We start from the raw sequence: 60,948 nt of genomic DNA, 5'->3' as shown, positions 1-60,948 counted from the left end.
TCAAGTGCTGCATCACTTCAGACAGCCATCCATGCTGCCAATTGATGTTGTCGGGCTGTCTCAGTGGTCTGGGGCTGTTGTGCACTGTCCGCAGCTCTACGCTGCTGCTGTTGTCTCCCCTGACCAGCAAGTGCTGGATTTCCAGCGTGCCCAGCTGAATCCACTGCTGGCTGGTGGTCGTCCTGCCCAGCAGGCGCTGGAAACCCAGCGGGCCCAGTAGATTGTATGGGTAGCTAGTGCTCTTCTCTGCCAGTGGGCGCTGGATGGACGATGGGTGTTGATCCCACGCCCATGTCCTCAGTATTCCCACTATATACACCAAAAAAATCACCCCTTTGCCACATGTCGATTTCCTCATCACATCCACCAATTTCATTATCCTCAACTGCTATTTTTTCCCTCACATCACCAACATACGGGAAACCATGCTCATGGAATTTAACATCATGCGATACAAAAAATTCCCGTGTCTCCAAGTCAAATAATCTCCAACCTTTCTTTCCAATAGGATAACCTACAAACACACATTTTCGACTTCGTGATTCAAATTTATCTCTCTTACTCCGTTGATTATGAGCATATGCCAAGCACCCAAACACTCGAATACACTCATATAATGGCATTTTACCAAACAACATCTCATATGGGGTTTTATTTTGAAGTATCGGACTTGGAGTACGATTTATTAAATAACAAGCAGTTCGAACACACTCCCCCCAAAATTTTATAGGTAATTTTCCTTGGAATCGCAAAGCTCGAGCCACATTCAAAATATGTTGATGTTTCCTTTCTACTCTCCCATTTTGTTGAGGAGTACCAACACAAGAAGACTCAAAAATTATCCCATTCTTCATAAAATAATCTTGTAAATGATTAAACTCGGTTCCATTATCACTACGAACAAATTTTATATCTCTATCAAAGCAACAAAATTAAGGAACATCAATTCAACTTCTGTTTTATTGCTAACAAAATAAATCCAAACACTACGAGAATAATCATCCACAATTGTCAAAAACATCTTTGATCCACAACTCGAGACCGTCTTATACGGTCCCCATAGATCAATATGAACTAACTCAAACATACTACTTGCTTTGCTATTACTAATGGGAAAACTATCTCTTGTTTGCTTTGCACGAGGACATACATCACAAACATTATTACTTTTTCTACTAGAGTTACTCACCTGAGGAAGCAACTTTAATATCTTCTCCGACGGATGCCTCATACGTTGATGCCACAAGTCGACCACACAATCCACTGTTAGCACTCTGATTCGCGGAACACCACGGAAAAAATAAAGTCCATCTTGACGTTCACCCACGCCAATCACCGTCCTCTTCAACTGGTCCTGAATAACACAAATTTTGTTAGTAAATTGAATTGAGCAACTCAGTTCATCACTCAATTGTGTTACAGAAATTAAATTACAATTCAATTGGGGAACAAATAACACATTATCAATTTTCAAACCACCCTCCAATGTGACCGAACCAAGTTGAATCGCATTTACAGTTTGACCATCCGGTAACCCAACCGGACAATTTTGAATTGTCTTGATATTTTCCATGATTGACAAATCATTTGTAACGTGATTTGAAGCTCCTGTGTCTACAATCCACGGCATACAAGTTTTACCTTCAAGTTTCGATCTTGATTTTAAAAAATCAAGGATTTGTTGAGCTTGTTCGGAAGAGACCCCTGCTAGACCTTGTGTAGACTGCTGATTCGAATGAGAGGTAGTTGCACTAGCCACCCCACCTTGCACAGCATTGGCACGCACATTACTATTGTTACCTGTGCTGCCTCCACGTCCACATCGGCCTCCGCGACCTCCACGACCACCTTTTCCTTGTCCTCTTCCTCCTCGTCTCCTATCATCCCACCAATCAGGATAACCAATCAATTCATAACATTTTTCTTTCACATGATCATCCTTACCACAATGATCACAGGTCAATTTCTCACTTTCACCATAAGTTTGCGTCGACCTCGTATAAACTTTAAAGGCCACAACATTCTCCTTCTTTCCATCTTTCACACGCAACCTCTCGGTATTAATTACCGTTTGGTATGCATTATCCACCGTTGGAAAAGGTATTTGAGCCAAGAGTTGTGCTCTAATTGCTTCATAAGGATCATCAAGGCCAATCAAGAAATAGTGAAGATAATCTTCCTTGCGAATATCACCAACTTGTTGGGAAATGTGACACGTACATTTCCTGCAAGAACACTTCGGCACCCTACAATGCTGCACCAATTCCTTCCAAATTTTGGACAATCGACCAAAATAATCTGTCACAGTCTCTTGTACCTCTTGTTTACACGCCCCAAGCGATTGCTTAAGGTGACAAATTCTCGTGCCACTCACAACACAATATCTCTGCTTCAAGTGTATCCATAGCTCGCTTGCAATATCAAAATCCTCTATGGTTGAACGCAGATTGTCCTCAGATCAAGAGTGTTGGTGATCCACGAAACTAACATCGAGTGCACCGCAACCCAATACTTTTTCTTCTTAGGATCTGTCAAAGGTTCCATAATCGAACCATCAATAAACCCAAATTTCCACTTTGCAATTAGAGACCTTCGAATTGCCTTTGCCCATTCGTCATAGTTCACTGCCCCCTTTAGCTTGATCGGAGTTATCACGATCCCAGGGTGATCACTTGATCCAAGGTGATACTCAAGGTCAATTTGTGGTGGAGGTGAATCATCACTGTCTTTTGTCATGATTAACACACAAATCTCACGCTGATAATCTCAAGCGTTGAAAAAAAATTTTGTGATTTGTTTTTGTTTTTTTTTCTTTTGGAACCCTAAACCTAAGCTCTTGATACCATGTCAAATTAATGTGTAATTCTTAGCCTTCTCATTAACATCTCAAGAATATATATAGTTACACAAGATATTCCTAACCCTAACATAATTAGGAATAAGATAAAATATTAACATAACTAGGAAATCTAAAGATATTATACAATATTTCCTAATCTTATCTTAACAATTCTACTACGTCTATGATATTTGTATATTTCTATGATATAATGATTGCTGAAATGATGTGTGGGTTATTATTTACTGTAGTGTGGTTTTTCTTGATTTTGGTTTAATATGTCAGTTGACAAAATTTGTTGTACTCCTTGATCCTTTTGAAGTGGTGATTAATTAATCAATTCAATTTATCAAGGATGATGTGATTGAATCGTGTCATACATCAGCTATTTATCATTTTTTTTTAATCTACTATCTCTATTTCATATTATTTGTAATTATTTGATATAAATTAAAAAGGAAAAATGTTTAATCATATCGTTGCAAATAATATGAAACGGAAGTAGTATATCAGCTTCTTAGTTATCTCTGTTATAGTGTTGTGTATTGAAATTTTTTTGTGGAGGCGGATGCATCGGTTTTCTTTAAAAAAAAGGCGAAATGAACATTTAATTGTTCAGTTAAGACATATAGTTGTTTTGTAAAAAAATAATAGCTATTTTATAAAGAACATCCAATTTTATATGTTTGTTTTGTAAATCTAAAGAATATTTGTAATATTAGTAAAGAACATGATAATATTAAGGAACATTTATTCAAATAGAAAATGTACATTTGGTATAAATGATCATATATGTATATGAAAAAGTACATTTTACTGTATTATAATATATATTGCATTATATTCTTATGAACATATATGTTATAAGGTTGGTAACATGTTTAATGTACATTGTATTATTTGGATCATGTAAATATATGGAAAAAGAACATTTTATTGTATTTTAATGTGCGTACATTGTATTATTTGGATCTACAACTTTTTCTAAATTTGTCTATTTACTTGCTTTTCTTCTTCTAAAATGTATTAATTAGTAGTTCTTCTTCAAGAACTTCATTTTATTTCTGATTGCAACAACAAAATTACATCAAAATCACAATTTAATGCCCAATAAAATCAAATATTACAATTTTCAATCAAATTCATAAAAAACAAACACTCAAACTCAAATAAACAAGTATGAATGTCAAATAAACAAGTATGAATGTCGAATTCGGTCTTATCTTTCGTTTTTATATGTCATTTTGAACAATTTTGGACTCAAAATTTCGAATTTATTGAAAGTTTGCTTGAGGTTTGAGGAATTTAAGTGGGTTTGAAGTTTTTGTTTGGAGAGAGAAAGTGAACTTTTGGTTTAAAAAAAAAAAATTGAAATGATTTGTAATTAATGTATGGTAAAAAAAAATATAGTACTATCTATTTCCTTATACAAAATTTCTTTCATAAAAAAAATATATATACAAAATTGTTGCATAAAAAACTCATGTACATTATAAATGAACACTATGTTCTTTTATGTATATGCCCTTGTACATTTTTTTTTTTTGAAACATATATGTCCATGTACATTATAAATGAACATAATGTTCTTTTATATGCCCATGTACATTAGTATATACCTGCATTTACATTCCGCCTTTTTGTATTTTGGAGCGGATACACCATGCGGATCGTGCATCCGACTACACCCGACTGCACGAACCAAGTTTTGGTTATGTATGTAAGCAAACTACTCCGTATAAAAGACTAGTTATAATTACTAAGGCTAATTATGTGATTTTTCCACCCTAATTTTATAATTGTATAAAATTTGTCGTTACTGGTAGGATAGAACTATGAAATTGGACCTTTTCTCCCTAAAATAGTGAGCCTAATTTGATAATGAATCAAATCGGCTCCATTTCTCTGAATCCACACAAAGTGTAAAGTGGATGTGTTAAATTGATCACAATTCATCAAATATATTCACCGTAATTCTCATTCACCTCAAGGTCACAATATAGTGTATATAAGCTAGGATAACAACCTAAACTTTCCACAATATTCTATCATATCTTTTCATAAGATATGCTACCTAAATATATCACAATAATATCCTAGAATATCTCCAATACCCCCCCTCCCCCTCAAGTTGGAGCATACAGCTCATAGATGCCAACTTGCGGATTAAAAAATCAAACTTGACTTTTCCTAAAATCCTTTGTGAAAATGTCAGTCAAGTGGAGCGTCGTAGGCACATATGACGGTTTTATGAGACCTTCTGTAATAGCATCTCTTACAAAATGACAATCATCTTCAATATAATTCGTCCGCTCATGAAACACTGGATTCTACGCAATGTATAATGTTGACTGACTGTCACAATAGAGGTGCATTCCACTCTTATGTCGCACACCTAAATCTCTCATAATCCTCTTTAGCCACTTCAACTCACGAGTGCAAGCGTACATAGATCTGTACTCTGCCTTGGCGGAGCTCATAGCTATTGTGGGTTGTTTCTTGGTCTTCCATGACATGGGAGATAGATCAAGAAACACAAACCAACATGTCAACGAACGTCGAGATAATGGACAACTCGCCCAATTCAAATCACACCATCCTTCCAACTGTAGAGCACTATTAGACCTTAGCAGGATACCCTGACTTGGACTCTTCTTCAGATATCGCACAACTCGCAAGGCATCATCCCAGTGCTCTACCCTCGGGCTCTGCATAAATTGAGATAAAATATGCACAGAATAGGCCAAGTCTAGCCTAGTGACAGCTAAATAAATCAAACGTCCTATAAGACGTCTATACCTCTCTACATCATCAAATAAATCCCCATCTGCCAAAGATAGCCTATGGTTTTGCTCCATGGGAAAATCTGCAGGTTTTGCATCTAACAACCCTGTTTCCATCAACTGGTAGAGTTTGAAAAGGGAATTCCTCCTCAAAAAATTTCACATCACGCGAAATAAATCTTTCCTTTGTCTCCAAGTCATACAACATCCATCCATTTTTCCCAAAGGGATAACCCAAGAACACACATTTTCAGCTTCTACTAGCAAACTTGTCTCCTTTGCTACGTTAATTGTGAGCGTAGCACAAGCACCCAAACACCTTATTATATTCATATGAAGGTCTCTTATCAAACAAAATCTCATACGGAGTGATGGTGTACGATTTATCAAATGACAAGCCGCTTGCATACACTCCCCCCAAAACTGAAGAGGTAAATTTGCTTGAAATCTCAAAGCACATGCCACATTAAGAATATGTTGATGCTTACGCTCAACACGACCATTTTGTTGAGGAGTCCCCACACAAGAAGTCTCAAATATAATCCCATTAGCAAAAAAAATAGTCACGCAAGGAATTAAATTATGTGCCATTATCACTACGAACAAGTTTAATCTCATGCTCAAATTGACATTTAACCAAAGCAACAAAGTTAAGAAACATCAATTCAACCTCAGCTTTATTACGCAATAAATACGTCCATACTCCTCTGGAAAAATCATCTACTATAATCAAGAAATAATGAGAACCACAAGTCAAAGCAACCTTGTAAGGTCCCCATAAATCAACATGAACAAGTTCAAACATACGACTAGCTCTATTTTTGCTATTAGGAAAACTACACCTATGTTGTTTTGCCCGAGGGCATACATCACATGATTTATTTTTAAGACTCCTACTAGAAATACTTACAAATGGAAGGGATTGTAGAATTTTTTCTGAAGGGTGCCCCAATCGTTGATGCCACAACTCCGTCGAACGATCACTGTCCATCTTCAAAGCCTTCACTCTTGGAACACCTCGGAAATAATATAGTCCATCCACTCGTTCACCCGCTCCAATCACCTTCCTCGTCGTTAGGTCCTGTATAACACAAATTTTGTTGGTAAATTGTAGAGTGCAGTTAGATTCATCACATAATTGTGTCGTAGAAATTAAATTGCAATTTAATTGATGAGGTACAAAAAGAACATTCTCATTTTTCAATCCCCCTTGCAAAGTCACTGACAAGCTAAAGTCGTATCACCCAATCAAAAGTAATTCCTAAATCCTGTAACTAATGCAGATAGGGAAGTAGGGTCGAATCCACAGGGAAACTGGTCTTTCTATTCCTAATTAATTAAAGCAACCTAAATTATTAAGTAACCAATTTGTTATTAAAAAGTGGAACTAAACTACTAGGAGTAAAAGTGGGAAGGAATAAAAGTAGGAAGAAATTCAAGGAATAAAAGACCTAGGGCATAGGTTCACCAATAAATGCATCAATTAATCAGATCATAAAGGGCTCTCGCTACTTATTACAATCACAGAATTAATCTACCGGTGTTAAATCTCAACTCTCGAATCTCAACTTAACCATTTATAAATTAACATGTTTATTGAAACTAACCCTAAATATCAATTCTCATCTCTCGAATTAATATTTAAAAGACCAGCGCTAATCTAGTTGCAGAGCATTAAATCAATCAATAGGAAATTAATCAAGCATTGATAGTTAACAACAATAAATTACCCCTTCATATTATTTATGGATCCCCACAAACCCTAAAAAGAAAACTACTCAGACATAATTAAAACTAAACTAATCAAAGCAATTAAATAAGACATGATGAAAGAAATAAAATAAATAACTGAGATTAAAGAAGAAGAAATCGATACCAAATTACACTACTAGAAATGAGCCATTTTCCGATGGAAAAAATCCATTGGTAAAACTATAAAAAAAACCATCAGTAACTTGTTTACCTATGGCTGCCATCGGTATTTGGCCATCGGATGACAATATATCGGAAAAATCAAAATTACTGATTGAAAAGCCATCGGTAAATTTAATACCGATGGCTACAAACCACCAGTACCTTTTTAAATACCGATAGCAAAATCCATCGGTATTTTTTTCCGATGGTCAAAAGCCATCGATATTTTTCAATTACCGATGGCATTTTGCCCTCGGTAATTTAAAATAAAAAAATGAAAACCCCTACCCTCTACCCTTAACCCGACCTATTCCCCAACCCAAAACCACCTTCCACCTAAAACCACCACCACCATAAACCACCTTCCACCCTAAATCACTTACTGCCACCATAGTGAAACAGCTACCACCACCCACAACACATACCACCAACCACCGCAACCCACAACAAAACCAACAACAACAACAACAAAAATAAAAATAAAAAAATAAAAATCAACAATACATAAAGAACAAAAAAAAATCAATACAAAAACAACAGAAAATTAACAAAAATCAAACATATACCCAAGAATAAGATTTAACCAAACAACCACGAAAATTAAAGGGAAAAAAAAAATACACTCAAAATTACGGAGTACTACAGACCTAAAGCAAAATTGGTCAAATTTCACATAATCTCAAAAAATTAGCAAAAACCACAATAAATTATACACAAAAATTAACCCATAAAACCATTTCAACAATACAACCCTCAAAATCAACTAAAATGAGCCAAAATCAAGTAAGTAAAGCAAAAATCAACACGAAATCAACCAAAACTAAACATACCTTTGATTTTCATGGTTCAATTTCACCTACTTAGGTTTCACTACTAAAATTCGGTGATATTACGAGTGTTTTCTTGCGATGGGCCAAAAAACGGTCGCAATTAGTATTATTTACGACCGTTTATTAGCCTGTCGTAATTTTAATTAATTGCGACCGTTTTTGAATAAATTGCGGCCGTTATAACGGTCGTTAAAATTATTAGAATTAATTTTTTTTTAAATAATTACGACCGGTCTAAACGGTCGTAGAGACGGTCGTAACATTTTAAATCTTTTTTTTTGTTTCGCTAAATCCTAAAATAAAACAAAGTCGGGCTTTCATATTTTAAGAAGGGGAAGTTTGAAGCAGAGAAGAAGGGGGAAGAGGGAGAACACCACGACGGTCGCTGCTCCGCCGTTACTCCCACCGACGCCTGTCTCCGGCCAGCAACGCAAGACACAGGTATGGCGTTTTATTTTTTTTTGTTTTTGATTTTATTAGTTTAGTTAATTTGTTCGAAAACCCTAACTTTGGGTCTCAATTCAACCCCCACGCAGACCACCGTCGCCGGATTCCCCTCCAGGCCGTCTCTCCTTTGCTTTCCGACAATTGTATCAAGTTAATTCGATGGGTTTCATTATTTAGTTAATTTTGTTTTGAATTTTTGTTAATTTGGGCAAAAACCCTAAAATTGGGTCACAAATCAACGTTTGCAGGGCGAAAATTCGCCGGTTTCCTCCTTCTATCTTAGCTTCCTCCGTCGTCTGTCGACTGTAATCAGGTAAGTCATGCAAATTTTTTTTTTTAATTTTTTTAAAAAAATTTATTTAATGTTTATGGCCTTTTCTCTCTCTCTCTCTTTCTTTTCCTGAACTAATTACCTTATTGTGGATTGATTAATGAAGCAGTTTATTTATGGAATTGGGTTTGATTCATTTTTTGATTGAATAAGGGTTAATATGGTTATTCTGAAGTCTTATTTGATTTAATTTGAGTTAAATGGTAACCAATTTTAATTTTTCTTTCATTTATAATTGTTTATATTTTGATGATGAAATGTTGAAGTCCATTGATGTTGTTGTTGATAGATTGTAACACCCCAATAATTCTCCCTTTTACAAACCACTTACTTTAAATAAAATAGTGGATAACCATTGACATGCTACCGCCACGTGTTAAAACGTTAAGGCTTTATCAAAGTATTGCAGCGGAAATCCAACTTAAATCTTAAAATAATATATTTTAGAAAATCAATAAGTCAAAGCTTACAAATTGGAACCATAAAGGCCCTTATTAAAACCAAACCAATATTAAAAATCCCAAAACATAATTAAAATAGTAAAACATAAATCAGTTCAACACAAAGAACGAATACTCTCAATCACACCAATCCCTTGACAATGCGTATGTCAAATCCCCGAACTTCATATCATCAAGCTAAACTGTGCAATACTGCTCCCCAATAATACAAGTGTAATAATCGGATCATCACAGGGTCATTGAAAGGCGAAGGCCATGACTAAAAGAAAACACACAAAAGCACGCAATCAGCAAAGCTGAGTACATACAAGCTACAACGCACAAAACCTAGCATGCTCAATTAATTAAAGTAAATAAACATACAACACGAATTCATTAATCAAGACTCCACACTTAAACAATTCACTCGACTAAACATACTTGCTAATCAATTCCAAACACTTGAATCTTTATATTTAATTTAATTAATTTAATTTAATTAATTTAATTTGGAGTAAGCAATATACGAGGTTGTCCAATCCATAAAATCATTTTGGTCCCAAATGACCATTTAAAATAAAAGTTTAGCGCGATGCAAGAATGGGCGCGACTCCATTCTCACAAAGTTAGTCTAGGATCCCATCTAACTTTCATTGTAAAATAAAATGTAAATACCAAAAGAAAATAGGACATGTTGATCAAACAAGCCTCGGAAAGCCATGGGCTACCACCGTGTACCCCAACCCATAATTGTCAATACTCCAGAAGTGCACGCTTTCCAGAGTTTTATTGCTCATCCATGTTTCACTTTACGTGATTACAATTTTAATTAATAGCCGACTCAATCAAATAGACCATACATAAAAATCATACATCAATTTACTTTTAATCTTATTTAGGACAATGGTGATCACATCACAAATTGACCTTTAATTCCATTAAACTTCCAAATTATCCAAATTGTTGAACATAGTCAACCCACCTAGCCATTTCGGCTTAATCCACTTTTACTCAACATACTAACAAGTCATGCTCGAGTAATAAATAAATAACAACCTTGTGGAATAATTAATAAATCCATTCCACTTAATTAAACCATTCAATTCCAATCCTTTAATAATCCAAATGTGGTTAACAAACCAATCCAATAAAATTATGCTTGTATCAACATTCCATACAAACAATTAATCCAATATAATTCAACATGTTTGCATCCATAATTCCATACTAACATAATTAATTCACCAAAACATGTCTCATAAACATAAGCACATAAATTAATTAAATGTATAACCAAACAATTTTCATCCAAGTGTTCTCTAATCATGAAACTAAGTTCTTTTCTTTGGTACCTAAACATGATACTACTTACAACGAAGTAGACATGTACGTACCTCGTATAAACAATCCTTTGTGCCACTTTTAATCACTTAAAAGTCTCCTAAGAAATAATCACTTCCTAGAAAACAACCAATAACAATAAATTAATACTTAACCAAATTTCCAGCAATATAAATTAGATTAAAAGTTCTTAAAACTTCCTTAAAAACATGTTTTTATGCTTAATTAATCAATAGAAATCCAATAGGAACAAAAGCCCCAATTTAATTAGTCATAAGAACCCTAAAATCCCAATTTAAATAAATTAAAACCCTAGGTTTATAAATTATAAAATCTGAAAATATATAACACAATTAAAATCTGAAATTATAGGTTTAAGCTATCAAAAACATGATTTTGATACTAAAAATATAATCTTTATACTACAAAATCAAAACCCCAAAACAATTAAATCAATTCTAAGCAAAACTAAAAAAAACAAAGGAGGAGGAAAGGGGAGTGGGCCACGGTGGGCCGCTTGGTGGGTCGCCACCGGCGGGCGGCGGCAGCAGGGGGAAGCAGTGATCATGGCTCACGTAGGAAGGAGGAATAAGGGGGAAAAAAAGAAAGGAAAGAAAAAGAAAAAGGAAAGAAAAAGAAAAGAAATAAAAGGAAAAAGAAAAGAAAAATAAAATAAAGGAGTAAGTAAATAATACTAACCTTTTGTGTGGGAAAAATTTTGGGGATGTATGGGGTATTTATAGGAGAGAGAGTGGTGTAGGGTAAATAGTAAGATTGGGCCTCATAAAATTAATGGGCCAATTAGGAAAGTAAAGTGGGTTAGGCTTTGATTGTTTGGACATAAATTATAGAATGAATGTATGTATAAGAAATTTGTACCAAAATAATTTTCGACCCAAATTAAAAATTGAAACTTTTGAAATTAAATTCCGGAAAAATACAAATAAATATTATAAATAAAATATAATTTCATTTATAATATATTTAAAAATACGGGGGATTACATATATTGTGGTGTAGTCTGATGATTAATGTGATTGTGTTAAAATTGAATTGATTTGCTTTGGTGTAATTTGAGTAGAAAGGAACTAATGTCGAAGTGGATTTCAAGTTTGGTTTTAATTATACTGTTTGGGGTGGCAATTTGATTAGAAAAGAAGCCACTATCACATTAAATTGTTTGGATGTAATGAAATTTTTGTCTTGAATCGATTAAATAAGCCATGTAACTTTGTTTGCTTTGAGATTTATGGTTGAATTTGTACATGATTTTATCTAATATGCAAGATTCATAATGACTAGTTAAGAATTAGACATGGTAAATGTGCATTCCAAATAAGCTACTTTATCGTAAATGTGTATTAATACATGGGTTTATCTCATTGTAATTACTTTAATATCAGGCTACATAGTTGAATATTTTTTTTAAATAGTATAAATAGCCTTTTCGCCTAATTTTTGGTTAAAAATGGTTCCTGAGACGAAAGACAGTAACTCTCCCATGGGTGAGGTTCTTACCCCCATTGCGAGAAGGACTTTGCACCTGACGGGGTTATGGTAAGTTACTCATGGTTATCTTAATTTGCATTCCAACTTGAACAATCTTGGTTAGATTTGTATATAATGACTTCATTTGTTTGCTTATTGGTACAAAGGTTCGATGATAACACCGTGAGCACCTCCATTACAAATATTTTTCAAGCACATTGGCGCGAACCATGGCTTAACTATGAAATGGTTGACAAGGATACTAAGACCCACTGGTGGAACTCGTTTACGGTATTATAAAACCCACAAGTTTAGTTTACTCATCTAACTTTGTTGTTTTTTGGTTACTTATTACAATAAATTATTATACATTTTATTTTTCTTGTTTGCAGAAACAATACCTTTGGAATGTTGATCTTGATGCCCTCGTGAAGAAGGAGTATGAAAAGAAGGCACATAAGAGGCTGAAAGAGATTACATACAATGTTTCGGTCAGAAACAAGTCAGTTCCCAGACGGATGGGAGAGGCTATGTTTGAGCGAATTATGGCGAAAAGAAAGGATCCGGTATTTCTGGAGAGGTCAGAAAAAGCGAAGAAGAACAGGAGGGGCGGCTCCCTGTCTAATCCAAATGAGACGTCACACTTCCAAGGTTCTGATACTGATACTGATATGTTTTAGTAGTTACATACACTAAGCATTTATGGAGTTATTTGATTTGTGCAGGCTCAGAAAGCCGGTGGAGTGCTTCCAACTGCTCCGGAGGTGTTCCTAAAGACACATAAGAAAGTTCTAGGAAAAGGAAAAGTTGCAGCTAACAAGAGGGCACAAAAAATCTCGGTAACACATCTAACTTTGGAAACTAATGAAATTATTTTTTAAGGAAGCATGCAAAACATAGGCACTTATACTTGTGATTTGAAATTTGAGGAACCTATAACCTTGTAAATGCTTAAAAATGTCTATGATTAACCAATTTGAACCTATAAACATGTTTAATATGCTAAATATGAGTTGTTTGATTGATAAAATCTTAGAATGTAGCAAAAACAAAGAAAATGGGTAAGTTAGAAGGTCAATTATGCCATTTTAGCCTAGTCACGAACCTATAACCATGAATATGCATGAAAATGGGTAAGTTTTTTCAATTTGAACCTATAAACATGTTTAATATGCTAAATACGAGTTATTTGATTGAAAAATTCTTATAATATAGCAAAAACAAAGAAAATGGGTAAGTTAGAAGGTCATTTAAGCCATTTTATCCTACTCATGAACCTATAGCCTTGAATATGCATGAAAATGTGTAAGTTTTTGCAATTTGAACCTATAAACATGTTTAATATGCTAAATACGAGTTGTTTGATTGATAAAATCTTAGAATATAGGGAAAACAAAGAAAATGGGTAAGTTAGAATGTCATTTAAGCCATTTTACCCTAGTCATGAACCTATAGCCATGAATATGCATGAAAATGTGTAAGTTTTTGCAATTTGAACCTATAAACATGTTTACTATGCTCAATACGAGTTGTTTGATTGATAAATTCTTATAATATAGCAAAAACAAAGAAAATGGGTAAGTTAGAAGGTCATTTAAGCCATTTTATCCTACTCATGAACCTATAGCCTTGAATATGCATGAAAATGTGTAAGTTTTTGCAATTTGAACCTATAAATATGTTTAATATACTAAATATGAGTTGTTTGATTGATAAAATCTTAGAATATAGCAAAAACAAAGAAAATTGGTAAGTTAGAAGGTCATTTATGCCATTTTAGCCTACTCATAAACCTATAGCCATGAATAAGCTTGAAAATGTGTAAGTTTTTGCAATTTTAACCTATAAACATGTTTACTATGCTAAATAGAGTTGTTTGATTGATAACTTCTTAAAATATAGCAAAAACAAAGAATATGGCTAAGTTAGAATGCCATTTTAGCCTAGTCATGAACCTATAGCCATGAATATATATGAAAATGTGTAAGTTTTTGCAATTTGAACCTATAAATATGTTTAATATGCTAAATATGAGTTTTTTTATTGATAAAGTCTTATAATGTAGCAAAAACAATGAAAATGGGTAAGTTAGAAGGTCATTTATGCCATTTTAGCCTAGTCATGAACCTATAGCCATGAATATGCATGAAAATGTGTACATTTTTGCAATTTGAACCTATAAACATGTTTAATATGCTAAATATGAGTTTTTTGATTGATAAAATCTTAGAATGTAGCAAAAACAAAGAAAATGGGTAAGTTAGAAGGTCATTTAAGCCATTTTAGCCTAGTCATGAACCTATAGCCATGAATATGCATGAAAATGTGTAAGTTTTTGCAATTTGAACCTATAAACATGTTTAATATGCTAAATATGAGTTGTTTGATTGATAAATTCTTATAATATAGCAAAAAAAAAGAAAATGGGTAAGTTAGAAGGTCATTTATGCCATTTTAGCCTAGTCATGAACCTATAGCCATGAATATGCATGAAAATGTGTAAGTTTTTGCAATTTGAACCTATAAACATGTTTAATATGCTAAATATGAGTTGTTTGATTGATAAAATCTTAGAATTTAGCAAAAACAAAGAAAATGAGTAAGTTAGAAGGTCATTTAAGCCATTTTAGCCTAGTCACAAACCTATAGCCATGAATATGCATGAAAATGTGTAAGTTTTTGCAATTTGAACCTATAAACATGTTTAATATGCTAAATACGAGTTGTTTGACTGATAAATTCTTATAATATATCAAAAACTAAGAAAATGGGTAAGTTAGAAGGTCATTTAAGCCATTTTATCCTACTCATGAACCTATAGCCTTGAATATGCATGAAAATGTGTAAGTTTTTGCAATTTGAACCTATAAACATGTTTAATATGCTAAATATGAGTTGTTTGATTGATAAAATCTTAGAATGTAGCACAAACAAAGAAAATGGGTAAGTTAGAAGGTCATTTATGCCATTTTATCCTACTCATGAACCTATAGCCTTGAATATGCATGAAAATGTGTAAGTTTTCGCAATTTGAACCTATAAACATGTTTAACATGCATAATTTGTTTTGTTTGATTTCAGGAAGCCTACCAAAAGAAGATTGACGAGTCTTCCACTCAAGAAGGGTCACAACCGGACCTTAACCAGCTATACTGGGAGGTCGTTGGTGGTAGGAAAAAGGGTGTAGTGAAGGGCCTAGGTGAAAGTGCTAGTTTGTTTTACACCCCCTCTTCCGAGAAAGGCTCGCAATCGTACAATCCTTCTATAGCTTCACAGTTGGAGGAACGTGTGCAAGCCGAGGTTGCCGAGCGAATAGAGGAGGCAAAAGTGCAAATGCAGGCACAGATGGAGGCACAGTTTGCAACGCAATTGCAGGAGGCATTGAAGAAGGAGCGGGAGGAGGCAGCAATTGAGAGTAAGCGAATGATGGAGACAATGTTGCAGAACTTGTTCTCTAACTGTTCAGGTGGTCCTCCATTTTAGTTTCGTAGGGAAGATTACCCGGACATGAGTGGTGTTGGGCTTGGTCACCAGACTCCGGTGTCGTAGTTTTTGTTCATAAAGCTCTTACATTAGTATTGTTGATATAGGCCTTAGTACTTTTTTGGGGGGGAATATAGGCCTTAGGTTTTTTTTGGGGAATATAGACCTTAGGTTTTTTTGGGGGGGGGGGATATAGGCCATTTCGTTATTTTTTGAGGAATATAGGCCTGAAATTGGTATTATATTGTTACATGTTGGCCTTATCTATTTTTTGAAGGAACATAGGCCATTACTTATTCATATAGACCTAACTTAGTTTTAAAGTTAAGCTTATAAAACTACTACTAACTAATTACTATTACTATTAACTTGAACATTATTATTGTATGTATTGTTCGAAGTTGGACTTTTTAATTATTAATATAATTATCTATATGAATTATGCATTTTATTTTTATTTTATATTAATTTTGAAATTAAATCACATGATAACAGGTTATAGGTTCAGGTTAGGATGGCATCGATAATGCAAATTGTAATTATTTGAAATTGTATTATAATAATAAATTGCCCTGTTGCAATTCTATGAGGAATTGCAACCGTTTATCTAACATGTCGCAGATCCCATGTTTTTGCGACCGTCAAGGCCTGTCGCAGATCACAGGAATTTGCGACCGTCTTAGGCGGTCGTAATTTACTGAAAATTGCGACCGTCAGAGCATGTCGCAGATCCCGTGTTTTTGCGACCGTCAGGGCCTGTCGCAGATCACAGGAATTTGCGACCGTCACAGGCGGTCGTAATTTACTGAAAATTGCGACCGTCAATGCCTGTCGCAGATCCCCGAGTTTGGAGACCGCCTTAGCCGGTCGTAATTTTCAGCAATTACGACCGCTTTGCCTGTCGCAATTAACAAATTACGTTAGTTTAAAAAACGGTCGTTGAAAATACGAAAAACGGTCGCAATTTAATCTGCAACCGTCAAGTGGCCGCAATTTTTTTTTGTGACCATTAAAATTACGGCCGCGCAGTTGCGACCGGTGGCGGTCGCAATTGTGAATAGCGACCGCTTTCCTCAAAAATTGCGACCGGTGCTGGCGGTCGCAATTCACTGGTTTTTTGTTGTGTTTAAATGGTCATATTCGACCATAAAAACTCCAGATCTGGAATTTTTATGGTCGAATTTGACCATAAAGACCGCAACAACGCCGAATTACCCACGAAATACCCATGAACACTGTCGAATTACCCCTGAACTATCAACTAAATTGAGAAAAAAAAAACCAAAGAGGGAGGAGAGAGAATAGGGCGACCAAAAGAAAGGAGAAAAAGAGTATCATGGAGGAGAGAGAAAGAGAGTATCGTGGAGGAGAGAGGAGAGAAAGATGTAGATAGAGGAGGAGAGAGGGAGAGCAGTGTTATTAGAGGCAAAATTGAGGAGATAAGGAAAAGAATAAGGAAGGAGTTGCTAGAGTTTTAACACTGACTTTTTTTTTTTTTTTTTTGTAAATATTTACCGATGACTTTTAGCCATCGGTAATTTTTTAAGACCGATGGCTTTTTACCATCGGTAAATTTTTTTTATTATTTTATAAAAAATAAGATTTTACCGATGGAAAAAAGCCATCGGAAAAAAAAATACCGATGTCTAGACCATCGGTATTTCTAAAAATACCGATGGATTGATAAAACCATCGGTAATTTATAATTTTACCGATGGATTTTACCGGCCATCGGTATTTCCCATCGGTAAAAAATGGGCTTTTTCTTGTAGTGGTAATTGGAATTAAGGAGTTGAATTAAGAACAAAGTAGAGAACAAAGTTATAGAGAGAGAAAATAATCTAAGACTAAGTAGAGAGAGAAAGTCTAAGAGAAGAAGTACTAAACAAAAGCATTAAAATCGTATTTATACAAAAATAATTACTCCTAATTAAAATTAAGAAACTCCGCTGAACAACACCCCTAAAAATCCCGCCTTTTTTCCATTATGGCCATCTCTCGCGCCCGGTCGGGCGGGAACTCGGGCACAAGGTACTCTTTCCTGTGGCAATAATCTTCCCTCAAAATCCCGCCCAGTTTTCCCCTTATTTTCCCCACCCAGTTTTCCCTCAAAAACTAGTGGCCATTGATCAGCGCCAATGTCCATTTTTCTACTAGTGAATGCCGCTCTGAACAGTCTCTTCCCACCACTAGATGTATTCGATATGTGTCATTACGGTTTCATGTATACTAATTACCTCGAAACGTTTTGAAAGATGATTGAGCTTCATCTCAACCGCAATCAACAAAAGCACTATACAAAACTTGTACTTCTTGATATTTAGCTTTTAATCAAGATGGGTATTGCTACGTTGCTAGAAGGTAATTAAGTTTTTTCCATTTCTAGCTATTACTATTATTGAATACAATTTTGTTGGTGGCTCCTTGATTAGATGATAATTGTCTATTAAGGTGGCTTTCTTAGTAAAACAAAATTGTGGGATTATAATTTATTTTAGGTTGTTTTTAATTAGCATAGGTAATACAATTATGAACAAAAAATTGGTTCTTATGTTTCATTGACACTAGTTGTTGCATCCACCCATATTGTTTTTGCTTAAAGTATCTAACATAAACCCATGATCTTCTTGAATTATCACACTAGTTGTTCGCCGACATTTATACTTAGGCTTTGTTGATCAAAATCAAGCATAATATAATTCCTTTATTTGCTTGAAACTTTAGAACAGAAAGCAAATGACTTTTGATCTAGGGCATTGATTAAGGTCCGTGTGGTTGTAAATCTACTTCATATAAATTTTGGTCATGTATATAATAGATAAAACTGCGTTCCTTTGGCTTGTAGATAGATAAAATCGTCTTCCTTTAATGAATGATATGAATAAATGGTGATTGCAGTGAATTAAAGTTTTAGCATTGCAGGTTACCTTCAATTAGGACTTTATGAGTGTGACTTTTAGTATGCGTCGCCGAAAGGTGAGCACAACGTTCACACAGTTCGTCAGATGTAAAATGTGGAGATGTGGAATATTGATGATCATACTGATCAGGTTATTGATTCTGTTATAACATAATGTGAGGCTGCACAAGTAAAGGGAACTCGAGGAAAGCTAAAGCAATAAAGGAGCTGAAGATCAAGTTTGCTGCTAAGCTTAGTTTCTAGAAGTTTCTAGTTTCTTCTAGATTTTGGTGTAACAGAATTCTGTTATTAGATTCCTTATGTCAGAATAGTTTGTTACAAGATATTTTCAGATATTTTGTATAAATACTTGTAATAGAATACAACTTGTAAGACACAGTTCATTTTTCCCAATCAATGAAATAGAAATCTGATTTTGCTCTCTATTTTTCATCATATTCAAAATCTCTTCATGGTATCAGAGCAGAGATCTTGAGATCCTGCTAATTTTTTCCGCAAATTTTCATTCAATCATACATTGAATACTAAGAACATTACTGTTTCATTAATTATTTCCAGATTTCTGATTTGATCTTTCATCAGATTTTTCATATTTCTTTCGATTAATTCAGTACATTTTGTTGATAATCTCGAGTTTTCTGAGCTCAATTTGCTAAGAAGATGGCTGGACAAAAAAATCATTCAGGTATTCAAAATCCGACTCAAGATCCTAGATCAGTTTACTACATTCATCCGAGTGAAAATCCAACTGTTTCACTTGTTTCAGAGAAGTTTAATGGAGAAAACTATCAAGATTGGAAGAGAGGAATGGTATTAGCTCTTTCTATGAAGAACAAGATGTCTTTCATTGATGGTAGCTTGCCAATACCAGGTGATGCAGATCCTTTGTTTAATGCATGGAGTAGATGCAACAATATGATTATTTCATATATTTTGAGATCTCTCGATAATACTTTGGCAAAGAGTGTGATCTTCTTTTCTACTGCATCTGGGATCTGGAAGGATCTTGAGGATAGATATTCTGTTGTTTCTGGGCCACAGATTTATTCATTGCAGCAAACCTTGAGCCAATTAGAACGAGGTTCAGATTCAATTGTTGTATTTTTCACCAAGATTAAAGGAATTTGGGATCAAATTAGTGCAGCAAATCCTATTCCTACTTGTAATTGCACCAGATGCACCTGCAACTTAACTCAGAAATTTCTGAAGTCTCAGCAAGATGAGAGGTTGATCCGGTTTCTTATGAAGCTTGACACTAAGCATGCTGGAGTGAGAACAAATATCTTGATGATGAATCCATTGCCTAATATGGATCCTGGTGAGTCTATTGCATCCTGGTGAGTCTATTGCAGCAGGACAAGCAAGAGAGTTCCAAGCAGTTCAGTGGAATGGCTAATATGGCAGGTAATTGCTTAATTACTTGTCTAAATTCAAAATAGATTATTGATAGTGGAGCAACGGATCACATATGCTCAAATTTGAGTTTATTTGATTCATATGAAGTGTTTAACAAATATCCAAGCTCAATAACTGTTGCTAATGGAAAAAAGGTAGAGGTAAAGCATATAGGAACAGTTACATTTGAGAATGGAATTGTGCTTAAGGATGTTCTGCATGTTCTTGAGTTGCATTTTAATTTGATTTCTACACATAGAATCTGTAGAGACATGGATTGTGATATTATCTTTACACATGACAAGTGTTTAATCCAGGATCACTCCAAGAAAAATTCTCTAGTTCTTGGTAATCTGGATTCAGGGATGTATGCAGTCTCAAAAGGAGAATTGAAGAAGGATGAGAGTAGTATTTCTTCAATAAATCTGGCTATTGCAGATGAGGCTAAGCTTTTGCATTTGAGATTAGGACATTTACCTTTTAGTAAGTTGAGTCATGTAGATTCAAAATTTTCTAATAAGGCTTGTACTGACAGCATTTGTCAAATTTGTCCAAAAGCTAGACAAGTTAGAAAATATTTTCCTAAGGAGAGTACTAAGAGTGTAAAGTGTTTTGATCTTTTACATGTAGACACTTGGGGTCCATATAAACTCCAAACACATGATAATTGTTCTTACTTCTTGACTGTTGTTGATGATATGTCAAGACATACCTGGACATTTCTTATGAAGAATCAATCTGATTGTGTTGAAATTTTGGAGTTTTTAGTTACTTATATTTAGACTCAGTTTGGTATTGTTGTGAAGAGTCTTAGAACTGATAATGCAAAAGAGTTGTGTGAAGGGAGAATGTCATTAATTTATGAGAAGTTTGGGATTTTTCATTAGAGAAGATGTGTAGATACTCCTCAGCAAAATGGGGTAGTTGAGAGGAAACATAGACACTTATTGGAGACAGCTAGAGCTTTATTCTTTCAGTCTAAAGTTCCAGCAAAATATTGGGGTGAGTATTTGCTTTCTGCAACTCACTTGATTAACAAGATGCCTTTATCATGCCTTGGCTATGTCTCACCTTATGAAAAGGTTAATGGTTTTCCAGCTAACATTGACCATCTAAGGGTGTTTGGATGCATGTGTTATGTTGCTACTTTGAAGAGTAACAGGACCAAGTTTGACCCTAGATCAGCACCCTGTGTATTGCTTGGTTATCCAACTGGACAGAAAGCATATAAGTTGTTGAATCTAATAGAAACAAACAAAATTTTTGTGTCTAGGGATGTCATCTTCCATGAGAGAAATTTTCCTTTCCACATTACCTCTCCTACTCATAAACCAGATCCCATTTTTCTTCCAGCTGAAACTGCTTTCACTTTTGATATTGAGCCTGATATTCCAGAATTATTTATCCTGTTCCCAGATCAGCATATCCCTTCTCAAATAGAAACCCCTCAAAACATCCAAACACAACCTATACCTATCACCCAAACACATTCCCTAAATATTCCACCAGTTACAGCACCTAACCCACAAACACAAGTCCAGCCTAACAGACAGTCTTCTAGACCCTCCAAAAAGCCAGCCTGGATGATTAACTATGTTTGTACAGTTGAGTATGCTCCCTCTCATTGGTGCAATTTCATAACATATGATGAGTTCCCTATACCTCTGAAGTCTTTTATTGCTCAAGTTTTTGGCATCACAGAACCAGCTACCTATTTTAAGGCAGCACAGCACCCAGAATGGGTTCAGGCAATGAATAGAGAGTTAGAAGCCCTGTCTGCAAACAATACTTGGGTTGTTACAACTTTACCTAAGGGTAGGCTATAGGGTGCAAATGGGTTTTTAAAGTGAAGCTTAAAAAGGATGGAACACTAGAGAGATATAAAGCTAGGCTTGTGGCTAAAGGTTTTACACAAAAGTATGGTCTGGATTATGATGAGACTTTCTCACCGGTTGTGAAGATGGCTACCATAAGGTGTTTGCTAGCTGTTGTTGCTGGGAACCAATGGTCATTGTTTCAATTAGACATAAACAATGCTTTTTTACATGGTTCACTTGATGAAGAAGTTTATATGAAGATGTCATAAGGGATTCCAAATCCAGAGAGTAAGGTGTGCAAACTTGTGAAATATCTGTATGGGTTAAAGCAAGCAAGTAGACAGTGGTTTGCTATGTTAACTTCAGAACTGCAGAAGAAGGGGTTTATTCAGAACAAGAATGATTATTCTTGTTCATTCTTAAGGAGGGAGATGATATATGCATTGCTGTTGTTTATGTTGATGACATAATCTTAACTGGGTCAAATCAAGATATTTTGATTGATTTGAAGTCTCATTTACATGACACATTCAGTATAACGGATTTGGGAGAACTGAGCTACTTCCTGGGAATTGAGGTTTCAAGATTGTCTACTGGCATCATTCTGAGTCAGAGAAAATTCACTAGAGAGTTGCTGGAGATATGTGAAATGGATGTTTCAAGATCAACAAAGACCTCTCTTCCTATTAGTGTGAAACTTTCAGCAACTGAAGGAGATTTGTACCAGGATCCAGAACACTATAGAAGTCTAGTTGGTAAACTGAATTTTCTCTCACACACTAGGCCTGATATATCTTTTGCAGTCCAGACTCTCAGCCAGTTCATGCAATGTCCAAGGTTGGCACATGTTAAGGCTTTGCAGCATCTTTTGAGGTATGTGGCTGGAACAATTGGTCAAGGCTTATTTTTACAGGCTGCTAAACAAGTCACTCTTCAAGCTTATTCAAACTCAGATTGGGGAGCTTGTATAGACAGTAGAAGGTCTATTACTGGTTATCTGATGATGCTTGGAAACAGTCTCATTTCATGGAAATCTAAGAAACAATCAATTGTTTCTAAATCCTCAACTGAAGCTGAGTACAGGGCAATCGCTGCTGCAGCCTCGGAAATTGTTTGGCTTGTGAGATTGTTTATTGATCTGGGAGTTACTAATCTCACACCGGTCAATTTGAATTGTGATTATCAGTCAGCAATTCATTTGGCTAAGAATCCTGTTATGCATGAAAGGACAAAGCATATTGAAATTGATTGCCATTTTACCAGAGACAAGGTGTTGGAAGGATTGATTGAGTTGTCTTATGTTCCTTCTGATGGTTAGTTAGCTGACATTTTGACAAAGATTCTTCCTGCTGCTCAACTGTCCAAGCTATTGTCCAAGCTAGGTATGTTTTATTCACCCACACCTAGCTTGAGGGGGGGTATTGATGATCATACTAATCAGGTTACTGATTCTGTTATAACAAAATGTGAGGCTGCACAAGTAAAGGGAGCTCGAGGAAAGCTGAAGCAATAAAGGAGCTGAAGATCAAGTTTGCTGCTAAGCTTAGTTTCTAGAAGTTTCTAGTTTCTTCTAGATTTTGGTGTAACAGAATTCTGTTATTAGATTCCTTATGTCAGAATAGTTTGTTACAAGATATTTTCAGATGTTTTGTATAAATACTTGTAATAGAACACAACTTGTAAGACAGTTCATTTTTCCCAATCAATGAAATAGAAATCTGATTTTGCTCTCTATTTTTCATCATATTCAAAATCTCTTCATGGAATGAGGATATGTTGGTCTTGTCATACTCCTCTTAGAAGCGTGATGCAGTTGAAATTGCTTGTCATTAGATAACTTTGATTAGAATGAAAATTGTCAATGCACTTGGTTGAATGAATTAGCTACAAAATTTTCAAGCCAAACTTTTCGAAGAGACTTGAACCGAGAACGTTGATTTTATAAATTAAGAGAGATTTACATTGATCTAGAACATACATCATTACAATTTTGAAGGCTTGCCAGAATACCATTGAAATCATAGGATGGTCTGGTTGCCAACTTTCTGAGCTCCCTGTCCTACTAGCCATTTATAATGGATACCACAAGGCTTGCCCAAAAATGAGGGAAATGATTTCTAACTTTCTATATCAAAGGCGAAAACTCGGCTTGCATCACAGCAGCTTGCAGCAATGCATAAAAATCAGCACAAGTATATGCCAGGGGCTAACTCTATCCTCTCATTTTAGTCTTCTGCACACAATAACTGGTAGAAGCATGACTCTAAAATTCATACATTTCCACCATCAGAACTACTACAGGTTTGATTTTGTAGAGAAGCATTTCCAAAATCTTCGTCAAGGCTCATTTGTTGGACTTCTTGAGGGGAGAGGATTTTTACACACCGAACACAATTCACGAAGTCACTGCAATTGAAACAGACAGAATATGAACTCTAAGCAGAATAGATGATCGTGATAATAATGATAAGGGAAGCAAATTAATTGTAATTTAATTATGCGAAGACTTACTCCCAGGGATCATCACCCACTAGCAAGACATCGTTCTCATGGTCCACATATACAAGTTTCCAGCCAACTCTTCCCCGGTCTTCCATCTGTCCCTCTATGCCAAACATCCGAGCCAGATCCTGCTTGAGCTCCTCATAACCCGAGTAACGAGTAACATCTATAGATCTACCAACAGCTCCACGCTTGTAAACCTTCAGATAAACAACCAAGTCACTCATTGAAATTCTTATTTTAAGCCAGAGCATGAGAAAAGTTCTAAGAGTTTTACCTTTGTGTAGGTTCGCAGTCTCTGATATGGTTGGGGTGGGGCCCATGCTCCTCTATTCATAAAACTACCATCACTTAATGCAGAATCAATTGAATTGAATGCGACATCTGGTACTCCAAATGACTGAGTAACCATTGAGGATGACAGTTCCTGCTGAGCATCCTTCGAGTTTTCATAAGTACTAAGCATACAACCAGAAGAGACGTTATTGGAGAAATCCTTATCAGACCTTGGTAAATTTTTTGTCAGCATAGTATCTGAGACCAAGGATGTCCCCAGCTGGCCATTAATACTTGCCCCGGCATGAAAGTTGTTTCTAACATCAGCTTGTACCTCCACATCGTGACCTGTATCTCCTAACAAACTTGATTGTGGATTAGCTAATGGATTGTTCTGAATTACAATATCATTCTGAGAGAGAGAGGCTGATGTTGCAGAGGATGTATCTAGATAATCCATAGGGATACTCTGATATGTTTGCCGGGTTAAATGTCCCTGGCTTTCAACTTTAGTAATGTTGACAGAAGGCTTGACAGCAGCTTTTTGATGCAACTCTTGAAAAGAGTTATGAGCTGCCATAGTCTCTAAACTATTGGAACTCAAAAGATTAGACTGATTTATTCCTTCTCCCAAGGCATAATTTCGGTGACTTCTATTGTTCATGACTGTCTGAGTGACAATAGGACCATTGTTTGTCGAAGGAGATGTAGAACATGATGGAATATCATCAGTTAGCACTGAATGCCCACCTGCAGCAGCTCCTACAAAACTGCTGCTTACTGCAGTGGAAGGATGATTTGACATAGGATTGAGTGCAACTCCAGCCGGACCATGCAGTTCAGGCATTACACCAGACTGCTGCTGTGGGAGTTTTGGGACCTGAGGTGTTTGAGAGAAGTGTGATGCTGTCAGACTACTGCTCCTAGATATCTGCTGTGGCATAACCTGGGGCTGAGGGAGAGGCTTCATTTGTGCTTGAGGCATATCCATCATTTGTGATGAAGGCAATGCCCTAGAAAAGCTTTGAGATGCATCTGACTGAGATCTCTGCAGTTCTTGGAGTTGGTTCACGTGATTTATCTGCTGCAATGCAGACTGCTGAGATAAGAGCGAGTGCTGTTGCTGCTGAAGCCTTTGCATAAGTTGAAGCTGAAGCTGGTTGTCGGTAACTTGTTGCAATTGATTTATGCTTGGTTGTTGACTGGGTCCCGAACTTTGCTGCTGCTGCTGCTGTGGGGGTAGGTTTCCCAGGGGCTGATGGCTTTGAAGAGAAGTTGGCTGTTGAAATGAATTCTGACTTTGTACAAGACCCTGACACTGTACAAGCTGTGACTGGACATGGTTTGAAGATAGGGATTGGTTGATCAAGTTATGCATCGAGGATTGCTGAGAAACATCACATAACTGTTGTTGCGACTGTATTAGAGAGCTCAATGGGTTCAAAGCTTCTGCTGACTTCTGGAGCTGATCAAGCTGCTGAACTGATTGTACTGGACTCTGAGCATTGAGCTGTAAGTTGTTTTGCTGAGACATCAGTGGTGCAGTAAATCCTAATTGACGGGACAGGTCAGCACCAGGAAGACTCTGAAGAGTACCAGGTAAAGTATTCAAAAAATTTGCCTGCATTGGATTAGCCAAGGATTGATTTTGTGGCATGTTCATCCACTGCATCAAGCTCAAGCCTGTTAAAGCATGCGGATCATCTCCAAGCCATGGCATTGTCCTCTTGAATGGGTTGTCGACATCAGATTCATCATCTGCCACAGAGTAAGATTAGATTAGAACCATTTAGAAAAACAGTGCAACAAGAAAATGATCATTACAGTTAACACAACAAGGTAATCATATTAGGATACAATGGCATGTTTTGTCCCATTTAAGCTTTCTGTTGCTATTTGTGCTGACCTAAGAAAAACTTTTGAAGGACAATCATTTCATTCCAATAGTGAGGCATCATATAGACTCACCCAACCCCGTGAAAATTAGAGGTTCATAAGCCACGTTGTAATAACGAATGTAAAACTGTAAATTAGTATGGTATCATTAAAATTTCTCATAAAGGAAAATAGCGGTTTTGTCACATGCCAGTGGGCAGCAGTAGTATAATAAATTATCAGAGTAGCATAAGAAGCAATCTCCATATATTAATCATCTTGTATCTTAAACAGAGGGTAATTTGAGGCTCATGAAAGCATTCCAGTAAGATAAGTTTCAAGTAAACAGGCTTGCTGTTATATCCTGTCATGATGTGAGGGAGATAGCATACTAACATGGGAGACCTAAGGAAAATTAGAAGAAATAAAGATACCGTGATTTTTTGGAAATAGATACCCCAATCTGCAGAAGTATAATTATATGTACCTGGCATTCCTGGTAGCCTTGGACGCTTTGGCCTAAGGAATGGTGGGGGACATATGAAAAATGGAGCTGTAACAGGTTCAATCTCCCAAACAGAAACCCTGTTACGCCTTTCTCCAGCAGTTGACTCATCCCAACCAACCTGAGTGCAGATATCAAGTAATCTATCAACAATTAGAAAATGCACAAAATAAGGTGCACGGATAATTAGTTGCAACACAGGCAGCAAGTATTTACCTGCAAATTACGCCACTGTGAGTTCTTCCAGCGCACAGGATCTAGATCACTAATACCTGTGATTGTACCCATATACCTGCAAATTTGGTTGATTAATTCTCAATTAGTCAATTTGCTTAATACCAGATGATGAAAGATGAGTCATCAACAGAATGATTTCAATACAGTCATTTTCGAGACGGATTTCTTCTCTATGTTTACAGCGAGGTGAAACAATATGACCGTCTCATACACAACATTTAAAATTACCTTCTAGTTCCTGAATCTTCAGTTTCAAACATCATCCTAAATCGCATACCAGGAGATACTTGTTGACCATATATAGCCTTGTAGTACTTCGCGAGTGGGATCACAAACTCTGATGGGCTAGCTCTGCACACATCAACATCTAATGAGGCCAAGGATGCAGAGCGGTGATTAAGAAGAGTGCAATGACGCCCACCTTGGATTATAGAAAACTGTAAACGGACTATTATTTGCAGCCGCATGGGCAGCAGCTGCAAGGATTCCAATATGCATGCTATCACTAGAGAGCACTGATGACGATAAATTAGTTGGTTGTCGGTTAGCTCGCCTAATCCCTAAAAGAAGATGCTGCTTCTCATCTCTGCTCAAAGAAACCACAAGTCAGTACAATAATTAGTATAGCTTCTCAGAACGAACTCATAACAGAGAAACAGACCGCCATGAAAGTAAACAATTTTACAGCAATTTTGATAGTTGTATATAGCAGTAATGGGATGAGTTTCAAGTGTAATTATAAAATCAACATAACATCTTAATGTTCATAGTAATGCAATGGCATCCCCAAACTTCATGTTTTTCTTCATATATGTTCACTAACACCCAATACCACCTCCCCCCCAAGGAAACGGATGGTAATGGTAATTTGAGAAGATAAGGTTAATTCGGGGTGAATTAGCATTACCATGGAAATGGAAATTGAATTTTCTTACAAATTTATAGACAACTTCACTCCTATAACCACCATTTATCACCACTTACAAAATGGGCCCTTTTGGCATTAGTATATATGTCTTGCTTAATAATTTAAAATAATTTTAATATTTTTTTTATGATTACAGTCCATACCTGATAAACAAAACTGAATCACCAGCAAAAAGTCTCTTCCCACTAACAAAAAGGCTCCATCCCGTTGTTAGCAGGTGCCGTTTTGGTTGTCCTGGTTGAAGATCAGAAAGAGAGATTAACAACCAATGTTGTCAACTGAACAATTTTGTATGTGTTCATGCAAATGTGTTTTATTTCTAAAGCTTTTCCTGCCTTCTTATCATGTGAAATTTTTTTAGGCTCTTGTGATTTTTTTATGAAATTATTTTCCCTGATATTAAAGGTAAACTTGTAAAAAAAAAAACCAGAATCTGAACCTACCTCGATATATGTGGCGGAAGGTCCACACACTGTCATGCAAGTCCCTGGCCACTAGTTCTTGAGCAGGTGGTTGCATGGAGAAATCCTATACATTCAGATGATGAGCGTAAACTCTAATATCAAAAACATAGATTAGGAATTCTAGAGACAGACTTCTTACAAGAGGAGGGAAAATCTTTTCTGCTGCTCGTCTTGGTACAGAAAAGCCTCCATGGGTGCTTGTATCACTGGCAGTCAGAGTTTTGCAGAAAAACTCTGTCTGTGGTTTGTGTGCTTTTAATGAAAGATCAGACCTCAACAAAGCTTCCTTATCGAACTGATGAAAAAAAAAAAAAAACAGATCAAATACATAAGAAAACGATTGTATTATTTGCCTGATGTGTCCCCCATCCCCCCCCCCCCAACACCCCAATGGTACTCTTTGGCCATATTCTGTACACTATGTTCGGAACTGCAGATAGGAAGATAAACAGGAAAGGAAGAGGAGGGAATAAGGAGGGGAAGTCAGCTCCATTTTCCCTTTAAATCTCTCCGATATTGGAGGGATGGTGTTAATTAAAAAATGGGGGGAAACTGGATCCCTTCTCTTCCTTCCCACAACCTCTTATCAGAATAAGGGAGCTTATTCCCCTACCTTGTCCTACCTTCCCTTTCTCTCCATTCCCTCTTATCGAACAAGCGTTAGGGAGGGGTCCAGTTGGAAGAGCAAGAGGTATAAAGCAATTAGAACAGCCAATATTAAACTGATCCTTTTAAAACAAAGACATGGTAATAATATCCATCAAGGTTCTTACAGAAGGAACTGGTTGGAGAGTCATCTGAGCGTATACTTCATCAGTTTCTGGATCTGCCTACAGAAAGAAAACAGTAAGCTGTTGTACTCAATCTGTCAATCAAATTAAAGTCCATCCTTCTCAAAAGCAAGAGACCAAGAAAAACAGAGGCGGCGTGCAAGACAAATAATCTTACATGCAATGTCACATTATGAAGTAGGCATAGTAGCTTAGCAGGCAAATTCGTATAATTTGGTATCTGACCATCCACATCCTTCTTCAAAGATGCCGCCACCTGTTCATTTTGTGATTCATGTCAGAATTATCAAGGAGATCAAGAATATTATGCAGACAGCAAGAATTGTTTCTCAAAAACTATACAGGCAGAAGCTATAATAATACTAGGTTTTCAATTTAACAGTATAAGGTAATAGTTCTTACTCCACTAGCAATTCCCCAATTTTACCCAAACTCTAGGAAGGGAAAGATTACAAAAATATTAAAGGTTTATCAGGAAGTGAGAAAGATTGAGAAGAAAACTTTATATGATGCCTGGTATTAGTATTAAAAAAGAAAATAACATCAGAGTCTCAGAGAAGTTAAAAAGATGGTCAAGACTAGAATAGAAGAAAATGATATCTAAGTCTCAGAGAAGTCTCCATTCAAGACCTGGCAACACACATTGTGAGCTACAATAGGCCAGACTCCCATAATCTCATGTATGCTATTTCACTGAGCTTGATACATTGCACCCAAAATTACTCCATTTCAATTTCAAAATTATAGCATGTGATGTCGTGCTGAGGAAAAGCTAATCAAAGTATACCCTGTAACCAGTAGGTGAGATTTTTCCATCAATAGGAAAAACTAAGTGCAGTATACAATGTCTAGCTCAGGTGTTCTCGATGATGATGAGGATTATGTTCAACTTGTGTTAGTCTGCTTCTATATCCTGTATATTGATCTTACCCAATTGGACTGAATGTGGACATAAATCAATCAACAAATACGACATATTGAAGCAACATAGCCCAAAACACACGTAGCAGTCTTCCCCTGCTGACAGTGTTTTGACTGTTTTCCCCACTAATATAATTTCAGATATTGATTATATCATGTATCTCTAGCATATTTTCTAGAAAAGAAAAAAAAGTTAATACAAGGGGTCTCCCAGCAAATTAACATTAAAGTATCTTGGCTTAGAAAACTTGACCCTACAACTAATCAAAATTCAAAAAAGTGCAATAAGTTGGTTTGTGATGATTTATGATGATTAAATTACAAGAAAATTTCAAATAAATTTAACTGAGGAAACAAAAATAGATAGAAAATCAGATAGTTTTGGGAAATTCCTGCCCACCAGGGGAAAAAAAAAAACCAAAAAAAAAAAAACAAGTTTGAGGAATAACAAGACAAAGAAATGAGAAAGAGAAACATGCCATAAAAGATGATCTGCAAAGTCATTCCCCATGGACCACAGCTTATGAAGTCAAAAACATGGCAACATCACTTTGGATGAGAATATTACCAACCCATTACTTGTATTACAGTCCTACCGTCTGGTGAAATTCTGTTTTCTAGGATAATGCTAAAATTAGCCCTAAGGAGTATGTATAAGTAGCTATCATTAAAAATACAAAACATTATGGTGTATAATAACACTAATGGCGTGTGATTTTGTCATAAATTTTCAACTTAATAGTTTTTGAGAAGTTATATTTGAAGCTAGTGATTAAACTTTTTTGCACTCTTTGGAATTTAGGGGTATATAATACAATCTTAATATTATGATTAAGCATGAACTAAATGGGAACTTTGAGGTTAGCGTTTAATCAATATCTTCCTCAATAAGGTTTGGTGTATCTTTAGGACTACCTCCATACACTTATCAAAAGAAATAAAAAGGGTAAAATTAAAATAAAACAAAAAATGTTCTATCCATAAACCTATCCATATCCATTAAAACATACTGGATACTTCACTTGTTCAACATAAGAATCCCCCCTCCCCACATGGTTATCCGTCGGAATCATCATGAAACAAAGGGAGTAAATTCTAATCGGATTTAGTAACCTATTTCCAACCATTGGACTGACATTACCATAAGAGTATCGGTTGTTGGATTAGAAAGAAAATAGCACTAAAGACCATAATTAGCAAGAAATTCTACAATTCAACAAGTCTAATAATTACAAAAAAAGAGTTTAGATAGAAAAAAATGGACCACAAACAAAAGCAACAAGAAAAAGACTAGCAAGTCACACAAACTCAAAGGTTTCCCTCAAAATTAGGGAAACAAAAAACAAATACTACCATATTAATACATTCCCCATTTCAACATCATTAACGTTACCCAAATAGAATAAAAACCACATTAACTTTATTTTACTTACCAAATAATACTAGTACTAGTCCAAAAAATAACAACAAACTATAACTTAATTACCATAATTAGCTAAAAAATTGCATGAACATTAAAAAGGGTGGTATAAGAAAGGCAACTAACCTGTTCACTATGACCTTGTGGAAAATACACAACGTGGGTCCCAGCGGCCGGTAAATTTACCAAAGGCCCTGCACACGCCTGCCATAACTCCTGATTAATCGTCTTCTTCTCTCCTGCAATCACATCCTCACACGTATTATCACCTCCACCCCGTTCGATTATTTTATATTATACGATACAACCCATTTGGTATGCAATAATAAATAAATGATAGTAATAAAAAGGTATAATCGACTAATACAGAGTTACAAACAGTCATATGATCATTTTAGATTTATTCCAATTTTTATACAGTAATTGACAAGCGTCAAAATCAAAACGTTGTAACTAATAATAAATGATGAAGTGGGTGATTAATTCATTACAGAACAAAGTTCAGAAAATCTCTCCAAAATTACTCAAACAAAAAAAAAAATACATTAATTACAGTCAAAAGACAAAAATGCAGAAATCTCCTAAAATCTTATTTATTACAAAAAAAGAAAAAAAAAAACTCATCCAGATTCAGCAAGAGAGATCAAACCTTCAGAAGACGGACTATTATTAGTAGTCTGCGAAGCAGTATTCGCCGGTGTATTCGTTGTAGATTTCATTGATATCAAAACAATAAATCTAAACCCCGAGTAGACAGAAAACAAGCTCAGAAGGATCGGAGCTCCGGCAACCGGTGAAATGGGTTTCCGGCGAGGTCGCCGGAAAAGTGAAGCAACACCCAAAAAAGTGAAGTGGGGTTGTACCAAAAAAAATGGCGGAAAACGAGGAGAGAGAAAGAGAGCTAAAAAAGTTGAGAGTTGCTAAGCAAATGAGAGACCATATGCTGTAAGTATGCCCCCTAAAATCCCCTACAAACTCCAGACATTTTTTCTCTCTCTAAAAGTCTCCTTCTTTCTCTTTCTATGTTTCTCTCTCTAAAAAGATTTAATTTTTATTTATTTGGGTGGGATTTTATTGCAGAAATAGTTTGTAAAAGAAGAAGAAAGGAGGAAGAAATGAAGGGGAGTTGAGTTTGTTTGGTTTCTCTCTCTAAAAGGGTAAAGGAGGGAGAAAGTTTGCTTGGTGGGATTGGGCAATTGGGGGACCAAAGAAAGTTGGTGGGGCAAACTGAGTAAGAATTATTGCTACTACTACTACAACTCTTAACTCTACTAGCATTGGTGAAGCTAACATTAATTTATTAAAAATTGGGTATAATATATTAAACTAAACTAGGTTATGGTGAGGAAGAACTTTTATAGAAAAAGAGAGTATTCGTGTTGACAAACATTGATAACGTATTAGCGTCCATGGTTTTCAACAAGAAAAAAAATAAATAAATAACGCCCACTGTAAAGTTTTCGCTCACGTGAATTAGTCTTCAGGTCTATTAATGTGTATTATGTATACTACCGTTGTGGCATCCTAATTAATTCTACTCGTTTTGAAAACACGAGAACTTGACGAGTGTATCAAATGTGATTTTTGGCCTATTTAGGCATCAAGCATGTTGTTACATAAATGATCCATATTTGTTGTTGAAGAAGTTCTCGCCCACATGAAATAGTCTTTAGACATACCTATTAATGTGTATATAACCAGTAATTAGATTGTTCTAATTAAATTACTCCTTTTGAAAACACGAGAACTTGGTGAGTGTAGAAAATGTGATTATGAGGCACTAATTAAGCTTGTTGCTGCATAACTTATCATACTGTATTTGTTGTTGAAGAAGGTCCCACCCGCATGAAATAATTTTCAAACCTATTAATGTAGGGCATGTTCTCATACGTTTATTTCAATCTATTAGAACAGACCCGTAGTGTATGTAACCGAAAATTAGACCGTTGCACAGTGTTGACTAAAATACTCATTTCAAAAATGCAAAATCTAATTAAGTGCGGCCAATGTGATTTTATTTTAGCGCATTAAGCTTGCTGTTACATAACTTATCAAATTTGTTGTTGAAGAAGTTTCCACTATTAATTAGATCATTATATTGTTGTAATGTCCTAATGTATACTACTCCTTTTAAAAACACGAGAACTTGTTGTGTGCATCCATTGTAATTTTGGGGCACTAAGCTCGTTGTTACATAACTTATTTTATATGTTGCTCTAGTAGCTAGTAAATTATTTTGATTTAATCCTTTAATAAAATAGGCAAAACAGTGTGATAGTTTTATTAGGAATATATCTTATGTTGTGCATGCAGAGTAAAATATCTGTGTGTGATTTGCTTACTTGTTAAGCATGAATTTTTATACTTTCATGTAGTAATATGCCAATTTGGTACTTTATGTTATTAGAGTGTTTTTTTTATTGGATTGATCTCAACTCTTTCCTTCCTATTTTTGGGAGTAACAATAGCAAGGAAATGTATTATACTCCTTACTACATGTATATCCATCTAGGATTTTAAATTATGTGAGGCAGGTGATGCATTTATAGTTTAACATATATATCGTATTATGGAAATGATGATCGAACTATACGACTATACGTACTTCTTATCAAAATGGTTATTTATTTAATGGTGATCGAGTGAGTGAATGCATGAATTCACTCTTTAATTCTAGCGTTATAATTTATATTACAATTCGTTAGTCCGAATTATACTAATAATGCGGGAAAAAGGTGATATTGTACTAGTGACAAATTAAATAGATTAGAATCGACTATTTACCTACACGGAGTTTCAAACTTGTTTGCAATAAAGATAACATAGATCAATGTCCAATAATTATTTTTCCTTCTAATAATTGAAATAGTGAAACACAATTATAGACTTTTTCGGTTTGTCTTATAAAGAGCTAAATAGCATTCATCGATCTTATCTATGTTTTGAAATATTTTTATGTGATCAAAAACATATTGGCAATATCTAATAATTAATGTAATGATATTTTTAGTGGACACTTGAACAAATGAACATTATCTAATAAGATTTGAATACTATATATATACTGCATATATTCTGGAATGGAATTCCTTTCATACTTCCAATCAATAAGTTGCCGAATATGGTACTAGGTGAACAAATGTTGATGACGAGGCTTCCTCAATGTCTTACCTATTGTTACACCTTTTTTTTTTCCGTATAATTAATTGTTAATTAATTTAAAAGGTGCTTTAATATAAATCCGTATTTCTATTATAATCACGACATTGTATTTTCAATGTCTCTTATACACATATTTGAACATTTATTATAATAAGCATCGAAATCAGAACAAGGTTGTTATTAATTTGGCCTTGAAAAACAATTTTATGTCAGAATGATACGTGAAAGCGGAATCGTTTTATATACTACAAGTACGTAATAATCATAAAAATAAAAATTCAAATTGTATTGTAAAGAAAGATTGTTTGTTATAGTTCAATCTCAACAAGTAATTGCGACCATTATCTAACTAATGAAGATTTAAGCAGTTTGGTAAAGAAGTACTGTTATGGAATGTGGCATATCTTTCCTTTCACTTTCAAAAATACAGGCAAGTTCTTTAAGATCTCGTCTAAACTCAAAAGTAGATTTAGTAGGTAAAAAAATTGATACAAGTATTAGATTACAAGTGAATGTATGACTCATTCACTCCTCATCATGATAAAGTACGTTGTTAATCAATTGTTACCATGCATATTACTTATTGATTAGAAAAAATGAATTACCTAACAATGGAATATGATAACTGCATTGAAATAGTTAGTACGTTTTGGTTTTGATACTTTATAATCTCCATTATTTTGATAGTTTTTGTGATTTGTAAATATGATAAAACACATTGATCATGTAACTTTTATTAAAATAATATCAATGTATGTTAAATAAATTTAAAAAATATAAGTTTGAAAATTATTACTACTACGTATTTTTTTCCTCCTTTGCATTTCTGAAACATATAAGACTTATATATACTCCCAGATGCACAAGTGATTTTGTTATGATGTAAAATTTTAGAATTATCCCACTTTATTGTATACTTTTTTTTTTCTTTTTTTTTTTTTTGAAACACACTTTATTGTATACTTGTATAAAGGCAGACTAGAGATTGTACTTCACCCATAAAAATTAAAAAATTGTATGCACCATTGATTTTTCAGTTGACATAAATCTCTATTTTTCAGGTTTGTCCGCACATTATTTGGGGGTTTTTTATTTTCAATTATGAAAAATATGTATTGAGACAATTCTAAAAATAATTTATAACAACTATTTCGTATAAATCTAATCAAATTAGAGGTAGAAAGAATTTCATAAATTAATGGTTTTTTTTTTTTTTTGAGAAATGAGTACAATAAAATATATTACTCCATAGAGTTAGGATTTGTTTTGATTTACTGAATTGAGATGAATTGAATTAAATTGTTTACAGTATAAGAGAAGGAAATTATGAACTGAACTGAGTTGAGATGAACTGAACTGAACTGAGTTGAGATGAACTGAACTGAACTGACCTAAATGTGTACCTTTTGCTCAAAACCAATTAAATGTAAGAATGTAATACTCCTAGTTGAAATAAATGTAGTAGTAATAACTTGCTTTGTAAGCACATTAATTAAAGGTTGGTACTTGGAACTCATGAAAATTGATAATTGTGCTTTTTTACTAAACAAAGAAAAACTCTTCTACACTGTACTCCCCAATCTGATGTAATTTTGGTTTTTTTGTTAGTTTAGCCATTTCAATTTTTAAGTTCCCAAAATACCCCTGTGTATAAAATACTTTGTACAGTATTAAATCTGTATTTTGGATTCATGCTCTCAATTGGATGGGCCCACGTGACATTTCCTGATTCCTACATTTTTTTAATTGACCATTATTTGACCATCACATGGCTACTGTAAGTCACCAGCTAAGCTTTTTTTTTTTTTTTTTTAAAAAAAATTACTCTTTTTATTTGAAGATTTTAATTGGGCAAAAGCATGTTGAAAAAAGCCAAAGACCGTGTGAAAAGGAAAAAGGAAATTGAAAAAGGTAGAATCCCCAAAAAGATTTGGAAGAAGATTTGTCTACAATATACATAGTGCCTCCATGTCCTCACTATATATATATATGTATACACCGCGTTTTTTGTTACACGGTGATATCAATCCCCCATCAAATAATCCCATTTAAGCAACTTTCTAATAACCCCCAAATAAAATAACCCCTAACTGACTTAGTAACCCCTGATCAAGTAACCCCCGACTGACTTAGTAACCCCGACCTAGTAATCCCTAGTAACCCCTTATCGACCTATTAACCCCAAGTAACCCCTAACCTAGTAACCCCGAACCGACCTAGTAACTCCTAACCTAGTAACCCCTAACCGACCTAATAACCCTATGTAACCCCCTACCTAGTAACCCCTGACCGAACTAGTAACTCCCCGACCTAGTAACCATTAACCCACACCCAAACCCACCGTAACCACCACCAACACCAACCTTTATCAACCGCCTTCCTCAAAACCTTAAACTCCACCACACCACCACCAACTCTCATACCACTAACAACCATTAAAATTGTTTTTAAAAAAAAAATATTAAATCGAACAAATACCTCAAAATTAATATTGGCTTCGAATTTCACTTGAAATATGGCTAAAAAAGGCCAAATTCAGCTATAAAAACTCTAGATCTAGAGTTTTCATGGCTGAATTTGACCTTAAAACCTCTAGCTTATTTTTCGGCGACGGAGTACGGGGAGCTTCCTTACCCCCTATCACCGCTGCTCCATTTAACTTGTTTAATTTGAGTGGGCTAACTAGAGAAGATGAAAATTGGAGAGAGATAGAAGAGAGTTCATGAAAGAGGTGTGTTTAGGTGGGAAGAAGAAAACTAGAAAGAGAATAGGAGATAGAGAAGAGAGAGAAAAAAATCATATATATATATATATATTAATGAAGTGTAATATACGATTATTTTCAGTTCAGTTTAGTTCAGTTCAATTGTAATAAGTTCAGTTCAGATTAGCTCTAATAAGTTCAGTTTGCTCAGTTCCGTTAAGTTCAGCTCCTAATTTCCTTCTCTTATAAAATACGGTCCAGTTCAGTTCAGCTCTAATAAGTTCAGTTCAATTCAGTTCAGCTCACTTCAGTCAATTAGAACAGGCCCTAGGATTGTCACGGACAAGATTGGAGTGAGTAAAACTTAAAATCCACCCCTCAGCAGGGTAAATATGGTTTTTATTCTCATCCTCATCCTACTACCTGTGAAATTGGGACCAATGGGACAAGGTGGGGTGAGTCTCTTACTGAGGTCCGCCCACTAACATCCTTAGTAATAATCTCTCCGACCTTTACATTCTATTTTTAATCCTTTGTACATAAGTACTTGGTAGTCTAGGAAGGCAAGGGAATCTGGAGGATTTCTCTACCTTTATAATTTGACTTATGAATGACTTTTATAATACGCGTTGATATAAAATTATGTTTAGATGGTTCATGCTATTATCTAAATGCTATGGATACCAACAAACATTATGATAACACCGTATAAAGTACAACTTAATACTAATGCGTGTTAATAGAGTAATTTGAGAATATTTAATAGAGACAAACAATTCCTAAAGAAACCTCTACCCCTGGTTACCATTATTTAGCAATATTTGACACATCAAGGACTTGTTTGGCTTTCTCTTAAGGTTTTTAATGTTGGTTGTTTTACTGTTGGCTGTTAATAAATATGTTTCGTAAAGTTGGTTGTTAGTTGTTTTATATAAAAATGACTTTTAAGGGCATTGATATATTTAATTATCTTTATAATATGCATTGCAAATAATAACAATAATAATTTTGGTCAAAAAAAAAAAACAACAACAACAACAACAATAATAATAATAACAATAACAACAATAATAATTAATTATTATTTATTAATTGTTATTTATATTATTTATTAATTGTGAATTATTAATTAAAAGTAAAGATAGAAAAGTAATGTTAATGGTAAAAGCCAAAAGCTAGTAAGATATTTTTTTAATTTTTGGCGGAAAAGCCGGTATTTTAGCTAACAAAAAAGCCATTTGCCAAATATTTTTTTGATTATTTGACGAAGATGAAAAGCCAACAAAAAAGCCAAGCAAAAACTATTTACCAAATAAGGCCCAAATCTTTAACATATAAGGTAAAAACTTTACTAGTTAAGTCTTTTCCATGATTTCTAACATATAAAAGAAATATTATATTGCTTATAATAAGGGAGGAGTTATACAAATATATAAAAGTATAGGTATGTAAATAGAACGGGGTATATTTTGATCTTCCATTCTCCATCCACTTTCTTATGGCAGATCCAAGGTTTATCTTCATCCCCACCCCGTGCGAGTACAAACCTAAAACCACCCCTACGCCCACGCCTCCCACATGGATATCTAAACTCACTTAATCCCTACCTTCCCTTCCTCACGACCCACATAATCCCCTCCCCAAATTAAACTCACCTATAAGGAGCTTGTCCTAATGGAGTTTCGTTATGCATAGAGAAATGCAGACAAGGGTGTAATTACACATAAATGCATATTATGAATTTAGAGTAGTACCATTGGGTGATCAATACTACCATTGGATGACCAAATAGTACCATTAAACATTCAGCGGTACAATGTATGCATATAGTGGTACTATATATGTATTTATTGGTACTCACTACGTGCAAAAATAGTATCATTAAATAGACAATAGTATCATATAAGCTTTCAATGGTACATTTTAAAGTGGTCTCACTTACGTATCTTTCTTCTCCTTTATCTCTCTTCCGTACATCCTCAGATTTTAGTAGACCTGATCAAGTCAAGCCCAGCTCGATTCGACGGGTTTTGGGCAGTTTTTTCAGGCCCAAAATCGAGTTGGGCCAGACTCGACCCGAAAAATTAAAAACTTTGGACGGGATTGGGAAATCCATTTTATGCATTTTTTTGGCCCGGCCCGAAAATCCCGCATGGCCCGGGTAATTTGGGCGGGTTTAGGCACATATATTCCGACCCGAAGTTTAGCCTGGTCCAGCCCAGCCCAATAAATGGGCTTAATTATTTGCTCTCGATCCGACCCGGCCTTGCCCGCCCATTGATCACCTCTAGGTTTTAGGTGAGTTTAACCTTGCCATATCCCCGCCTCAAAAAAAATAGCAATCCTACGTACTACGTAATAGTATAACACTAGATGAAGCCCATGCGATGCACGATTTGTTTCAATTTTAAATTTATTTTAATATATATATATATATATATATATGTGCTAAAATTTATTATATATTTAGATAAAATTCCTGATATCAAAAGATAATATTTTATATTTAATTAAGGAAAAATGGAAAAGAAAAATCCAACCTTTGCACTTTTTCCTTACAAAACCCAACCTTCATTTTATTCCTCAAAAAACCAACCTTTATAACCCCTCTTTCTCCAACAGTTCCATTTTACCCGTGACCTGATAAACAGGTTAAAAAAGTTTTTTTTTATATTTTTTTTTTAATTTTTGCATTTTCCCTTCTCACTCCTTTCACCTCAACCATTGAAACCACCAACCCCACCTCCGCCACCACCACTCATCACCGCCGTTTCACCTCTCCTCCCCCCTCACTCTTAATCTCTCTCTCACCTCTTCCTCCATGGATCAACCCTTACCCTCGGCTCCAAGGGGCTTGCGAATCCAATAAATCCGAGGGTTTGGGAGGCGCATCTGGATTCGTGGAGGGGTAGGGCTTGCGAAGGGTGGTTTTTCGGGGATATTTCAAGTAGGGAGGGTTTCGGGTAGGAAGGTTTATAGGGGCTAGGTTTTAGGGAGGGTTTTTGGGGTTTCGGGTTTTTAGGGGCTAGGTTTCAGGGAATCGACGGTGGGTTTTTAGGGGTTAGGTTTTAGGGGGGTGTAGTGACGGCTAGGCGGTTTGCAGGGTTTGGGTTTGGAGTTGGTGGCTGGGCGGTGGAGTTGGTGGCTGGCCTGGGTGTGTGTGTCGGTGGTAGGGGAAGGTGGTGGTGGTGGTGTGCGTTGGGTTTCAGTGGGCACGCAGGGGGGGAGGGGGAGAGGGAGTGGTGGAAGGGGAAGGTGGTGGTGGTGGAAAGGGATTTCTGATTTTTTTTATTATTTTTTTCTTTTAATTATTTTTGGTTTTTAATAATTAAAAAAATAATTAACCTATTAATAGTTGCACTTACAAAATCGGTCATCAACAGGTAATGGACCTGTTGGAGAAGGAGGGGTATAAAGGTTAGATTTTTAAGGAATAAAATGAAGGTTGGATTTTTGTAAGGAAAAAGTGCAAAGATTGGATTTTTCTTTTTCATTTTTCCTTTAATTAATTTAAACCGAAAAATCTCATTCGCAAATTTGCTTACGTGTCATTTAAATTTTTTTAATTCTACCACTAAAATTAATTACCCTACATGGCGCTGGAAAATTTAAATTCTACGTGGCTCTCTAAAAACTCGAGAAAGCCCGTGTGATGCACGGTTATTAGATTTTTTTTGGTATTAATGTGCTAAAATTTGTTACATATTTAGGTAAAATTCCTAATATTAAAAGATAATGTATAATATTTAATTAATTTAAACTAAAAAAAATCATTTGCCAATTTTGCCTATGTGGCATTTGAATTATTTAATTCTAAAAGAAATTAATAATATGTTATTTAATTGGCTATAACAAAAATTTATAATTCATACACACACACACACACACACACACACATAAAGGGGAGTTTTTTCCCGAGTTTTTAGAAAGTCACGTAAGTTTTAATTTTTTCAGCGCACCACGTAGGATAATAAATTTTAGTCGTAGCCAATTAAATACAATATTATTAATTTCTTTTAAAATTAAATAATTTAACTGACACATAAGCAAGATTATCCAATTTAAATTAATTAAATATAAAATATTATCTTTTGATATCAGGAATTTTATCTAAATATATAACAAATTTTAGCACATAAATATATATATATATATATATATATATATAATATTTTAAAAAATTCAAACAAACTGTGCATCGCACGGGCTTCATCTAGTATTTTTCATATTTATGTGATTAAAATTTTTATTATATTAATTTTAAAATATTAGATATAATTCCTAATCTCAAAATTAATATTTTGTATTTAATTAATTTAAATTTAAAGATCTCATTCGCCAATTTTGCTTACATGGCATTTGAATTATTTAATTATAAAAGATTTTAATAATCTCTTCTTTAATAGGTTACTACTAAAATTTAAAATCCTAAATGTAGATATTGAAAAGTATGAAAAACAAAATATAATTAAAGGCATGGATTATTAATACTTCCTCCATTTTTTATTAGATGCAAAAATTTTAAATTTATGGACTCATAAGCAATTTTGGGAGATGAAGATATATAGAGTAGAAAGAAAAAATGGCCTATACTCATATGATATGAGAAATGGAGAGAATTTATTAACAAATAGTAAACTCATCTAAAAAAGTTTCAAATGTGGAAAGTGATGTATCTAGAAAACAAAGGAAGTAGTTAAAAATAAATGCACACACAATATTTAACAGAGAAAATTTTCCAAAAAAAAAAAGAAAAAGAAACAATGTGCAGTAAAAGTAAATCCACTATATGAAAAATAAATTAGTACAATGTATAATAGGATCGCAGTATTGGAGAATGATGTTGGTAGATAGTTGGATATTAGCTTCCAAGTGATGTTCTTAGAGATATGAGATGTCGGAAAATATGTGTGATATTGTAGGGAATATTTCAAGCATCCCACACTTGAGCCCCAATGTAATCATACACTTAAGCATAGTGTTGTCCAAAGGGAAGTGAGCTAGAGTAAAAGAGTCGCCATCAAGTTTTAGAAACTTGTAAACCACTCACAGAGTGAAGTTTACATCCCTTCACGATCCATGAGATCGCTAACTCCATAGTGGTTTGGGACCATGACTAGATATTTGGAGATGAAGGTACAAATCCAACCTAAAAGAGATTAAACCTGCCCTAAAAATAGGCCTCTACTTTATTCTTCCCATATTAATGTTTGTTTTCTGATTAACATACAATCATTAGATTAACCCTAAACCTGTTTAATCTATGTTGGTTGAATATTAATGCACAAATAAAACTATTATTGGCGATTACTTGAACTATAATCATAAAAGATTATTAATTATCTTATTAAGCGTGATTACAATTACAAATTCCATTTAATCCTACAAGAGAGGGCGTGATCAAGCAATAACAAGAAATGTATCAAGGAACATAACAAATTATCACCATCAAAATAATATTCTCAATATCATCAAAGCATAAAAATATTATTAGCAATATCCTAGGCATGAGACTAACAAGATTAATAACAAATCCTAGCATGTCACTAAATAATAAAAATCAAAGCTTTATTCCTGACATGATAGAAAAAATTGGAAGAAACCTAAACATGATATTAGAAAGCAATAAATTAAAATAATCTAGGCATGCTTTTCTAAAGAAATTAGAAATTAAAACAATTAACTTATTTTGTTGTCTTGTATCTCTTTCTAATAACAAAATACACACGTTAGTAATTTTAAGGAAAATATTAAATAATAAATCTAATCAATGAATTGAAATAAGATTTGGGACCAAACCCTCGGAAATCATCAACCTTTCACGTCTATGGCGAAGACAACTTCGAACTTGGCTAGGTATGTCTAGATCTCATGAATGCGGAATTTTGTAAAAAGGAAGGAAGGTTTAGAAAGAGGGAAAAGGATAAGCTATTGCATGAGAGAATTATTGATGATTGTTAATGAATAAAAAAGGGAAATACAACCCTATTGGAAACGATAGAAAAGAATTAGAACTTGAATCGGAATAAAACTGGCTCCACGACAAGACCCAGCGCAAAACGACATGCATCACGCATGGGCGACAGGCTCTGTCGTCTAGCGACAGGTTTGTCGTTTGGCGCTGGCTGAAAGATAAAACGCGCTTTTGTACGGAATCCTTTTCTTAATATAATTAAGCAATTAAACTCCGTGTTTAGCAATTTCAAATCAGATTTATCATAAAACACTTGTTTTATTTCAAACCAAATTCTTATTTTCTAATAAACCGTTTCAGACCCAATTTAGTATTTTGGCCATAACTTCCTCATTATTCATCATCGTAATTTGGGCTTATAATTTATCGTTGGAAAGCTCTTTGCGAGCTCGACCCAACTACACTATTGGAACCTTGTCATGGACGAAGCTAAATTGAACCGACTATTTTCATAAAATAGAGTAGACTTTTGAAAACAGAAGAAAGATTTTTTTATTAAAACAACCGCACCACAAGATTTTTCACACTTTCACTTCGTTTGATAATCAAGTGACGTGAAAAGTATTCATCACTGGGTTTGGTTTTTTGGGAGACATATTTGGGTGTCTACAGATATATTTTCCGTTTATATCTTATTATCAGAATAATATGTTTAGGTTTATTTATGTTAAGAAAATATTTAGTGAATACATCGATAGGATATATGGTATATCTTTTAGGAAGATTATTTCCTATCTTATGAGCGTATATTTTGTATAAATACTCAACTTATTGATGAATAATAATAATGCAATACAAATCATTATATTATATTTCCTCTCTAATTTAGCATGGTATTAGAGTCAAGTTAAATCTTAGAACCGTTCACAAAAATTTTCCCCCTGCTAGTGGGTTAGAAAATTAAACTCACTAGCGGGATTCATAAATTTTAACAAAAACTTCCGTCGTAGTGCAATTTTTATTTTTTTTATTTAAACAAATAAATACACAACATTACATAAAAATTATAATTATGACTAAAATTTAGCTAGTATATATAATGTAATTCTGAATAACTAAACTTATCCACAAGTTGCTGTGAAACTCTGTTACGTCGCTCGTATCAACAATGATGTCTCTAGCTAAACTTTCTAATATCGTTCCGAACTCGTGAACTTTGATTGTTTTATTTGGGTAATCCAAAAATCACCATTTGTGTTCCGATTGATGTTATCTGGTCGTCCTGAAAGCTAGATTAATAGCTCGCCGGTTCCAGCTTTAGAACCGATAAGCCAATACTTTTGCACTTGATATGTTGTTGTTTCTGTAACAAGAATAAAATCTTAGCTCTTGCTCAATGCAAACCCCATTTGCGAAAGAAAGACCTCATAGAGTCGTAGTAGAGCAGTTACACGTTTGGTGTTGGGATCATATCTTAGCAATCTTCCACTTCGATCACTTCTATTAATTGACCGAAATTTCCATCGTTGATAACGAGAACTTGTATCGGCAATATACACATGATTGGTCTCAGAGTCGATATCAAAATCATTTAGAAAACGAAATTTAACTCCTCAGCACTGGTTTTTATTATATTGTATTATATTTTTCGTATATATCTAATTATGAGAATAATTTATTTAAGTTTATTTATATTAAGATAATATTTAGTGAATATATCTCTTATGAGCGTAGGTTTTGTATAAATACTCAACCTATTGATGAATAATATAATAAAGCAATACAAACATTATATTATATTTCCACTCTAATTTAGCAAATATCCAACACCTTACATATATATAAGTGATCATATCTTATAAGCATTACATATATATAGGTGATCATATCTTATAAGCGTATGTTTTGTATATATACTCAACTTATTGATGAATAATAATAAAACAATACAAACCATTTTATTATATTTCCACTCTAATTTAGTAGATGTCCAACACCTTTTTATATATATATATATATATATATATATAATATATATATATATATATATATATAATGTATGAAAGTAGAAAAAATCAAGAACTGCGTAGAAATTAAACTTCTACATATATACTTGCTTTAATTTACATAATTACATAAATCTAGAATCTTCATAATCATTCATCAATTTTAGATATTTTCACAATTCTTCGTCAATTTCTCATTTAGAAACAATGAAACATTTGTTGTTTTCAAGGGGTAAGGTGGTCCTTAATCGGACCATATAATTTCGGGTATAGTTCGGATTTAGATAGTCAATCAATATTCGAGTTCGCCCACTTTCAAGTTTCAACCCCTTTCAATCCTCAGTGTGACGGCCCTTTTGGCGTCCAACGTTCCTAGTACTCTAGTAGTAGTCACTTAAAAAGTGTAATTATGCGACATGCTCAAAATCGCCATTGCTAAAAGCCTGAAACCTCAATATTGGGTTCAGGCTCGAAGCTTAAAAATGGCGACTGATGCTGAGAACAAAGTCCACCATCACTACGCTCACACTGACCCTTGCAAGGACTTGCGATGGACAGCCAGGTAACCCCTTTTTTCCCATTTCCAACTAACCCAATTTTATTTGCAGCTCTTTTTTATGAATATGTTGTTGATTTTGCAATTTTACTTCAATTTGTTTGTAAAAATCTGAATTTTTCATCTGGGTTTCATTAATTTTTTGTTAATTTTTGTGGGTTTTGTTGAATTATTAGTTTTCTTGTAAAATATATAGGGAATGTTACCAGTATATGTATTCAAGGCCATGGAAATCAGTAAACGATTATTATTTGGATTTAGTGAATGGGCGTTCTTCTTTGGCAGAGTTATTTGGACACAAGGTTGGTCGTTTATGGTTTAATTAATTTTGCTGGTTATGTATTTGCTTCAATTTTTGAACTTGATTGTGAAATTTTCGGTCTTGGGGCGACCGTTCTTTACAATATCTTCATGTAGGAGAATGGAACTGTGAACTTCTCAAACTTCATACTATAGGAATGGTGAAATTTGAGAATTTTAGAACTAGTACAAATGTGTGTATTTTTTTTGGTTTATAGAGAGCCAATGGGGGCAATAATGTTGGTGAGATTTGATCATTCTTGGCTTTCGGCCTAGGATCAAATGAAGATGTGTCACATTTGTCATTGTGAATTATCATTTTAGGGTTCTTGGTGTTGATGTACAATTTGTGAGCATTATTTTGTGTTTAAGAACTTTGTGTTTGTAAATATTTATGTCATCAACTTAACCATATAACAAAATTATAAGAGTCGAAACTACGAGTTTGAGTTCATTTCACTCACTAACCGTTTTCAATATAATGTACCATAGCTTGTATGATAGCCACTAGGCAGTAATGTATAGTGGTAATGGAAATAGATTTATATGGTATTAGTTTAAAGAAAGTCTCATGTCAATGTCCATGTTAATGCTTTAGCTTATTCGCCTCCAAATGTCTCTTATTTTTTTTCCCCTTAAGTTTTTGCTACCATGCATCACCACTTTAGAGGTGGTCTTGGGTAGTAAATAAAATTAGTGTAGAAAACATATGTTTGCGGATGGAGTTTCATTACCATCAACTTCCAAAGTGGTGAAACTTCATCAACCTCCAATACATTATGACTTTTTTGCTCAACTAATGCCATGATAACCTCAAACTTGTAGTTAAAATATTCAAGCACAAGCCTTGTATTCTCATTAGCATCCATTACCATCATTAGCTGGACCTACCACAGTCATAGTTATGACTCGAGTTGATTTTTCTTCTGGTGCTAAGACTAAATATTGACTTGTTTTGTTGATTGCACTGATTGTTGATGTCGCTTGCTGTAATATGATGATACTGTTTTAGGAAAGTGTTTCAGTAGTCTCCTAATTATTTTTGCGCTCATATTTAATATATGTTTGTTGAATCATGACAAGGATGTGGATGACATTGTGAAGAGTTCTGATGAATATGCTCCGGAGAATAATGTCCCTGATGATCATTCTGGACGATGGGCGAGAGTGACTTATAAGATAGTAGTGTCCTATCATGGGGAGTACTTTGATGGTTGGCAGAAGCAGCCTGGATTAAACACTGTTCAGGAGTATGTTTCTGTTACTTTGTCAGGACTCTCATAAATATGAATGTGTTGTATTATTTTTATTCACAGATTTTTTTCCTCTATTTCGTCTGGCGTTAGATCAGCTCCCTCGGCCTAAAAGAATATTATTTATTAGTTTTGTCCTTTCTTCATTTTATGTCTCAGATTTCTCATGCATATACTCTTTTTATTCAATCTGTCTCAAAATTTAAAGCCTACCTATGTCTCTGGTAACTCTGATATCTAGTTGAGTTCATTCTTGGTGGTATAATTTTTTCTAGAATACTTGGTTTTACTTTGGAATGTTCTATGTTCCATAAACAAATATATTAGGTTGACCAAAGTTTCTCAAAAATTATGAGCTACTAAGGTCCAATTGGGGAAAAAAAAGAACGGAGAAGCAAACTACATGTAGGAAGAAGTGACTTTAATTTCTAGATGGGTTAGATATTGGCATTTCTGTACTGCTTATTTTAACTGAGACCCAGACAGTGAAGGAATGTGTCATTTATGTTGTTTGTTGAATTCTAGATCTCATTTCTAATAAAGTTTGAATGCATGGTGAATTTTGGAAATTTGGAATGTGAATATGTGATCCTCTCCTTCAGTTGAATGTGATGTCTATTTATTTCTTACTTCATGCAAATTTTCGGTTTTGAGAATCAGCTCTTCCCTACTTTACATGAGCAGATTGGTTGACTGATCTCTTTCTCTCTGCATTTAGTTTCAAACTATGTATGATTAGATTCAAGGACTTTATTTGATAATCTTTTTCGGATAAAATATTTGGCTTCCCTTGTCCGATCCACTTCCTTTCTCATTTGATTACCTTCTCTACTCAAAACAGACCGGTGGAGAGGTCCATTGGGATATTTGTGGATGAAAGGAAGGCTCAACAGAGGAAAAAAAAGGGTTTGCCAGTTGAAGGGATGGTAGTTGTTGCTGGGCGAACTGACAAAGGGGTGACGGCACTTAACCAAGTTTGCTCATTCTGTAAGTTGATTCTTGACATCTCTACCATTCATTGGTAACTTCCTGCTTACCTGAGTAAAGATTAGGGTAGTTGCATCGATGTACACATTATTCAGTTTTTTGGGCTAATCTTGGGCTATGATTGCTTTCCTGTTGTATCCATTATCTTCATATTGCTATGCACTCACAGTTTATCTTTAGTGTGGTCTTGCTAGATCTGTTATTTTAGTTGTTAACAAGTTCACCCTTGTTTTGAAGTATCTAGTAAAGTAAACAAGCCGTGACTCTCAATAAACATTAAACAACCATATAATTGATAATGAGCCGAGCTTGTATATAAAAAGCTACTTTATAATAAAACTTGTTTATGAACATGGCTTGATTTATAAATGTGCTATTTGCTAGCACTATTACCTCCTAAACGAATCAAGCTTGAATAAAATTATGAGCTTTGTTCGGACTTGCATAAGTTAAAGTGCTTAGCTCATCTTGCCTCATTTACACCCTTAAAAGTAGGAGAAAGGGCCAAACAACATTAAGAAGCAACTATCACACCTGGGTAGCGGGTATAGATTCCCTTAGGTTCAAAGAGGTCCAAGTTGTGCAACTGTATAGCGAAACATTGACATTTGAATGGTTGTTTACAAGAGACAAAGGTATCCATCAATGTTTGATGAAAATTGTGTTTGGCATGCAAGTATTTTTTACAATGGTAGGCTTTTTTTTTTTTTTTTTTTTTTTTTTCTTTTTTTCTTTTTTTCTTTTTTTTGAATTACCTTTTGCGTTCCACAAATATTGCACCATGTTGACAATATGTTGATATAGCATGACTATATTACTCATTACATATAAATCACAATGATAGTCAAAGGAGAGCATGTGAATAGTGTAAAAGTCAATACGGTGCAATATTTTAGAATGGAGGAAGTGTATCATCTATAATCTTCGTCACTTGGATAATGATCACTATTATTTGAATATATTGTGACAATTTTCCTTATCATTTTCTACTTTCAAACTTTAGTATTGTTTTTACCTTCTGGCCCTTTATTTGTCTTTGACATTATTTGTAAGAAATTCTGCATTCCAAAGTAACTTTATATAGGAGACAAATTATCATTTTATTCATATTTAGTCATTACTTGATATTTTGAAAAACTGAGTATGGTTACTCATCATTGCATTGCGACCACATTGTAAAGCATTGTAGTGAATATTATCCTCATCACTGAATCGCGAAAGGATTGTGGGTTATTGCGACTATGATAATAGGCCACAACTGCCAGATACCATCTGGATTTCCCTTGAAAGTAGTTCTGAATTTACCGCGATTGTGACCACATCTGGTAATTAAACCTGCTCCTAAGGGACAAAGGGAGTATCTTATTAAGATTATTGGAGCAAAGTGCTACTTAATTATGGGGTGCCTGGATAACGCGCAAGATAAATGATGTGAGGTTACCAAAATGGGTTCAAGTTAGATGATAATAAGCAAAAGAATAAAACTGGCTTGCTTAAGTATTAATACTTAAGTCCTTGATGACTTAGATTGAAAGATGTTCTTTGTTTTTGGACTATGTAATTACATACTGTCTCGGGTTTTTTTGTTATACTTGGATACTGTTGATATGTAGATTAAGGAAATTTTGAAAAAGTTTGGTGGATGTAAGAGAGTGAAATGGTGTAAATTTTGTTTGATAGGAGGATTGAGATAGTAAAGGGGGTTTGTCAAAAATGTAATGTAGTAGAAGTGAGTATATTATATATAAAAAAGACCGGAAGGTGAGTAGAACAAAAAAGGAAGTATTCTCAACACACTAGGCACTGCCACAAGGTTGCAGACACCTTGTAGAATATTTTCTTTGTTTCCACTATATTTATGGCATACATCTTCTTTGAAGTGGATATTGCTCATTGTTGCTCCATGGTGGCATAAATTTTACTGTGAGATCACAATAAGAAAAATAAAATAAAATTTGAACAGGAGGTTGGCCAATCCAAAACCTTTCATGCAGTGCATGTTCTCAGGGGCTGGTGTTTGTTATTGGGAGAACATTGTCTGTTTGAGCAATGTTTATTTATTTATTTATTTTATTTATTTTTTTAAAAAAAACTTCTTTCTAAGGTGGTTGGGCTGATCTTTCTGTTGCAGCACCCTGAGTATTATGCGTTGGAAACCTATCATGTATTTTGTTTTTTGGTTTTTTTAGTGAGATTACACGACTAGTAGCTTAATTATCTAGAGTAAGGGAGTGAGAAATTAAATTGGTTGATCTAAAGTATCAGATAGGTTTTGTCAAAGATTAATATATTATACACAGTTTTGGTCAATCCTGTTCCGCTTATCAAATACACTTATTTACTCTGTTAGGTGGTGCAGGATTTTTCTAATCTTATATCTAAAAAACATTGCTTGCAGACATTTGCTTCATCTCAATGTTTCTGTGCTTCTTCCTATAATTCTGTGCTGGACAAGATATTCTAGTTTCCTAAAGAAGAGGTGGATACTCCCTCTGTCTCCAAATAAGTTGAAATAAGTTGCGTGGTTGCTTTTAACCAAGTATAAAAGTATTGTTAAATGTTAATAAAATTGGAAATAAAAGAAGGTAAAGAGAGAAAAATAAAGAAAAAGTGGGTGTAGAGAAAATACAAGAGAAAGTGGGTAGTAGAGAGATTGTAAGAGAAAGTGGGTAGAGTGACAATCATTAAAGGAAAGTGCAGCTTATTTTGGAGGTGTCCAAAGTAGGGATTAATGTAATTTATTGTGGGATGGAGGGGATACTTTTTTTATTTTTTTAATTGTACTATGAAAGTGAGTAACATGAACTATAATCTGCAAAAGTGTGACTATAGTTTCCTATTTCTGATTCTTGGCTATGACTGATGCATTTTGTATGGCATGTCCAGATACTTGGCGAAACGATGTCAATATTGAGGACATTAAGCATGCCATTAACTTAGCAGCACCCGAGAAACTCCGAGTTGTATCTGTGTCTCAGGTAATACCTTAAAGAAACTTCTCAATACATGCCCTTCTTGTTTGAGAAAATTTAGCTGATTATGACTGTGCATGAATGTGAACCACTCAGTTTATTGTTGAAGGTATCGCGTGCTTTTCATCCAAATTTTTGTGCCAAATGGAGGAGATATCTTTACATTTTTCCATTGGGGGAAGGAGATCGCAGGGAACAAAGTAGTGAAATAGAGGAGACAGAAATTTTGTGGTCTGAAAAGAGTCAGAGATGTGGAAAAAATGAAATTGCTAAAGATGATCATGAGGAGAATTTCAAGGACCTTTCAACTGAAAAAACGGAGCTTGATGGGGTAAAGAAACCAACATCCTTCTCTGTCAGAAGAGTTGATCAGCTTTTACATCAATTAGAAGGAAAGTTACTTTCCTATAAAATGTTTGCCCGAGACACCAAAGCTTCAAGAAACACGTAAGTTTCTTTTTCCCTTTTGGCCCCCATTATGCGACTAGCCTGTGAATCTGTAAATTATTTATGTTAATTAACTAAAACTGTGTTATGAGCCATACTAAATTCTTCCATTACAATATTTCAGCGGACCCCCAACAGAGTGTTTTGTGTATCATGCTCGAGCAGCTGAAGTTAAAATACCTTGCTCAAATAAGGTTACTATTTTCAATTATGTTCTTTGTTTTTGTAACGCGTGGGAGGGTTTATTATTGTATATACCAATGCTAACATACTGGTATAGAGGCACTTTTGCTAATCGTATATTTGTATGCCTGATTTTTAGAATAAGCATCAAATGTTTACTATTTGTAGTCCTATACTTGTACGATTTATTTAATCATAACTCATATTCTTTTTGGCTTGATGAAAAACCACATTCTTTTAATTATGACAAACTGACTGGCGAAAGAGTCTTGGTGCTGTATGATGTTCCTGATTTGCGTGCTACACACACGAGCAAAGAAATGAAATAGGATGAGTATTGGTGTCATCATAAGCTGACATAGAATAAGAAAAGGTCAATTGTTATGAAGTAAAAAACAAGATGAACATGAAGCTTTTATTAAAAGTTCTGAAAAAAACGGGGGCAACACCATGGCATAGCTGCATAGGTGTGTCTTTGGTGTTGACAAATGTCAATATGTCATTCCTAAGGGGTAGTGTTTGCTTAGTAAATAATTATAGCTTTAAGAATGAGAGACTAGGCTTATAAGTGTGAAATTCAAGTTGAGAGGGGAGTGTGGACTTGGGACATTGGAAAAATTTCACGAAGAGGATGAAATAAAGATGTAGTATGAGGATGGCTGGTAGTTCAAATGAGGGGATATTATTATGGAATGATGCGCAACTTTCCAAGTCGCTATCCAAGTGAAAGGAAACATTGGGAGATTTTAAAATTTTTCATTACTTAAGAAATATAGAATGGTAATGGTGGATGAGGAAGATGTGAGCATGAGTGTATGACCAGGCCTGAAAGTTAGTATGTGCTGAGTAGTTCCAATATCTCTATCATGAAATCTGCTAAGAGAAAATTCTTTGGTGACTGAGCAGTATCTGTCTGTATTTGCTAATAGGAGGTTTTTCTTCCTTTCTCCCTTGAAGAGAGTTCTGGTGAAGGTTGAGTACTTGAGGCTGCTTCCTTCGCTTTCATGTTGTGGTGATTATTAATAGTCAATACTCTTCTTATGGTGAGATATGTACTTTGATCATGAACTTGACATGGAAAGTTAACGTTACATGGTGCATTTGAGGATGGTCAGTTTTTGGTGAGATGTTTTTTATAAGGTAACTGCTAGAATCACAAGGGGAAAAGAATAGGAAGTATAGTCATATCATCCCTGTCCTCGCAGGTTGTTGGTCTGTCCTGACTCTCTGGTGATTGTCTGTGGAATGTATAATATTGCCCAATTGCCAATAAAACTATAGGAGGCAAATTGCCGTTGTGAGTGGTAACTTGTTTTACTCAAGTTAACGTGTGATTTGTGAACCATTTTTTTTCCACATGCTGATAATTGTAGGCTGGTTGCCTGGTTGTCTACCAGTATAAATTGATAATTATAAAATTCGTGAACTTTACCTGTCAAGCTGCTGGTGTATCTGTTCAAAAAATAAAAATAAAAGTGACAATATTAAAGTCTCCAATTTGGTTGGGGTTGGGCATTTGTTGATCCAAAATAAAAATATGCATTTAACCTAAAGGTTACTCAGACCTGTACAATCAATTATTGACCTGTTTATAATCTACCTGATCCATAACATCCATTCAAAAGGCTTAAACATGTAATAAGAAAAATAAAAAAACTTTACAAGGATTTAAAGTGTTAGAAAAAAACATGCTAAAAAATCTTTTGGTATCCATCTATCCATTATTATGCTTGAGATCATGTAAAAAGATTCTTTTGTAAATGCTAATATTTTCTATTGTACACAGCTGACTAGTTGTTCCAATATTTTGAATATCATGTTACTTATACTATCATTCTTCTTGACAGGATCATGCAGATGGTATGAAAGTAATGTGCATTGAGCTTGTTGCCAACCGTTTCTTAAGAAGGGTAAATACTCATAAATCTTTATCTTTGGTGATTTCATAGTCATCAATTAACTAAATCCCTGGAACAGTAAAAGTGTTCACAAATATTTGTCATATAAAACCCATGAGTTTGCAGTATCTTAAATTATTGAGCTGTTTGTGCACCATCTGGTAATGGTGCAGATGAGAAATCTATCGGATTCATAGCAAGGATCCAAAAGTTCATAGAAGGGCCTTGTATTTGATGATCATGTCATGAATGAATGTACTACCAGAAAGATTTATATGAAGTAAATTTTGAGCTGAAAAACCAGAGGTTTAAAAAATCTCATTTCTAAAGCATGGCTAGCTTTCTAATTTCTCCTTCATTACTTCATAAATCTATAAAATCATCCATGCTTGTAACATAGCAAGACCCGTTATTAAAAAAGTGGAGCTCCATAGTTCTTTTGTTGGGTGTGGTCGTATGGTTCAGTGAAAGGAGCTCAAACTAGGATATGAGAATATCTGAATAGCACCCTCGCCTGCATAAAGTTTGTCGAAAGTTTTCAAATTTCCTTAGTAGTAGTGCTTTATGATTGACTTTTCCCAAAATATCTTGAGGATTTAGCAATGGAAAGAGTTTGAGAATGATGTGACTCTTATATAGAACATTTGTTAGTTAAGCTGTATCATATTCTTAATAATGAGACCATGAGCGCCTGAAGGGTTACAACTCTGTAACAATTTATTCCAGATGAAGTTTGTTTTACTGCGAAAAACCTGTTTTGCTCAAGTCTTATCTCATGTGATTGATTCAAAACACATTTTCTTCAGTATAAATCCATCACCAAATATGATATTCCTCAGTTGCATCATTTGATAATGATTTACATAGTGCAATTTCAATGTCCCATGACTCCCATCTTATCAATGCATGAATTTTCCGTCTCTTGTTAAAAAGGATACGTTTGTTTGTTCTTTAGTATGAGACAGTGACACTCATCTGGAAATCCTGCTTGCTGACATTCTTCCCTATTGATCGAGTAATGTGTTGTGTGTGTACTGCAGATGGTTCGTGTTCTTGTTGCAACTGTAGTTAGGGAAGCAGCCGCTGGCTCAGAAGAGGATATTTTACTAAAACTGATGGAAGCTACGTGTAGACGGGCTACTGCCCCTCCTGCCCCTCCAGACGGTCTCTGCCTTGTTGATGTTGGGTATTCCGATTTTGATCCACAAAAATGCTTCATTTGTTAAGGTAATCCAGTTGTATTGATGATAACATTTAGTGTAACCTCCCTCATTTACCCACACTCCTGCCATCAATTGCATATGCTGCTAGTCTGCTACTACATACTTTATTGAAGAGCCATTAATTGAAATCTTGGTACTTTATCTCAATTTAACATCCGAATATTCTCGCTACTTTATCTCTTCAAAGATCTGTCATTTATTTCATCACAACCTGAATTTCCTGATTTTTAGGTAATCTGACAGCCTTCATATCATGTTTTACTCTATCGTTAGTAAATGAAGATGTAAGAGTGTCATACAGCCCTAGGTCAAATTAATGTATATCACAAAATCATTGTCTATATCCATCGAAGGGGATTGGTATAGTACACAAGACTAGAGGCCGATTATAGACGACTTCAAGTGCCCGGAATTCATATAAAAAAAGTCCAGAATAGCCCAAGTTAGAAAAGAGTACACATATCTGAGATATAGTTTGGCAAATGACAAGTATCAGATGTATTTAATCAACTCTCAATACAACACCAACAATAGGAGAAACTATTTCTTGTGAAGATATGTACCTGAAACTTGTGTATTGTATTAACAAGTACCACCATTTATCTCGCGGTTTCTAAATTCAAATATCAAAACTATTGGTGATTAATTGATCATGCATATATACATGGAAATGGCTCTTTAGCTATTGTGCTCTGAAATCAAATACTCGTAGATCTAATACTACCTCCGTTAATTGCTATCTGCAACTTTAAGGTATTATTTGTGAGATATAAAATATTTCAAAGTTGCAAATAATAATTAACGGAGGTAGTACTAGACATCTCCTTAAGTAAGGACTACGAATAATCGAGTATCAAGAGTCCTAACCTCTACAGTTTCTGTTAAGTCTGTTCCTTTGTAGCGTCTAAAGAAAGTCAGAGCATAAAGGAATTGAAGCCAAAAGAAATAACAGTCCACAAAAGCCATCCTTTCCGTGGATTGAATGGTTCCTTGAAATCTGAGATTATTAGTGCATACGAATTCTTAATTAATCATTAAAAGAAATAAGTGCACTTGTTTTCGACAAACTGTCTTGTTCAAGTGTTACGATTATTACAAAATCCGTAGACATTACGACAATCTTGTAGAACATGAACTTGAGCTTAGGAAGAGAATTACATACCAAGAAGTCCCAACTTGAATGATTCCATTTACATTAGATCCAAGTGTAGAACTGACTTGAAAGTATTTGCAAACTTTCGTTGCTACAATGAATGGTGCACGAGAACTGAAATTGAGAACATAGATAAATACATACTGATTAATCATAGCCTAATATTAGAATTGAAGTAACTGAAATTACTTGAGTCAAAATGTTGAAAACCTATGTTATATCAGCAATGGCTACTGTCAATATAGTTGTAAGCAATGACCACGGTACATTCCAGCCTTTTAGAACGTTATAGTCGTTAAGAACATTCCACTGTTAACAAAAATAGTTAGTTCTAGCCAAATTATACAACAATCTTGTAAATTGAATGGATAAAAAGTGGCAACAAGAGTGACCAATATTTAATGGAATTTTGCTACACTTATATAGCTTAAATTTGTACTCCGTAACAATTAAATACTGAGGACCTGAGGTCTAACGTTTACGGTATACTATGAGATTATCGATTGATCATGGACCGGCTGAGCCGCGCTTTTACAATTCGGGTTCAAATTCGGGTTGGCCTTTTGAGGGCAAGCCTAGCCAATAATAACCAACATATATATAGTCGAAAAAATTACGGGTCTTGCTAATAATTTGCAAAAAGTTGCCAACTTTAGTGCCATGTTCAACCTAGAAATTTAGCACAACATTAAGACTAAAATAAAACAATCGATTCCAAAATAAAATCTCTCGGTATCATATTAATTGACTCGTTTAATTAAAAAGATGAACTCAAGGTAAAAATGTAAAATAACCCCAAATTGCAAATTTGCAATCACCTTCACAAAATATATTTATATATTATATTGAAACTATGAAATTATTACTATGTAGGTTTGTTCACTTAACACGTCATCATTATACAAACCTCTCCCCTAACAAACCTTTCATCAACAATAGATAAACTTATTTATAGGTTTATGTAGGGGACCCACTATCTTCAATGCTAATATAATATAACTAGTTTTGTGTCCGTGCGATGCCCGGGTTGTTTATTGAATTTTAAGATAAATTTTTAATCTATATGTCAAATTTTAAAATATATCGTTGATACAAAATTAGTTAGGAATTGATGTGTTTTTGTGACAATTTAAACTATGTAGTAGACATGTAATGATTAATAATAATAATATTGGTGAAAAATATTTCTTGACCCGTAACCTGAAATAAGATCCTTGTTTGAAATGACTTGTGACCAGATTCGATTGACAATGACTGGTCTACACACAGTAATAAAATTATATTAGATTGTGAAGTATATATATTATTTAAATTGATTAGAATATATTATAAATAGTAGATGTGGTGCATTTTGATTTAATTCCTTCTCTCTAAAAAAATATTATGATACAAAAAATAAATTTATATGATAATTTATGAGAGTTATAATCTAATTATTTTTTGAATAAAATAATATAATATAATGAGCCCCACAATATTTTTTCCAAGGGTTAAACTTTTTGTCAACTCAGCAAGTTCAAACCGGTTTGTGTAGACAAACCTTTAAAAAACAAACTTCAACTCACAATAAGATTTGTTTCCACAAACCTCTTATTGCTATTGCCCTAAGCAAGTAAGCTAGCATACAAAAAATATACCAGGTCTGGGTCTGGTTTAGTACTCGTATCGTCTTTGTTTTCGGAGGCGGTGCAGTAGCTGTTAGAGCGCATTGAAGAAGATAAACCAACACCAACGTCAAACCTGAGGCGGAAGTAATGTGGTAGTTTTGTAGGAAGATTAAGGTTGTGATGATGTGACAAAATAGTGTTGGAATAATTGACACTATATTTTGATGATGAAGGATTAAGACGTGAAGTAGTGGCAGTGCTAATCATTCGAGTGGACGCCATGAGTGTGCGCCTAAGAGAGGAGAAACGAGGAGATAGAAAATTCGGCATTGTTTTTTCAAAGATTATGATTTCAATGATTGAAGAATGAAGATGAGCTGCTGTTCTTGTTGTATTACGGTACAATTTACAAAGCTTGTAGTAGGTGAAGTAGTCCTGGGTGAGTCATAATAGTGACAAGTAGGGGTGATAATGAGACTGAGCTATTCGTGAACTGTTCGAGCTCGGTTCGGTCAAAGCTCGGTTCGATGAGGCTCGACTCGAGTTCGAGTTCGGCTCGAAACCTTAACGAGCCGAAAGCTCGTGAACAGTTCGATTAAAATATATATATTAAAAAAAAGTTTGATATTTAAAAAAAATATAAAAAAAATAAGAAATAAAAAAATAAAAAATATATATTCTCATGACTTTTTAAAACCCTAACCACAACTCCAACCTCCAATACCTCACGGCCGTCATCCCCCTCAAAACACTCTACCCTCAAAACACTCTCAACTCTAAACAACCAGATTTCCACAATCCATGAGTCCACATCTACTGCTGTTCATGCTCCACCGCGAATTAGTGTTCTCCGTCATATATTCACCGTCGTCTACTCAACTATGGCTGGAATTGGAGGTTAGTTTGTTTATCTAACTATGGCTGAAGACAAGTCACATAGATTTGGAAAGAAGACAAGAGCATCAACTTTTTCACTAAAAATTGTAATATTATGGTTTTGTGGAACTTTTAGATATTTTGTAATATTTTATTTTATATGAATTGTTTGTATCTCTTGGAGTTTGTTTAACATTTAGATGATCGGAAATATGCCAAATATTTTAATTAGTCAACGCATTATCATAATTTATTTATTCTTTTGAATAAAATGCATTATCATAAAATCATTGACTTAAATAAAAAGAATTAAATATTTTTGAAAAAAAAAACTCAAATCGAGCCGAGCTTCGAGCCGAACTTGGGTTTGGAGTCTCGAGCTCGAGCCGAGCCCAAGTTTTCAAAGCTCGTCGAGCTTCGAGCTCGAGCCGAGCCTCCTTTATGACAAATTTATAACACAGAGTATTATGTGTGGCTGGCCACACCGTGTGGCCAATCACTATAGGGGTTACTTTGATAGTGTAATGGGGGTTACTTGGTCAGTGTTAAAAGGGTTACTTCGTCATTGTTATAGAGTTACTCTCGATCAGTGTTATAGGGATTACTTAATCAACTTTAAATGGGTTACTTTAAGTGGCCACACGGTGTGGCCGACCGCATACAAGACGTGCTAAATTTATAAAAACACGGTAGGATAAAGGTATTTTTTGAGACAAACCTAACAACATTCCACTTGATTATATAAATTTTTATTGGGGTTTAGTAGAGTAATTGAAGCAACTAAAAAAAGATTGAAAATTTGGGTTTCCAAGAATCGAACTGCTAACCATTGAGTCCAAAGCGTACAAACCAAGCACTGACTTATTACCAGCGAGCTACGCTGAGCTTTCTATTTCATATGTACATACAAATTGTATTTATTCCTTTTTCCGATTTATTTTAATTGAAAAAAAAAACTTTTTATTTTCCAAAAAATCAGTGGATTCAATGAACTCACTTGAACCCAACGTGGATCCGCCACTGCCACCCCTTAACAAACCAAACAAAGGAAAATATATGGAAAAAAATGGAAAATTTATTTTCCATGAAAACCTTTTACATCAAACCAAATAAGGCCTAAATGTAACTAGAGATGGATAGATCGAGCTCCTGGCATAGTTGGTTCATAGCCACGTCAGGTCAGGACAGGCTACGTGACGTATTGCCCATGTAATGCACCAAGTTGTATTAAAAAACATGCATCCCTACTTGTATAAAACATCTAGAAGAATACTTGAAACATAAACTTATTTGGGCAAGGCGTACACAATATTACTACCTCCGTTAATTATTATGTGCACAAATAATGTCCCTTTGTTACACATAACAATTAACGGAGTTAGTATTACAAGTATAACTTAAGAAAAGGAAGAAACATACCTACAAACCCCAAGATATATGATTCCATATGCATATGGTCCAAATGGTGCAAAGTACTCAAAAGCTCTCGACAATAAAACGTCATAATAAAACTGGATTGAAGAACATAGATACATTCTGATTAATGGCCTAAAATATCAAGTAACCGGAACAATATTATAAAGGAAATTTTGACAATTAGCACCTTCTGTTATGTCCATTTTAGCAATTACCACCTTCTATTTTTTTTTTTTGAAAATTACCACCTTCTACTTTCAAAAACATCAAAAGTTACCACCTTCTTGCCCCCCAACTACCACATGACGTCATTTTGGGCCCATTTTTTCCCTTCCCTCCCTATT

General features: G+C 34.5%; 4 protein-coding genes across 5 annotated transcripts; 2 read left to right on the top strand and 2 right to left on the bottom strand.

Moving 5' to 3' along the window:
• Positions 1-5,169: 5,169 nt before the first annotated feature.
• Positions 5,170-5,739, bottom strand: LOC110683886 (uncharacterized mitochondrial protein AtMg00810-like). Its single transcript, XM_021860293.1, has one exon. It carries the CDS (start codon positions 5,737-5,739, stop codon positions 5,170-5,172), a length of 570 nt encoding a protein of 189 aa, XP_021715985.1.
• A 16,432-nt stretch (positions 5,740-22,171) lies between these two features.
• Positions 22,172-23,346, top strand: LOC110683885 (uncharacterized mitochondrial protein AtMg00810-like). Its single transcript, XM_021860292.1, has 2 exons — positions 22,172-22,276; positions 22,453-23,346. Exons 1-2 carry the CDS (start codon positions 22,172-22,174, stop codon positions 23,344-23,346), a joined length of 999 nt encoding a protein of 332 aa, XP_021715984.1.
• Positions 23,347-23,908: 562 nt separating this feature from the next.
• On the bottom strand, positions 23,909-33,403 carry LOC110683776 (auxin response factor 19-like). Of its 2 annotated transcripts, XM_021860185.1 has the most exons (14): positions 32,597-33,403; positions 32,074-32,186; positions 29,764-29,862; positions 29,589-29,645; positions 28,955-29,110; positions 28,795-28,879; positions 28,495-28,585; positions 27,845-28,009; positions 27,652-27,774; positions 27,403-27,478; positions 27,169-27,307; positions 24,808-26,564; positions 24,540-24,730; positions 23,909-24,434 (listed from the first exon to the last, which is right to left on the bottom strand). In XM_021860185.1, exons 1-14 carry the CDS (start codon positions 32,664-32,666, stop codon positions 24,299-24,301), a joined length of 3,258 nt encoding a protein of 1,085 aa, XP_021715877.1. In that variant the 5' UTR covers positions 32,667-33,403; the 3' UTR covers positions 23,909-24,298. The 2 variants fall into 2 exon arrangements, with proteins under 2 accessions (XP_021715877.1, XP_021715878.1); XM_021860186.1 differs by lacking the exons at positions 32,074-32,186; positions 32,597-33,403 and having other exon boundaries at positions 24,141-24,434; positions 29,589-29,641; positions 29,764-29,856.
• A 12,579-nt stretch (positions 33,404-45,982) lies between these two features.
• On the top strand, positions 45,983-55,723 carry LOC110683775 (tRNA pseudouridine synthase A-like). Its single transcript, XM_021860184.1, has 9 exons — positions 45,983-46,295; positions 46,486-46,591; positions 47,673-47,839; positions 48,684-48,829; positions 51,716-51,807; positions 51,911-52,248; positions 52,373-52,442; positions 54,279-54,341; positions 55,370-55,723. The coding sequence occupies exons 1-9, from the start codon at positions 46,150-46,152 to the stop codon at positions 55,553-55,555; spliced, it is 1,314 nt and encodes a 437-aa protein (XP_021715876.1). The 5' UTR covers positions 45,983-46,149; the 3' UTR covers positions 55,556-55,723.
• Positions 55,724-60,948: the final 5,225 nt, after the last annotated feature.

This window comes from Chenopodium quinoa, unplaced genomic scaffold, assembly GCF_001683475.1.
Source record: "Chenopodium quinoa cultivar QQ74 unplaced genomic scaffold, ASM168347v1, whole genome shotgun sequence".
Taxonomy (NCBI): domain Eukaryota; kingdom Viridiplantae; phylum Streptophyta; class Magnoliopsida; order Caryophyllales; family Amaranthaceae; genus Chenopodium; species Chenopodium quinoa.
Note: the sequence above shows the minus strand (reverse complement) of the source record. Positions and strands in the feature narration are given on the sequence as shown.

Bases quoted from the DNA above. Each gene is read 5' to 3' on its own strand.
- LOC110683886 (XM_021860293.1), bottom strand. From the start codon at position 5,739: ATGGAAACAGGGTTGTTAGATGCAAAACCTGCAGATTTTCCCATGGAG.
- LOC110683885 (XM_021860292.1), top strand. From the start codon at position 22,172: ATGGCTACCATAAGGTGTTTGCTAGCTGTTGTTGCTGGGAACCAATGG. The intron at 22,277-22,452 runs GTTTATATGAAG...TTCATTCTTAAG, and splicing joins ATGGTTCACTTGATGAAGAA to GAGGGAGATGATATATGCAT.
- LOC110683776 (XM_021860185.1), bottom strand. From the start codon at position 32,666: ATGAAATCTACAACGAATACACCGGCGAATACTGCTTCGCAGACTACT. The intron at 28,586-28,794 runs GTAGGTTCAGAT...ATCTTCAACCAG, and splicing joins CTTCCGCCACATATATCGAG to GACAACCAAAACGGCACCTG. The intron at 28,010-28,494 runs GTATGGACTGTA...TTCTTTGAGCAG, and splicing joins GATTCAGTTTTGTTTATCAG to AGATGAGAAGCAGCATCTTC.
- LOC110683775 (XM_021860184.1), top strand. From the start codon at position 46,150: ATGCTCAAAATCGCCATTGCTAAAAGCCTGAAACCTCAATATTGGGTT. The intron at 46,592-47,672 runs GTTGGTCGTTTA...AATCATGACAAG, and splicing joins CAGAGTTATTTGGACACAAG to GATGTGGATGACATTGTGAA. The intron at 47,840-48,683 runs GTATGTTTCTGT...TACTCAAAACAG, and splicing joins GGATTAAACACTGTTCAGGA to ACCGGTGGAGAGGTCCATTG.